This window comes from Gossypium hirsutum, chromosome A13 (genome assembly GCF_007990345.1).
Source record: "Gossypium hirsutum isolate 1008001.06 chromosome A13, Gossypium_hirsutum_v2.1, whole genome shotgun sequence".
In the NCBI taxonomy this organism is placed as follows: domain Eukaryota; kingdom Viridiplantae; phylum Streptophyta; class Magnoliopsida; order Malvales; family Malvaceae; genus Gossypium; species Gossypium hirsutum.
In genome coordinates this window covers 76,138,530-76,210,618 of record NC_053436.1, presented here as the reverse complement: position 1 = coordinate 76,210,618, position 72,089 = coordinate 76,138,530, and the positions used below count along the sequence as shown (strand labels likewise).

The 72,089-nt window shown below is 34.3% G+C and overlaps 1 protein-coding gene, 1 long non-coding RNA gene, 1 other non-coding gene and 1 pseudogene across 10 annotated transcripts; 2 read left to right on the top strand and 2 right to left on the bottom strand.

Moving 5' to 3' along the window:
• Positions 1-10,363: 10,363 nt before the first annotated feature.
• LOC107894505 (non-functional pseudokinase ZED1-like) lies at positions 10,364-12,051 on the top strand (annotated as a pseudogene).
• Positions 12,052-12,090: 39 nt separating this feature from the next.
• Positions 12,091-20,907, bottom strand: LOC107893645 (protein ALWAYS EARLY 2). Of its 7 annotated transcripts, none has more exons than XM_016818687.2 (20): positions 20,720-20,907; positions 20,125-20,245; positions 19,877-19,972; positions 19,653-19,715; positions 18,433-18,510; positions 17,995-18,169; positions 17,342-17,601; positions 16,875-17,244; positions 16,176-16,256; positions 15,707-15,993; positions 15,576-15,638; positions 15,137-15,454; positions 14,864-15,042; positions 14,506-14,788; positions 14,220-14,426; positions 13,659-13,820; positions 13,122-13,262; positions 12,807-13,022; positions 12,475-12,711; positions 12,091-12,352 (listed from the first exon to the last, which is right to left on the bottom strand). In XM_016818687.2, the coding sequence occupies exons 2-20, from the start codon at positions 20,227-20,229 to the stop codon at positions 12,188-12,190; spliced, it is 3,486 nt and encodes a 1,161-aa protein (XP_016674176.1). In that variant the 5' UTR covers positions 20,230-20,245; positions 20,720-20,907; the 3' UTR covers positions 12,091-12,187. The 7 variants fall into 7 exon arrangements, with proteins under 7 accessions (XP_016674176.1, XP_016674181.1, XP_016674180.1 ...); XM_016818692.2 differs by having other exon boundaries at positions 13,155-13,262; positions 20,720-20,866; XM_016818691.2 differs by having other exon boundaries at positions 15,576-15,632; positions 20,720-20,866.
• An 11,768-nt stretch (positions 20,908-32,675) lies between these two features.
• On the bottom strand, positions 32,676-32,782 carry LOC121212770 (small nucleolar RNA R71). Its single transcript, XR_005908144.1, has one exon. It is a non-coding gene; the product is annotated as a small nucleolar RNA R71 (small nucleolar RNA).
• An 8,351-nt stretch (positions 32,783-41,133) lies between these two features.
• On the top strand, positions 41,134-47,282 carry LOC107894848 (uncharacterized). 2 transcript variants are annotated; one of them, XR_005907536.1, is made up of 5 exons: positions 41,134-41,488; positions 41,868-41,988; positions 42,540-42,572; positions 42,649-42,757; positions 43,301-47,282. It is a non-coding gene; the product is annotated as an uncharacterized lncRNA (long non-coding RNA). The 2 variants fall into 2 exon arrangements; XR_005907535.1 differs by having other exon boundaries at positions 43,148-43,732.
• Positions 47,283-72,089: the final 24,807 nt, after the last annotated feature.

Below are 72,089 nucleotides of genomic sequence, written 5' to 3'. Positions count from 1 at the left end.
TTATTAACCAAAATAAAAGAAAAATAATAATTAAATAGTTGAAAATGCCCGTAAATCGAAACAATCTTTCTCAAATTTTAACTTAGAATTTGAAAAGAAAAATATTTTATTATTTTCCATCTTCTTCTTCCTCTATAACCTTTATACACAACAAGCTCAAAAAAGATCAAATTAGTCCAAAAGAACCATTCAATTTTTTTCCTTCAATATTTCATGATTTCTCTTCCTTTGGAAAAACCCATTTATTTTTATCAATTGTTGTTTATGCTTTAAATAAAATGAAAAAGAAAGCCCATGAGAGATTTGCAACTGAAATTTTGGATTATCTCCCAACTCATTTTTGTAAGAGATTCAAATTTAATTCAAGAAACCCCATCTATTTTCATCTTGGTTTTTGTTGGTAATGGATTGTGCCTGACCTATCAAATCTAGTCCATGAAGGGAAAACAAACAATGAATATTGTGTATTTGGTTGGGACTTATTTTTAACTGTCTGAATGAAGTTTCTTCTTCGATATTTTTTTTTTCACCAAGCAGCAAAGAAAATTGAAAAAGAAAAATACATATATAATATATGAGAAAAATTATACATTTTTCTTTTGCATATTTTATGGCAAGAAACCGCTAATTTTTTCTTTCTTTTTAACAACAAATGTTTAAAGAAACAAAGCAAAAGAAAATCTAAAATCAAAGGGGTTAAAGATTGAAACTTTATTGAGAATAAGAGAGATTTTGAAGGAAATATGGACATAATTTTAGGGGAAGGAAGAATTAGGATGATGTTTTAGAAAAAGAAATCAATCTTTTTGTATTTGAAAAAAAAATTCAAGAATTTTACAGATCAAATAAGATTAAAAAAATTCAAGAATTTTACAAATCAAATAAGATTGAAACTTCAAAAGGAAAAAAATGAATCAATAGTAATAGCTAATGGTTAAAACAAATCACAAAAAGAGAAATTTATGAATTAACGTTTTTTTCTTGGTGATGGAAAATTGGGAATATGAAAAAAAAAATTAAATTAGGGCTAAACCCCATTTATATGAAAAGATTGGGACTAAAATGATAATTTTTTATTTCATTCAAATTATGCGGAAAATCAAGATTTAAAAATAATTCCAGTCAAGTTTCTCTTTACAATTTTAATAGGAGTGACCAAAATTATCAAACTAAGTAACATGGGTATTTAAATTGCAAAAATAAAAAATAAAAATAAAACAATTCGTTTGCCTAAAATAAAAACTTTTGAAAGTTGGGTGATTATCTGTGAAATTTACCCTTATTTAATACCAAGTCAATTATATCATTAGTGCTAGTAATTATTATAGACAAGTTCAAGGAAAGTGCCCGAAAAATTAATGGAAATTTCCTATAATGACTTTGCATTTCTTCTGAAATATCAAACTATTGGAAAATATTTTTCTATGGAATTAACTTGTAAGATTTCCAATAGCTTTTCGTTGCAACAAATTTGGTTCACTTTTCAAGATTATTGCTTTAATTTCTTGGATCTTCTACTTTCCTTTATCTCCATTTAGTAACCAAAATTCCTAGGTGAATTTTTCTTTCTTCATTGCATCATATGTTTTTGTTTCTATATTTGATCTGATCTAATTAAAGAAAAAGTCAACTCAAGCAAACTTTTTTATGAAGTATGCAACACTAAAATGATGTAAACTTCATGTAATTATCAAGGCTTTACAAAAGTCTACTTTCACACAAGATGATTTTATGTTTGAAAGTGAAGAGACATGAAAAGAAGTAGTCACTTTTTTGACAAAAATGGAGAGATTTTATTAGAAGAACTGGTTGCCTTCTGTAATGGTAGGTCCAATCCCATCCGTCATTTCTTTGTAGAAGAAAATTATCATAACAACAAATTGCTATGATGGAAATCGGATTGTAGTTTATGATGTTGGTTATCTATTATAAAAAGGCTCTTTAAAGGAACGTCCAATATTTGTTAAGAAATATGATTGTAATTGTCTCCTTGGATCGGAATATTATGCTTACAAAGATGTTGTCATAGGATCACAAATGAGTGGTCACAAAAATGTTTTGAAGGTTTTAGGATGCGGCTTGGACACCCAAAATCCAATTGTAGTTTACGAATTTGCAAGTAAAGAAAGCTATTGTGTAAATTTTGTTACAGAGAGGAAGAGAAAAACAGAGAAGAAAATAAAAAAAATTGTGAATAATGGAGAAGGCTTATCTTCTCACCTTCACACATACATCCTTTTCAATTAAAAAAAAAACTTTACAGTTGCGAAACACTAGAGTAACATATAAAGCATAAAGTAAAAAAATTTATGCCAGAGAAAACTAACAACAGCCTATTACTAAAGGCTTAAAGCAATTGACACATAAAATATATATTTTATTTCCAATATCAAACTCAAAATACATCAACACTCCACCTTGAGGTTGCTATTGGACATTCCAAGCTCACACTTGAGAAAAGAAATTTTATTCCTTAGAAGAGACTTTGTCATCAAATCAGCAACCTGCATCTTAGAAGAACAAAATTTCATCTTAATTAGTAAATTTTTCTCAACCTCACGAATAGCATGAAACTTCACATTTATGTCTTTGTTCTACCATGCTAAACTGGATTTTCAGTAATGGCAATAGTTGACTTATTGTCACACAAAAGAATAGTGGCACTTTCTTGCTCAAAACCACGATCAGAAAGCAAATTTCTCAATCAAATTGCTCAGTTTGCAGCACCAGTAGTAATATATTCTGCTTCTGCAGTTGATTGAGCCACAACTTGTTACTTCTTGGAACTTCAAGAGATTGCATCTAAACCGAGGTTAAAAACATACTCAGATGTATTCTTCATGTCATCCAAACTCCTTGCCCAATCACTGTCAAAATATCCGACAACTTCACACTTCCTACCTTTAAATAATTCAGTCCTTCACTTGTTGTGCCCTTCACCTGAGAACCCTCTTAGAAACTCCCAAATGAACATCAGATGGTGAATTCATAAACCTCAATAGCAATGTTGCAGGGAACATTAGATTAGGTCGTGTTGCAGTCAAGTAAAGTAAGCTTCCAACTATGCTTCTATAAATAGAAGGATCACAAAGTTTTTCACCATTATTCTTTGACAACTTCAAGTTTAGAGGCATTAGTGAGTTAACTCATTTGCAAAATTCCAGTTTAAATTTCCTTAGAACATCTAAGGCATACTTTTGTTGCGAAATGAAGATATCAACCTTCCTTTGATGAATTTCCATATCAAGAAAGTAGCTCATCAAGACAAGATCCGATATATCAAATTCTTTTTACATACTCAATTTGAATTCTAAGAGGGCTTTCATCATTGCTTCCCATCACCAACAAATCATCAACACAAAGAGAAACAACAAAAAAGTTAGCATTTATACCTTTCTTAAAATACAAAGTAGCTTCATTAGTACTCTTCTGAAAACTTAACTTCTGCAAATAAGAATCAATTCCACAATACCAGACCTTTGATGCCTGTTTTAGGCCATAAAAAGCATTCTTAAGCTTGTACACTTGATGCTTTTTTCCAACAACCACAAAGCCTTCAAGTTGAAAAGCATAGATATCTTCTTCAAGCTCTCCATTAAAGAAAGTTGATTTTACATCCAAATGAAACACATTCCAACCCAATTGACCTGCAATAGCAATGAGTAATCTGATGGTATAGTGTCTAGAAAATAGTGCAAAAGTATCATTGTAGTCTACTCCACCTATCTGTGCATACCCTTTTACGACCAACCTAGCCTTATGGTTGAATACAGTGCCATCAGGATTGAACTTAGTCCGATACACCCACTTCACACCTATAACATGTTTACTACTAGGTAAAATCATTCAATAACCAGGTATCATTTTTCTCAATTGCAGAAATGTCTACCTTCATTGCATCAATCCATTCAAGTATCTTTGCAACTTCATCAAAACTTGTTAGTTCAGCAAAAACAAAATTGCACCTCTGATACATATTTACTAAGGATTTAGTTTTGATAACCTCAGTATTAGTTGTATCAACTACACCAAATTCATTATTAGTCACACCATATTCAACATTGTTAGTTAAATCATCCTCTTCAAGCATTAACCCACAATCGTGCTTCTGCATATCATTCTTCTCCCAACTCCAGTAAGAATCTTCATCAAAGATAACATCTCGGCTCACTACAATTTTCTTGCTTTTCAAATTAAATACTCTTTACCCCTTAGATTGAAAAGAATAACCAATAAAGATTCATTTCCAAGCTCTTTCAACTAACTTGGTTCTTATATTAATAGGTATATGGTTGAAACAAATAAAACCAAACACTCTAAGGTGTTTCACAGAAGGTTTTGACCCAAACCAGGCTACAATAGGAGTTTTTCCATCCACAGCCTTAGTTGCTAACCTGTTCAACAAGTGCACAGATATTGATACAGCTTCTGCCCAAAACAAATTTGGAAGAAGTTTTTCAAACAACATACATCTTGACATCTCCAAAACAGTTCTATTTCTCCTTTCACAAACTCCATTCTGTTGATAAGTATAAGGAACAATGAGCTAATAGTGATGTTGAAATATGTGTATATTTTAAATTTATTTAGGTAGATAAATCTTATTTAGGTAGATAAGTTTTATTAATATTTTAGAAATATTTTATTTTATCTTTTAGTAGTTTATTAGAATAAGGGAACTATTTTCTCTCATGTTTTAGTAGTTTATTAAAATAAGGGAATTATTTTCCCAATTAGGATTAGGACTTTTTTTCTCTATTTAAGTTTAGTTTTTTAGTTAATAATAATATAATAGTTTTATTAAAAGCTCTCTTGAAAACTTTCATGGTATCAGAGCTAGGTTAAATCTCTAGTAACATTATAGTTAAAAAAGCCTTCACCAGAGATAAGAGATCTAGCGATCAAATAGAGGAAGAAAGTTCTACTGTTGAAACAACTACCTAGAATACAATGACTCAAGGGACAGAAGCGTCTCACCTTTCTTTTCAGTTGACATCTCACAAGCTGAATGGCAAGAATTATCTGGAATGGCCGCAGTTCGTAAAATTAGCAATTGATGGGTGCGGCAAGCTAGGTCATTTAAATGAAGAAGTCAAGCAACCACAGGTGGGCAATCCAAAAAAGAGCAAGTGGAGGTCAGAAAATTCTATGATAATTGCGTGACTTATTAATTCCATGGAAGCATCCATAGGTAAACCTTTTCTTTTTCTCCTAACTGCTAAAGATGTTTGGGACGCTTTGAAAGACACCTATTCAGATTTAGAAAATGCTTCAAAAATCTTTGAGTTAAAAATAAAACTTTAGAAAGCTATGCAAGGGGAAAAAGAAGTTACTTTTTATTATAACGAGATGATGTCTCTTTGGCAAGAACTAGATCAGTGTTATAATGATGAATGGGAGTGTCCCTCGGAGATGGTGTAAAAGCTATGAAAAAAGAAGACAATGAAAGAGCTTATCTGTTTCTGGCTGGTTTAAATAAAGAATTTGATGAAGTGAGATCTTGGATCTTAGGGAAAAAACTGCTTCCAAAACTTCGTGAGATTTTTTTTGAGGTTAGAATAGAGGAGACAAGAAGAAAAGAAATGTTAATGCCAGGGTTTAAAGTTAATGATGATAATTCTGCTCTTGTAACTATTAAAAATAATGATGATAGTGAAAAAAGGAAAAAAAAACCTTGGTGCGATCACTGTAAAAGATATTGGCACACTCGAGAAACGTGTTGGAAGCTCCATGTGAAACCGAAAAATGGCCGTGGTTCAAAATCAGGGGATAGCAGAGCTTTCCAAACAACTAATGGAAATTATGAGGGCCAAAGTTATCTGGAAGGGTCTCCATTCACTAAGGAACAATTAGAGCATCTACACAAGTTTTTTCAATCACCACAGTTTCGGATGAATTCTTCTATTCCTAACTCAATTTGGTGTGAAAATAGAAGTATTTTGGAGTGACAATGGTAGGGAATTTTTTAGTGACCAATTTGGTGTTTTCTTAACCAAACAAGGAATAGTCCACCAAAGTTCTTGTACAAATACACCACAACAAAATGGGATTTCAGAAAGAAAAAACCGACATCTTAAAAGTAACTAGAGCCTTGATGTTCACTAGTCAGGTACCACGTTATCTTTGGGGCGAATCCTTGTTAACAGTTACATATATTATTAATAGAATGCCTAGTAAAACTCTAAACTATAGAACTCCTTTTCGTCTCTTTAAAGATAACTTTCCTAACTCTAAATTGATCACAGATTTATCCCTCCGATTTTTTGGGTGTAGTGTTTTTGTTCATATTCACAACCAAGGTAAACTAGATCCTAGAGCCAAAAAAAAATGTGTCTTTGTTGGCTATGCTTCTAATAAAAAAGGGTTACAAATGTTATAATCCAATTGATAGGAAGATTATTGTTACCATGGATGTCACATTTATTGAAACGCAATTTTATTTTGATTCTAATCTTCAAGGAAAAGACTAGAAATATACAACATAGGGATTCTAATAAAGGGGAAAGCAAATTTATGATTAACATAGAAATTAATGATGTTAATGTTAATGAAAAGGGGTATGAAGGTGTAGAGTCTAAACATGAGAATAAAGAACAAACAAAGGAGTTAATTGTTTACTCAAGAAGAAATCGAAATCAAGAAAATAGAATCCACCAGATTCATCACCAAGAATCCGACCCGCAAGATCCTATCAAAAGTCCAGGTAAAACTCATAATCCAGCCAATGTATTTTTTTATTTAGATATTCCAATTGCCAAAGGAAAAGGTGTTAAAAATAGTCAAATATCCCATGTCTAACTTTGTATCATATAAAGCCTTATCTTCGACATTTTCAACCTTTGTTTCGTGTCACGATACTGTAAAAATACTCAAAAATGTGAAAGATGCTTTACAGGTTCCTAAGTGGAAGGAGGCTATTTTAGAGGAGATGCGCGCTCTTGAAAAAAAAGGTACATGGAAAACAATGTAATTACCTATAGGAAAAAAAACAGTGGGCTGTAAATGGGTGTTCACAACCAAATTCAAACCAGATGGATCTTTAGATAGATAAAAAGCCTGGTTGGTGGCTAAAGGGTACATTCAAACATACGGGATAGATTATCTTGAAACATTTGCTCCAGTAGCAAAATTAAATTCCGTTAGAGTTTTTTTATCAATTGTTGTTAATCTTGATTGGTCTTTACAGTAGCTAGATGTGAAGAATGCTTTCCTAAATGGGAAAATGGAAGAAGTTTACATGGATCCTCCTCTAGGTTTTGAAGAAAAATTTGGAACTTGAGTATGTAAACTCAAGAAATCTTTGTATGGTCTAAAGCAGTCTCCTCGAGCTTGGTTTGAACGGTTCACTCAAGTTGTTAAAAAATAAGGTTACTCACAAGGGCAAGATGATCACACAATGTTCTATCGACATTCATAATAAGGTAGAATAGTTGTTATTATAGTTTATGTCAATGATATCATTCTTACAGGAGATGATGTGGATGAAATAAGGCGTCTCAAGGAGAATCTAGCATTAGAGTTTGAGATCAAAGGCTTGGGTCCTTTGAAATACTTTCTTGGAATAAAAGTTACTCGATAAAAAAAGGGTCTTGTGGTCTCTCAGAAAAGATATGTGATTGATCTTTTAAAAGAGGCTGGGATGAGTGGTTGCCACCCAGTTGACACACCAATTAATCCAAATGTAAAATTCGAATATAAAGAAGGTCGATTAGTTGATAAAGGGCAATACCAAAGATTAGTTAGTAATTTAATTTACTTATCACATACAAGGCCAGACATAGCCTTTACAGTGAGCTTAGTAAGTCAATTTATGCACCCCAATAGATGAACATGAAGAAGCAGTGTTTTGAATTCTAAAATACTTGAAGAGTTCACTTGGAAAGGGCTTATTCTTCAAGAAGTCCGAACAAAGAGGAATTGAAGCTTATATAGATGCAGATTGGGCAGGCTCAATAACAGATAGAAAATCCACATCAGGATATTGTACATTTGTTTGGGGAAACCTTGTGACTTGGCGAAGCAAAAAACAAAGTGTTGTAGCAAGAAGTGGTGCAGAGGCTGAGTTTAGATCAATGGATCAAGGAATTTGTAAAATGATGTGGTTAAAAAAAATTATGGAAGAGCTGAGGAAACCAATAACTTCACTAATGAAGCTGTACTATGATAGCCAAACTGCCATTAGTATTGCTCACAACCCAATCCAACATGATAGAACTAAACATGTTGAGATTGATAGACACTTTATCAATGAGAAGACTGAAGAAGGCCCAGTGTGCATGCTGTTTGTTCCTTCAAAACAACAGATTGCTAATACACTCACCAAAGGGCTCTCTAAGACAAGCTTTGATTTTCTTGTAAGCAAGTTGGGCATGACTGATATATATGCACCAACTTGATGGAGGGTGTTGAAATATGTATATATTATACATTTATTTAGGTAGATAAATCTTATTTAGGTAGATAAGTTTTATTAATATTCTAGAAATATTTTATTTTATCTTTTAATAGTTTATTAGAATAAGGGAACTATTTTCCCTTATGTTTTAGTAGTTTATTAAAATAAGAGAATTATTTTTCCAATTAGGAGTAGGACTCTTTTCTCTATCTAAGTTTAGTTCTTTAGTTAATAATAATAGAACATTTTTATTAAAAGCTCTCTTGAAAACTTTCAAATGAATCCTAAAGCCTCTACAAAAATCATCTCATTGGACACATACTCTCCACCATTATCTGTTCTTAAGACCTTCAACTTACAATCACACTGATTTTCAACAAGTTTCTTGGATTCTTTGAATGTTGACAATACACTCATCTTGGACTTCAAGAAACACACTCAATACATCCTTGTCAAATCATCTATAAACAACACAAAATATTTGCTACTATTCATAGAAGAAGTTTGCATTAGACCACACAAATCAGAAGGAACTAACTCTAATTTCATAGTTGCTTTCTTCACACCATAATGAGAAAATGACAGCTTATGTGACTTCCTAAGTTGACAATTATCACATTTATCATCACACACATTCAGTTCAGGCAAATCTATTACAAAACCATTTGACTGAATATACTTCAAGGTTTTAAGATTAAAATGCCCCATCATTTTATGCCAAAGAAGACTAACATCATCCTTAGTAAAGCACACACATTCGCAATCAACATCAAGCTTCAAATAAAAAATATTGTTTTGCATTTTCAGATCAGCAAACCTAGAACCACAAACATCAAATATGTTGCAGGCATCACCCTTAAACTGAACACTAAAACCATTTTTAATCATTTGAGGAATGCTCAAGAGACTTTGGTCTAAATCAAGAATAAAAATAACATTATAGGTTTTCCTTTTACCTTGTAGAGTATTCACAGAAATTGAACCTTTGCCTTGAACCTGAACTGTAGCACCATTTCCCAACTTCACACTTATTCTAAATGACTTATCAAATGAGTTAAAATATGCAGCCACAGGTGTCATATGACTAGCACACCCACTATCCATAAGCCAAAAAGAGTTATGAGATGGTTTAACAACATGAGAAACTATAAACAGGTGCTCACCTTGCTCTGGGTTCTCTTCAGTTGCATTTGCATGTTGTTGATCTTGTTTTTTTGCTTGCTTCTTCTTAGACCAATAGAACCTTTCAGTATGTCCAAACTTTTGGCAAAAAGTAAACTGAAATTTGGTCTTGTCTTTTTCCTTGAATCAACAATCTTTTTCAGCATGATTTGTCCTCTTACAAATAGGACATGGTGAAAACTTTCCATTTTTGACCACTGGTGGAAGAAACAACATCTTTGCCCTTTCTTGAACTTTCAAATTTCTTCTCGGAGCTATTGAACTTTACTCCTCTATAAGCAGCAAGAAAAGCACCTTCACTTGCCTCACGGACTCACATAAAAACCCTTTGTTCTTATGCTTCTAACTTGCTAACAAGGTCAGCAATAGTTAGACTCGTCATGTCACAAAATTCCTCAATAGCTGAAATTTTGGCTTCAAACCTTTGAGGAGTACTGATCATGACTTTTTCAACCACATTTTCATCAGGCAATTCTTCACCATAAAGTCTGATTTAGTTTACAATAACCATCAGCCTGGTTGAATAATCTTTAATCAGCTCATCCTCCTTCATTTGCAACATCATAAACTCTCTTTTTAGAGTTAGAAGTTTCCTTTTCTTCACTTTGTCACCTCCCTCATAAGTTTCTTTAAGTTTATCCCGAACAGCCTTTGGTGTTTCAAGATCCATAATGCTTGTGAAAATGTGATCTATTAACCCGGAGTGAATGCATGTTAAGGCTTTATCTTTTTTCAAGATTTCTTCATTATAAGCTTTGAGCTGAACAATAGTGGGATTTTGTCTCAATGTTGGTGGATCTTCATCAGTTTCTACAACCTTCCACAAGGCAAGAGATCCCAAATAAACTATCATCTTAACTGCCCAAACATGATAATGACTTCTTGTGAAAATAGGAACAAATGTTGAAATAGCATTAGAAGAAGCCATTAAAAACACCCAAAAATAGCAGTAGAACTTCACAACCCTTAAGAAGATGCTTTGAATACCACTGTTGGTGTAAATTTTTTGTTACAGAGAGTACAGACAAAAAAAACAAAAAAAAAATTGTGAATAATCGAGAAGGCTTATCTTTTCACCTTCACACACACATCTTTTATAATTAAAAAAAAAACTTTACAGCTGCCAAACACTAGAGTAACATAAAGCATAAAGTAAAAAATATATATATTACAGATAGAGAAAACTAGTAGCAGCCTATTACTAAAGGCCTAAAGCAACTAACCCACAAAATATAGATATCTGATTTCCAATATCAAACTCAAAATACATCAACAAACTTCTATGATAGGTTTTATTAGAAGAACTGGTTGCCATCAGCAATGGCAGGTCCATTCGTCATTTCTCTGCAGAAGAAATTATCATAGCAACAAATTGCTATGATGGAAATTGGATTGTAGTTTATGATGGTGGTTATCGATTGTAAAAAGACTCTTCAAAGGAACGCCCAATATTTGTTAAGAAGTATGATAGTAATTGTCCCCTTGGATTGGAATATTATGCTTACAAAGATATTGTCGATCACAAATGAGTGGTCACAAAAATGTTTTGAAGGTTATAGGATGTTGCTTGGAGACCCAAAATCCGAGTGTAGTTTACAAATTTGCATGCAAAAGCCTCTCCAAGTCTCTCTCTGCGACAAATGTTAAGCCAGTAATGCCATGCAAATGCAGGTTGAGAATTGCAATGGATTTAGCAAATGCAGTGACATCTTCACACAGCATTTTCTAGACCAGTTATCCACCGTGACACTAAATGCTCAAGTATCATGTTGGATCACAACAATGTTCCCAAACTCATTGACTTTGGAATATGTATATCTATTCCTCGAGGACAAGCACATGTGGAGGATGCTGTTATAGGGAGAATAGGGTTCTCAGCACCCGAGTATGTGACCACAGGTTATTTAACAGAGAAGGCTGATGTTTATCGTTTTGGAATGCTTCTACTTGAGCTTTTAGGTGGAAGGAAGCTAACAATTGTGGAGCGTAATATACTGGATATTGATGAGAAGCACTGTGTTGAAATATTAAGTAATTTTGTGGATCCAAGAATGACGATCGAGGCGGAGCAGTTGATGGTTGTGGCAACAATAGTCCTCAGATGCACCTGTGTTGATGGAGAAAAGAGGCCCACAATGATGGAGGTGGCTACACATCTCAAGTCATTCTTAAATCTTGTTAGCCTGGAGCTTTTGTCTTTTCTGTGTGTATATATATAACTCTTAAGTTGTAGTTGTGCCCATGGCTATTCATCTGGTCAATCCACCTGTTTTTCAGTTTTATCTATTCAATCCTTAAATGATAAACTAATCAACTATGTTGCTCCTATTTTATTTTATTTTTCTTAAAAGGAGACAATCTCTTGGAAACGTTAGAAATATTGATCACTATTATTGATTTTTTTTCCTTTTTTTAATTTCTGGGTCAACAAATTAACTTTAAATGATCTTGAAAATATTTCAGTATTTCATGTTAGTTTAATCTGGATATTAAGAACGAAACCGTCAAAAAGATGAACAATCAAAAATTCAATCGGAGAAATAAATAAATGAATAAATGAATTGGACTCCAACATATTTACATGAAAAAAAAAAGCATCATATTCATTATTCAAGTTGGTATCAAAGCTAATATTTGAGTTTTAATTTTGCCCATGCACCTTTGTATTTCTCGGTAAATCCGCAGGTTCTCGCTGCACCATGGATGCAAGCTTCTAGTAGCCAAATCCATAATTTGAGCCACATCGGCTGGGGGAAATCGTCGCTCTGTACATGTCTGTATGTCAGAAGAAATAGAAATAAGCACAAGATTGCAAACAAGATGCAGATATGAAGAACATTCTTGCTCGTCAAGCTGTTGAGAGTCGAAATCATAGCAGAAAATAATTTCCGGGTTACCTGTATCATGAGCAAAGAAGCAACACATGATGTAATAAGCTCTGAAGGAACTTGTTCATTGTTTTGAGGTAATCTGGAAACCAAGTGTTTTTGATAACTGATACTGCCATTCTCTGGCTCCGCTGACTTTATCACCGGCATCCTAATGTCAGGTGTAAATTGTGGTTTATCTATGGAGTCCAAAACTTCTACAATCCTCATAAATGCATCTTCGTCTTCCTTTGTAGATGACATGGCCTGAACGAAAATGCATACATAATAGGGGTCATTAGACCAACTCAGACAAATAAGGGTCAGTAAATGTATACAAAAGGAAGAAAAGATACTTGTACCTTAATAGCGGCATCCACCATAGAACCCGCTTTTAATCTTGAGCCTTCAACAATTTCGCCCGCAACAGAATCAGATTCTTGTGAATCAAGAGAACTGTCAATAGAACTTGTCAAGCTACCTAAGAAATTGGACTTAGTTGGAGGTTTCTGCTGTGGTGATACTGGGTTTGCTGGGTAAGCATTATGTTGTCTCAAGTTATGTAAAGCAGAAGAAACCTGCATGGAAAATGATCAATTCAAAGTTACCGAAGAAGAGGGTTCAAAATCGAAGAAAAGAATAAACCACTTCTACATCAATTCATAGAAGCCACATGCCTGGCCATTGGCTTCCTTTAGCTGTACAAGTACCGTTGGAATATGCCTCTTGAAAGGCTCAGAACCTTTTAAGCAACTTCCTCCGCTTTTGTTGTCCAATATGTCGTCATTCGTATTTCTGAGCTCCATCAATATAGCTTCCTGCAGTATTATATATATGAAGAACACGGGCTACACTAACATGATTCTACTAAACTCAACTATGAAACTAGTTACAGAAGATAATATGACTATGATTTTCAAGAAACAAGCCAATTAAAAAAGAAAATATAAAGAAAAAAGTCCAATAAAGAATACAATGAAGGGTTTTCAGTAAATTTTATAGAATATATTATCTGAAATCACCAAAGAGGCAAATGCAGTAAAGTTAATAATTTTGGAACCAAAGTTAAAACAGATAACTTTTTAAAGATAAAGTAAAATCACTACCAAAGCAGTTATCTATATGAGCATGCAAATCAGTAAAATCTACATCTAGAATGAGAAGTATCAAGAAAGTTAAGACGTAATTCAAGATGATATGAATAGTGTAGTAACCTTCTTGTCCAGAGCACGGTTCAACTCAGACATAACTTGTATATCAGCTTCCCTCCCTTGGATATGGGCCACGGTAAGGGGTAGACCATTTGCTGTTTGATGTGCAGCAAAAACACTAGGAACAGATGTCTTAGCATTCAAAATATTATGGCTTGCATCCTCCTGGACAAGACCCAAGTATATTGTATTGGTTACTATTTAGTATTTAACATTAAGGGAAAAGAAATACTAATCTAGAACCCATTATGGCTCCAGAATATTTTATCAAATGAGATAATTTGGGAGGAAGGAAGGCAGAGAGGAAGCAAAAGAAGAAGAAAGTGGCTCTGAAATATGACGTGTTAACTCTAAAATACACCAACATTTTCATGTTCCGTGAAAAACAGAAAAAGGGATACATTTGAACCATAGGAAAAGAAGTGCAACAGGAAAAGTATCCTCAGCTTACTTGGTCGAAGTTTGAGATATGGACACAACAAGATTAAAAAGGAAACATAACAAGCAATATAACAAAGTCTTGAATTGAAGTACATAATGTTTGCAATTTCTAGGTACCCTAACCTTTATTCGATTGGCCAACATGTTCACAGAGCCAGTTGCATTCTCCAGATGCCCACTTGGAGCGTATACCCCGGACCCTCGAAAATCTGAATGTCCATTTACTTGAGACTCATTGGGTGTCACAGGGAATTTATCAAAAGCAAGATTTTGACTCCTAAGAGTTTCCGGCAAATTTTCCAATGGGTATAATGGCATACAATCAATATCCTGCAATAGTCTATGTGACTTCCAGAGTGAACAGAAGATGAATGAACTGAAATGCCAATTTATTGAACAATGCAATTACCGTGACAAGTTCAACTCCTAATTCGGGACAGTCAAACTGGACCTTGAAACAGTCATGCTCCAAACCAAGTACTTTTCCATCATTAACTTCCCTCGTTTCGGGATGAATGGCACTTACACGTTGCCCAATTGATAAAGGTTGTGGCAAATCCATTGGAAGTCCTTCAGTAGTACCAATGCGAAGTTGAGCATAATGCTGCCTCACAGACTCTCGATACTGTTTAAGTTTTTCCCTCTCTTCATGTAAAAAGCGTTCGGAAAACCTCCGAGGTTTGCCAAGGGAACTGTAACAACAAGCAATTGTATTGTAAAATCTGTTTTTCCAAAATTCTTAACATTAGGGACACTAACAAGCTTACCTTCTTATGACACCCCACTCAACACGAGTAAGCCTTGGAATGTGACCTAATCCAACATGATTTAAGTACTCCACGAACTCCTTTTTAACAAACCAAGCGTAATCAATAGCACTGTAAAACCATTCAAAAGAGCACCATCTTCTTGCCAGATTAGATGATAAGCAGAAAGAGAGCCTTTCCTGGAATTCGATAACATTCATAAATTATGCTGAAAATGAGTAATATATATATATATATTCCTAGAGGGAAATTTGGAGGAAGATTGGATTCTACCTTTAGTCCGTCTTGTGAGAGAGAGTCCTTGTTTGGTTGATTTGCTAAGGTGTAATTGAGAGAATTTATATCTGTTGAAAGTAACGCTCTCTTCAGGTTCATTTTACGTCTACTTTGATGCTTATTTGGTAAGCTAACTAGTTTAGATTCTGCAGGAACTTGTAAAGTTGACACCAGTGAATCAGTTTCAGCAAATTTTGGATCATTTTTAGTGAGGGAATCCTCTGGCACTCTGAATGATTTCCTTTGTCGTGATTGAACAGAAGATTGAGCGCTGCTACCTTTAGTGAGACTTTTGTTCACTTCTTCAGCCATGTCCTACAAGACATAAAAACAGCATCAATCTTGGAGAGAACATATACTATTAAAATAACATGGTAGTGATTAGCTATCTTACACACATTAAACTAGCTAATAAAAGGTTAAAACATTCACCTACCTCATTATCAAAAGATTGTATGAAAGGTGAATCAATTTGAGCTTCTGGATTTGAAATCTGCAGCTGGAACAAAAGATTTTGTCATGAAATCAAAGATTAGAAGTACAACAATCAAAATATTCAGTGGTTACCTGTGAAGTACTTAAGGATTTGCTTTTGCTTTTCTTTGAGTTATTGGTAGATTCTGCCCGTTGCTTTGGTTCAGAAACAACATTGTCATCCTTAGCTGAATACCTTCCAACTTTTGATTTTCTGGAGGTACCATCTTCAGCTCCAGTGATTAAGTTGAGCACCTTTTCTTTTGGCCCTATGTGCTTAGTTTCATCTCGACGATGACTTGTAGAAGCAGCTTCAGATGCACTTGGCTTCTCATCTGTTTCACGTGCAATTCTATCCTCTTTGAATTTGGCAGATACTTCTAGGTAAACACAGAAACAACAACGAAAGGAATGAGAAAAATGTACGCTTCCAGCATGCATGAAGAAAATGGACTGGAAGAAACATATACTGCATAAGTATAGGAAGATAAGTGACAAGAAACCCAATACCGTATACTACATTTAATCAGTAAAAACTGAAGTAGAAGCAATTGACACCTACCAGATTCTATAATTGATGCTGGAGATATAGATGTAGACAAATTAGCTAATGCCAGTAGGGCATCTAGGGAAGCGCTCTCATCTACATATAAAAAGGAAAAATTTGAAGTTGAGCATGTATGTAAGAGAAAAACAAAAAAACAAAACAGTTGCAAGATCAGTGAAAGTGCCTGTCAAGTCCCTCTATTATAGGGATTGGTTCAAATCATTCTCCCTACCACTAAATGGATCAATTTAAACCCTCTACTATTAAAAAGTATCAAATGTGGCTAAATTTCAATAGAGTTAACATTTACTATTTTAAAAAGAAAAGACGTGATTTTTTTTTTCACATGCAGTTTCAGCTCCAAAAAAAAGATTTCATTTATAAAACCATAAAAGTTTTAAAAATATTAACCTGTTGAAAAATAAATGACATTGTTTAAACAGTAAATGTTAAAACAGTTAAAATTTGGCCTTTTTTTATTCTTTGTACTAGTATAGAGACTAAACTAATCCATTTAATAGTATAAGGACTAACTAGAACCAATCCTTAAAATAAATGGACCTACCAAGTACTTTCACCTAAGAAGATTATGATTCTTTGAACAATTAAGCAACATCCTTTAGCATTTCCTTTTTTTTTTCTCTCTTTTTTCTTTGCTACTTTTTGTAAAGGTATACTTATCACATTATTCAATCCCAGATATCAAGTTCATACCTCCCGAGACAATCTTCTTGCTTTTCTTCCTCTGACTCCATGGTGAAAGTTTACATTTTGCACCGGAAATCTCCATCTCAACTTTTCCTTTGACAGCCCTATCTATAATTCCTTCTTCTATACCGCTACACGCTTCTCCAACATCATCAGACAAATTGTTTATGAACTCACCAGCTTTCACTTTCTTCCGGTAAACCTTTTTCCCCTTTCCACGCACTTCTACAGTACCAGCACCTTCCATATCCTCCGTGGGGCCTGTATCTTTTATGTAAGTTCCAATGACAGGTTCCTTGACTCCATGCCTGCTTTCCATCCAGTGTTTACTGGAAGAACTAGGAAGCTTGGCCTTGGTTGTCTCTGATTGAAGCAACTAATTGCACGTCAATAGAAAAAAAAATGAAGTTATTACGCTGATAATGAAGGCAAAGAAACCTAAAAATCATAAATCCAAACCAATGGTCTTATACCATCCGATCATAGCTCTGAACAGGTGTGGATCTTCTGCATTCAGCCTTTTTATAAGGTCTTTGAGAAAACTGTGGGCAGCTTCCTCTTTGCAATGCCCCAGTCAATGTCACTGCAGCGACATGTTCATCATCATTATCATTAGCCTCTGACTTCTTAACTCTTTTTTTTGGCGGATTATAATTTTCCATGTCGTCTCTCCTATATGAATATGAAACTGGGACTCGAGGAGTCCTTCTCCCAACTGCATGAGGATTTATACCTGAAAGGAATTCAAACAAATAAGGAACTCAATCACAATTACAAAGATTATTATTTATTATAAAAAACTTTCAGAGAGCACAAGCAGTTTCTGTGCTTACTAGACATAATATTAGTTGACATTGTTAATAAGATTTATTCCTCATATTACCATACCTCTTATCACTTTGACAAATAAAAAATAACTTCAAGCACTATTCTTTGATTTGCTTCGCACATAAATTTGGACAATTTGAACAACTTTAACTCTCATTTTCAGTCTCTTAGTTGCATCAATTGCCAAAGAGATAAAAGGACAGAAAAAATAAAGAGACTAGTGATAAACAAAGGAACCAAATTTAAGAAAAACCATAGTTGGCTTCAATTGAGCGCTAACAAGAACAATGGATTTTACCGTTAAAGCCTATTCTTTTCAACAAAGACAGGCATCCTTGAGTGGATGCAATTGATTGGGGCAGAAAAACATCCTCTTTTGATGAACCAAAATGAGCCTTTACCCACTTGCGCTTTTGAGTTTTCCGGGGTATTTCAGAAGGCTCATTGCTCTCTATTTCTGCATCACTCCCTCCCTGGAAGTTGACATTGGTACAAAATTTTCAACCCTTGATCAGTAGATAGAAGAATAACATTAAGAGTTCAATTTATTTTGCTAGCCTAAAATGGAAAAGATATAATTTGCAAAAATACAGTCTAACAAGGAATCAGTTCACTTCATAAAGGAGAGAAATATACTTCCAAAAAACAAACTGCACCAAATAGCTTTAATTATATCAACACTGGCTGCAAATATCAGACTCATACAAATAAATAAAAATGTTAAAACCAATCTCACCAGGACACTATAGTGATCTGTCATCATTGCTATAAGGCCAATTACAGATGCTACTCCATCTGGCAAGGATAAATATGCCTGAAAATAAAGAAAGAAAAAACACAATAATGTAACAATATTTATAAACAAATATAGTCAAAATAAAGCAACTCTCAGGTTCCATCCAACAAATGAAGGCTGAAAATGCAACATCATTCAAAGCCCCTGAAGCACATGATTCCACATAACCTCTTGAAGACTTTAACAATGAAGACAAAATGCTTATCTGCATCAAATTATAAGAAGTGGTAGTTGAGAAGCCACATTAAAGTTCAAATGATGGCAAGTTAACTAAGACAGAAGTTCCCTTGTTTGTTTTTCCTTTTTAACCATTTAAAATAAGTTATCTATCCTAAATAGGGGTGAGCATTCCATCAAATCGAGTGAAAAAATTTTGAGTTGACAAGTCCTTTTTCATCTTCCTAACTCGATTTGAAATTTGCTTGAATCGAGTCGAGTAAAATGAAATTCGAGTCGAGTCGAATCGAATCGAGTCAAGTAAAATGAAATTCGAGTCGAGTCGAATCGAATCGAATCGAATGAAATTGGTTGAGTTAAATTAAAAAACTAAACATAAATATTGGAGCACATAAATTTGAACCCATATATATTTGAAAACTTTTTCAAAATAAAATAGTAATAAAAATAACTTAGCTAAACTTGCATTACTAATTAACATATTTAGCTCCCAAAATTATTATTTTAGAAAAAATTTTAAATTTTAACTTTCTTTATGTATCTTTTATATATTTTTTTAAAATTTTTATAATTTAAAAAAAAAAAGAATAAATTTTAGAATTTTTATAAATATTTTGAATTTTAAAATTATTTTAAATTATTTTGTAATTTTTGTTGAGAGTGACAATTTGCTCATTTTCAAAATTGACGGGAAATAAAGGGTAGTGACACCAATCTGTAACTCAAATTATTCGAGTTATTTGAACTGTAAAATTTAACTCAACTCGAACTCGAAACTCGAATAACTCGATTCGATTATCTCAAAATTCAAATTCTTTTTCGATTTTTTCGAACTGAATCAAGTCCTAATCTAAGCATTTCCTTGGGCATTTTAGAAACAAACATCATGAAACCCATAAGCATTCAAGGACAAGATTAAGCAATCAAAGATGAATTGGATAACTGATTAGAGTGCTTAAAGCTACATCGAGACCTAACCATACCCGATTCATAATGTAAAAGGCCTCCACCATTTCAGTGGATCTGTTACGTACAGCAGCAGCCACCTAAACATAAGCAACCACAAATTTAAAATGAAAAAGGAAGTGTTAATTATGCTTATAGAATACCTAGATGGAGCATCATCACAATATAAAATTACAGTGAAACCATTAAACTTTTTTATTATAGTTCTCGAAGTAAATACTGTGGCAGGTAGCTAATATACCTTCTTCCAATCTTTCCCATACTCCCGATAAGCTTTATAAAACCGCTCGATCTCTGCCTTGCTCCATGGAGATCCTAACTTGTCAAATAGTTTCTTCTATAGCATAGAATACAACAGTCCATGCATCAAAACGACTCACAATTAGCATATGATGATGCCACGTAAAACAGAGTATCCATCAAACAGCCAAAGGCAAGAAAATTTGATCTTCAAATCAAATAATCAATTAAAAATGACAAAACACCTACCTTTGGGTTACTTTTTCTTGAATTTCCTGCGTCTTTATCAGGAGATACTTCACATTTACTCGAATATTGTTTGTTCACAGTTTTATATTTTCTTGTTGGGGCCATCAATGACTTCCTTTATCTGAAGCATTCCATCATAAAACATGAACTTGAAAAAGAAAAGGGGAAATTTGAAAAAGATAGTGCAGATGTAAAATCGATGTTAACAATGAACTTTAAAAAAATAATAAGTTGTAATTTTTTTTAGAACCAGCAAAAAGAAACACCACAAAATCTCAAAATCACAATCAAAATTTCATTCACAATTGAAACACCTAAAATTTTACGTATTGAAAATAAAAAAAGATTGCAAAACAATGCTGCTCTAAAACCACTAGAACGGCAAAGCCAATTTGGCTTAATCCATAAAGTCACCTTGAAAACCGCTTCAAACCCACTGAAGAAAACCGAAAACACTTTTAAAAGAAACGAAAATTCAAAATTTTAACCGAAAGCTCCTTTAAAAATTGCAAAAATGAATTTAAAAAACCACAGTGATGGTTCAAAATCTCAACTTTTAAACCCTAATTCACAGATCGGAGACAATTCCACTTACCAATTGCCGGCCTTTTCCCAGCTGAACCAACACATTTAACAAAAAAAAAAGAATTAGAGAAAGAAAGATTTTTCAGAGAAATTTAAAAAAGAAATAAAAAGAAAAAACAGAATTTTGAGAAAGAACAACTTTTGAGAGAGCGAAAAGTGGCGTTGCCGCGAAACTTGAATATAAAGGTGGTTTGGCCAATGATATTATTTTGTTTTTTATTTATTTATTTTTAATTTTTCTTGGCTTTACTCTGTTTCAGTCTATGGGATTATGAATAAGTTGTCATTACCGTACACGTGGCAATTTGAAGTATTGGTAATGAAGCTGAGGTCCGATTTGATGGCATAGGTTTGGGTTCTATGTAGATGATAATAGCGGATTAAATTTGAAACTTTTCTAGACTAATTTTCAAACCAGTCCCTACTTTTATGGGTAAATCTTTTTAGCAGCCGCTAAGATTTTAACAATTAAATTCATCGGTCTCATGGGAAAATTAAACTCCTAGGTTATTGGGAAAATAGTAATGGAATTGGAGAAAATATTTAAATATTATATCATGACAGCATCCTAATATCATATTATTAAAATATACACCAGTTTATTAAAATTATCAATAACCCACTATAAAAGATATATCCACAACCACAACTACTGAGAGAGCTTAATTGGCAATTGAAATGGGTTGATTTTAAGACACAGAGGGATATTTTGAGTATAATGTTATATTAATATATAAAAATGAGAACAGATCCACTTAAAATTTATTAATTTTGCATAATTTTTTGACCACGCTGAGATTAAAATACAAATTTTTCCTCTTTCCTAATCTGTATGCACAATAAAACGCTAAACGTTTCCCTTTTTTTTTTCATGTTAAAATTCCCTTTTATTGGAGGTAATAAAAGCATTGATTGTGACAATTTGATTCACATATGTTTTATTTTAATAACACAAATAGACACAACTATGCACTGCATGCAAGCCAGGGGTGAAAAAGTAGTGTTATCACTCATAAGTCAAGCAACCAAATCTATTGGAATTGCAGACTTGTGTTTCATTTTATATAGCTATGGTGGTGGTATCGGGAAAATGTTTAAAGCTTACAAAGATCCTTAATTTTTTGCATGTTTCTCTTCCGTAGAAAAAATTTAGATCTTACTAGTTTCAACACAACTGAAAAAAGAAGTTCACATAGCCACATTGGAGAACATTTTCATCACCCTTTCTTGTTGGCTTTAACAGTAAGAGTGTGAAGGGCGACCCCAAAAAGCAGGTTTTTATCAAATATTGTTTCGGATTTCCAGTGCACTCGCTCAATAATACCTAAAAGTAGAGGGGATATTAATTCTCTTGCTCCATGAAAATTACTAGTTGTTTTACATTCCTGAACTATTGTCTTGCCTCTTGTATATTCTTAAGCCACTGTTCCACTCTCCTTTCATGGCACACTAATATGTAATAACACTAGAAAGAAAAAGAAGCCAAATATAAAAATTTTGTGTATTTGTTCATATTATTTTTATGTATTGAAATAAATTTATACGTAAATATTTTATATATATATATAACAGGCTTTTATATTCATATTCTACAATCACGATTTGTTTGTTTTAACCATAGTTTAATGTATTTAATTATTTTCTCATATTATATTGTCCATATTTTGTCTAATTAATTTGGTATAAAGATTCAACTTTAACATTAACTTCATTTCCTTATAAATTCAATCATTAAAGTTATCTATAATTAATATCAATATTATATTTAAAATTTTAATATAACTTTTTTTTCTAAATTACGAGGGTTATATTCTAGTTCTATTAAAAAAACTTCAATAATGATTATTGAGTTCAAATAAAATAGCAAAAAATTTGTGACATTAAAAGATGATATCAAATTTCTCACACTTATATTTTGCATAATTGGTTAATATCATATCATATTTTTCTTTATTTGTGTATCTAGTTTCTAGTATAAATAGACTATATAACTTAATGTAAATCAAGAGGCAATATTATTTCTTTGAAATTCATTTATCATTCTTTTTCTTAAGTTTGTAGCATGGTATCAAGAGCTTAGTTTCCCCTTTTATTTATTTATTTTTCTTTTCTTCTCCAAGTCATTTACTTTTTATCTTTTGTTTTGTCCAGTGACACGACGTTTTCAGTCTCCGGGCTGGCTATCGCCCGTCTTTTTTCTCCCTCCCACCAACATTTTCTTTATTTATTCTTCTCATTCACTTCATATGGCTTCTTTTTTTACAATTTGCAGATCTATTTTATGGACGGTGCCTGTAGTCGCTAAAACTCCAAAAAAAATTTTGCCCTTTTTGGTCCTATTTCTAGCTTTGTACTCTGTTTCCCGTGTTTTGTCTTTCTTTGTCCAAGCTGAGTCATCATACTCAATCCATTCTGAGCCGTTCATTACTCTATTGACCAAACTCTTTTGATCATGTTTCTAGTTTTGCCCTCTGTTTCCCGTGCTTTGGTTGTTTGTTACTCTAGGTGATTTTCATGTTTCTCGATTTTAACGGCCAAACACCTACTATCGGTGGTTGGTCATCATCCTCCTTGTTCTTTTCTATTTTTTATGTACTCCTCTTGATTTAATAACCCCTTTTGGGGGTCTTATCTCCTTGTTCTACTTTGTTTTTTGATGTCCTCCTCTCGGTTTAATAACCCCTTTCGAGGGTCTTGTCTCCTTGTTCTACTCTATTTTCTAATGTCTTCCTCTTGGTTTAATAATCCCTTTTAGGGTCCTTGTCCGAGCTTTCATGGCTTTTTTATTTTTTATTATTTTTTCTTCTCACAAGCGAACCTTTGTTAATGAGGGACCGATGTGGTGTTCTGATGCCAGTATTCCATTTTTTGTGAGAGAGTTACTACAACTCTTGAATGGTGAATGGGTGGTGGTTCCTAAAGCCTCCAAATGCTACTTTTCTTGTTTTTATGTTTTTTGCTAGATCCAATATCTCCATTGATTTAGTCATTGTTTGGATATTGTTCTAGGTTAGATGTCGCCGACGGTTGATTTCAGTCGATCTAGGGTCATTGTGAACCTTTGCTCTCTTACAGTGTCTTTCGATTGGTGATCAAGGATGCTCGGCTCTATCTTATGCTTCATTGTTTCTCTCCCTCTTTGTAAGCAAGGTCTTAAGTGGAGAAAGGGGCCCTTGGTAACGAGATCATAGGCACTAATGTTTCCATTAGTGGTTGATGCCTATGTGATCGGTGATGATTCCTCCTCTTTTGGGTCTTGAGGTTTTCTCTAATGATGATGGCTTTCTCTGTCATTTTGTACGACATCATGTTACTTAGGGCTCTTTTCACCTTGCTTCTATCTAGACTTGATTATGGGTCAAGCCACCCAGCCTGACTCGAAGGCTCACCCGAGATGTAAGAGGTTTAGGAAAAAATATAGGCCCGAAAAATAGGCTTGGACAAAAAAATAAGGCCAGTTTAAAAAATGGGTCAAGCCTCAGGTAAGGCATTTTTGGCCCAGGCCCGGCCGAAATTCACTAAAGGATTTATTGTTATTTTCTCCATAATTTGCTACCATTTTACTATTATGTTGCTACTATTTTTTTGTTTTTGTTTGGATATTGTATAAAGCTTATTTTATTGTTAATTTTGTTATTATTTTAAAGATATTTGTTAATTTTGTTATTATTTTAGAGATATTTGCTTGTTAAGTTGCATTTATCTTAGTGTTATTTAAGTATATATATTTTTTAAAATTTATTTTCAATTTGCTAGGAAATATCTATTTTGATGTTTTTAGTATTTTTGATGTATTATATATATTTTAAAATTATATAAAAATAATATAAAAATTAATATGGGTGGGCCGAGTTGGGCCCGAGTTTTAGCATTTTTATCCAGGTCAGGCTTGGGCAAAATTTTAGGCTGCCCATTTTCGGGTCGAGCCGAGCCCGGGCCTAACAAATAGGCCTGAATTTTTAGTTGAGCCCAGCCCGAATCTGGCCCGACCTGGCCCATGCACACCTCTACTTCTATCTCTTCATCGGCTCAGCTCGCATACATTTTCACAAAAACCCATCTTCCAACTAGACTTCAAGACTTAGTTTCTACAGCACGACCTTGAGTTTGAGAGGGGATGTTAATGTGATATCTTGCATAATTAATTTATATCATATCATATCATTCCGTATTTGTATCTAATTTATTAGCACAATATCATATCATATCATATCATATCTTTCCTTATTTGTGTATCTAGTTTCTATTATAAATAGGCTATGTAACCTAATGTAAATCAAGACGCAATATTATTACTTTCGCACAGAAATTCATTTCTTTTTCTTTTTCTTAAGTTTATAACAAAATTAATTAATTAAGAAAATAATTAGAAACTTAATTGGATAAATTAATTGGGAGACTTTTTTTAAAAAAAAAATCTTTTCTTTATGATACTTGAATTATTTAAAATTAGATTTGATCAATTGGAAAATGACATCATTTCAATATAAATATATATAATATAATAAAGGAAATTTTATATAATAAATTATTAATGTATTTAAATGTGTATAAATCTATAATCTTAAACTTAATCATACTTATTATAGTAAGGTTAATGAGTCTAAAAAAGCCTCAGTAAAAAAAATCAAAAAATCAATTGAACGTTGAGTTATCAATCCCTTAAAAAAGTCAATTGGACCTTTCTGTTTACAAAACTATCATTAACTGGTTTGATTGTTAACAACTGATGACATGATAGAAAAAATTCACCAAAACGCGCCACCTAGCCATACACATGGTATTTTGCTAACATGGAAAAAACATTTTCAATTAAAAAAATAAAAATCTAACATGGAAATTTACACTTTGACCCATTTAAATTTTACTGGGAATTAAAAATGAATTTAATAAAAAATTTGTCAATTAACCTTTCTTTTAACACCCACCCGACCTGATCATTGGATCCAAGATGTAAAGGTTTATATTCATTGCCGAAGCAACTATAATTTCATTTCAATATCTAAAAGGCAAATCATGCAAGCAATTAAGTTTTAAAACTTCTAAAAACATTATTATTCAAATTCAGGTTATAAGTAAGCTTACGAAAACTCTCATGAAACACTAGTAACAAATAAGGGACCAAAACGTAAAAACAACCATAACTCGTGACACTAAGGGTAGTAGCATGATGTCTCGACTTTAGAAGGGGGTAAATCGCAACCATGAAGATAGTGGTTTGATGTCTTGACTTCAACAGGGGAATGTCGTGACCATGATAACATTTTCCCCTAAATTTTGCATCATTTCTTTCAAGTCTACCTAACATCAATCTCATTTGGCCTAAAGTGACCTAAAATCCCATTTCATCACATTATAAAACATTCAACATAAGGTCCAAATCTCATCCTTGACACATCTAAACATCTTTAAACATATGATCACATAAATATACATATTCATTCTAGTCTCATGCATCACACTTTGTTATTTGGCGTGCAAGCAATACCTCACAATTACAAGCAAACATATATAAAATGAGCAAACATACCATTGTAATTCACTAGATTAATGCATGTACAAACCATCAAATATCATTGACACATTTAAAATACAAACATTACTACCATAAATGCCAAAACATCAAAATAAACTTAAAAACCAACTCAAGACATTAGGTACATGCCATTTGACATTAGTTTCCAATGTTCGGTTCAATACCCACCTAGAGACAAATTTATAGAATGACATTGGTGTGGTTCAAAATATCATAAGACCAATGTCCGATTCACTATCCACCCAGTGATGAAAGTTGCGAAGAACGCATGTATGACACTGAGCCTAGTAAGGAGTCTTCTTTTAGTGCTACCAGTAACGATAAGGATATGAATAAGCAAGAAACTTTGAGTGACATCAATTTTTTAAGATAATAAGTGTGATTTTGTACATATTGTTGAGTTTAGATCTAACATTGCACCTTGTTTCAAAGTTAATGTCAAAGAAGTTGATAGTAATAGTAAGAACTATGATGATAGTAATAATGCACTTTGTAAATAAAAAAAAGTTGATAGCAATGAGAATTATTTCCTAAAGTCTATGAATTTGGACTACTTAGACCTTTATTGTCCTCCTAAAGAGTTGTATTCTGATGAATTTAATGTTCAAAATTTTTATAGGGAATAAAGGTAAGTGAGGATGATTCATGTAAAAATATTGAAAAAGAAAAGATCTTGAGCGATAAAACTGAAAGTGCTTCCTGGCAGACCAAAAAAGAAAAGAAGAAAGATAATGATGAACCATAGAAGTTGAAGAAAGGACAAACCAAAGGAGGAGGTAGGAAGTGAAAAATGTGTGGTGAAATAGGCCACAACATTAAGTCATGTTCAAACACTATCAAATCAAAGGCCCAATCAAGAATAGGTATATTTAACTTACATAAATTATCTTACAGTATATTTGAGTTGTTAGTGGGCTAATAATTGGGTTAACTGTTACAAAATTTTGGATCTTCTTCAACACTAGCTAATGCTAACCATGCCACTACCACCCCTGCCTTTGCCACCCTTACCTCTGCCAATACTTTAAGGGGTAATAAACCGTAAGATATACATATTTTTACCCCATGCTTGACATATTTATGGATGATTTTTCCTTGGTTTTATTGAATTCGATGCTCCTAATCCTTTAATTTCATGTTTTATACTCACGAGAGCTTAGGATAGCAAAAAGAGTAAGAAACGGGCCAAAAACGGACAAATTGGGCCTAAATTAGTGTTGCACACGGCTTAGGCTGTAACACCCCGTACCCAAGACCGTTTCCGGAGTCGAACACGAGGTGCTAATGGACTTAATTCCTTACTTAAACAGCTCATACAATTCATTTTTAAAATTTCCAAACGAGCTGGCTAACTGCATCACAGTCACTCTAAAAATCATATCTCGAGTTCCGAAACTTGAAATCCAATTCCGTAAATTTTTCCTGAAACTAGACTCATACATATATTTAATAATTTTTTTCTAGAATTTTTTGGTTGGGCCAATTAGTACAGTTTATTAGCTAAAGTCTCCCCTGTTTCAGGGTTCGACTACTCTGACCTTCATGCATTACGACTTAGATATCTCCCTGTACATGGCTTCAATACTTATGCCATTTGTTTCTAATGAAACTATACTCAAAAAGGAGTTTGTACATATAAAGCATGACTTCTAATTATCTCTGGTTAATTTATGGTGAATTTCCAAAGTCAGAACAGGGGATCCAGAAATTGCTCTGGCCCTGTTTCACGAAAACTTAAACATCTCATAAAATACGGCTCATATGGTCGTTTCGTTTCTTTCATATGAAAATAGACTCATCAAGATTCGATTACATAATTTATTCATTATTTAATTCCATTTATACTATTTTTTTTTAATTTTTCAAATTCACATCACTGCTGCTGTCAGCATCTATTTTAAGGTAAATTTTACCTATTTCATAGTTTTCCATGAATCAACTAGTAATTTGACATACATTATTTGCAAGTATAATCACGATTAGCCATGACATACGTAGCACCAATAGGACCATGATTGGCCATTCCAATGGCTAATCATTACCAAACATTTCCACACCACTTAATAACCATATCATAAGACCATATATACAAAATGATCATAATGTTATACTCAAAATATACAAGCTATTTTCGCATGGCTATACGAATATACATTACCAAAAGATACTTAATTAACAACAAGGGTCAGCCCTATACATGCCATTATCAAGTTCAACTGAAGAGTACCAAGATAGTGTGGATGACTTCGACTTTGACACTTCCGAGTCCGATATCTGACGAACAAAATCTATAACACAAGGAAACAAGGTAACGGAGTAAGCAAAATGATGCTTAGTAAGTCTTAAGTAATTTTAAACAGGTAAAATTTGACATATAAGTCAACATTCAAAATATTAAACTCGAATCAGCTGTATACCTTTTTGCCTGAAATTACGTATATATATATACACACACTAACATACAAAGAGATCACAACCTGAACCTCGATCATAAACATGAATTATAGAAATAATTTAATCGTATACCTTCATATAAATAAAGACATCGTCCGAAGTAGTTATTTTCATATTCATAGATGCGATATTCATCCATACGTATATCTATACATACATATGCACATTCCATTCCTTATATATGAAACTTCAATCTAAAAGTGGGTTCGCTTAAGTGTACGAAATGCGTACCTGTTTTTCATACTGTATAGTACATTCAATTCATAACCTTACTCGAATTATCGACATTAAGCCTGCTAGGTTAGAACCCGAATCCAGTCACTAGCATAAAGCCTTCAAGACTTTAAATTCAGATATATGTCCAGCACGTAGCCTGCGGACCTAAAGTCTGGATATAATTCTCGCATATAGCCTACGGACCTGAAGTCCGGATATAATTCTCGCTTATAGCCTGTGGACCTGAAGTCCGGATATAATTCTCGCGTATATATATTCACATGGTAACACATTTCACATAGCCTATTACATTGGTAATTCAATTGCTCCATTCGTATATAAGGGCAAAATATACGCCATCATTTTCATTTCGTTTTGAAGATCATACAAACAAATCACATATACCTTTCATCAATCCAATTTAACCCGAATTAACCATTCAACTAAATGTCATATAATTAAATTATTTACCACACATCTTAGATCAAATAGGACTAAAAGATAATGTTTATCTAGCATATACATATCAAGGCATCGTAAATCTTATACTAAAGGCGATTACTCAAAACTTACCTTATATCCTTCTGAACAAGTCTCGGTTTGGCTATTCCGTGACTTTAGCTTTTCCTCTATCCGATGTTGCCCCTCTATGCTCTTGAGCTATGTTAAACAAGTTTAGTCATATTAAACCTTTTCATCAACTCATTATTCATGACATAAAAATCATTAAGAGCCGAATAGGTGGCCACTTAATAAGCTTGAATTCATAGGAACTAAATGCCAAAAGAAAATGTCTATGAAACATTTACTCAAAATCTTCTATCTTTAGTTCAACTTCTTAGCTCCTAATCGGTACACTAAGACCATATTAATTCATTTCTCATATTATTAACATAAGCATGGCAAAGCAATTCTCTATAAACAATTTTTATCAATTCATCCATTCACTAGGGACATAGCCGAATGTTCACTAAGAAATTTAAGCACACAAAGTATGGCTTCTTCAATTGACTTACCATTTTTAATTATCCAATTTATTTAAACATTCAATAACAAACTCCTCTATTATCAAACACACATTCGGCAAGAACATTGGTAACTTATACTACATCAATTTTAAGCATATAATATTCAAACACAACCAAATTCACATTCGGCCCTAGTTCATAACAAGATAGCCGATTCTTTTCCCTTAGTATCTAATGCTCACCTATGATCTTTTTTTATAGTTCAAACACTCATCTATCATCATTCATCTAACTTTAACATGAAACAACAAAATTCACCATTATTAACTACCATAGCCGAAAGCCCTATTCATTCCAAAAAATCAAAATTTCAACACGGGTTACAAAAATAACTTGATATCTCACTCAAGATTAACCAAAATTTCAAGAACTAATATAAACTTCTTACCTTAATATTAACCTAAGATGACCGAATGCTTTCCTCCCTTTTTCCTCTTTACATTCGGCCAAGAAGAACCAAATTCTAACTTTGTTTTTTTTTCACCCTTATTATTTCTTTTGTTTATTTCCTTTCTTTTACATAAAATAATAACCATTTAATTAAGATTTAATACATATTTTAATATATGTCATCATCATGGCCGGCCACTATTTATAAAAAGGAGTATTTGACATGCAAAACCATTGTTTTCAATACATGCTTTAATAGATCCTTATAGATTAACCTATCATATTTCAAAAGTGTCACACATAAGTCCTATTAACTAAATTCACATGCAATCGACTAAATCGAAGTTTAAAACTTTCACACATTCATATTCACATATAATAAACATAAAATATAACGGCTAAATATTTTTATGACTCGGTTTTGTGGTCCCGAGACCACTTCCCGACTATGGTCAAATTAGGGTTGTCACATAGGCACTTCTACACGGGTAATCCACACTCCTGTGTGTGACACACGGGTAGATTACAAGCTCGTGTGTCTTGGCCGTGTCAACTAAAAACCAACTTAGTATTGCACACGGCCTAAGCACCATTACACGGGCGTGGCATATGGCCGTGTCCCTGCCGAGCCCAAGCCTAGTTCTATTTGGAAAAGGGCACTTTTGAGAGTTTTGAAGCATTTTAAAGCCTATATAAACACCTTAGAAGAGGATTAGGGGGGACATACAGAGTTGGAGGTAGAAAATACTCGTAAATAGCCATCGGAATCACCTCGGAGCCATGATCTACATCAAGACTGAAGATTTCCATCCAATTTCCTAGAAGTTCTTTGAGTTTTCTTTATGTTTTGTTGTTTTCCAAACTTTAAGATGTTTTCCATTATTATTATGAACTAAACTCCCTAAATACCTAAGGGAGACAAACCTATGACGAATCTTATTACTATTTGAATTATATGATAAAGACTTATTCTTATTCTTAATTGTGAGTTCTAAATTCTTGTTTTAATATTCCAGGGTATTAATTCAGGTTTTCATGTGCTTAATCACTAAAGCAAAAATCCCTATTTAAGAGTAGATCATCCATAATTAAGCAGAGTTGAATGCACTCCTAGAGATAGGACGACATAAATCTACCGAATTAGAGTCAAATCTAATAAGGGAATCCATAGATCGAGTTAATGCGACAATAGGGGTTTTAATTAGAAATAGATTTCAATTAATCAACCTAGAGTCAGTTGTTTTTAGTCTCGAAAGGGATAATAATATAAATCAGGGATTTCTACGGAATAAGTCAAGTGAATAAATCATCAAAGTCAAAGGTAATAAGTGAGGTCTACGTAGATTCTTTCTTGGGTATTGTCTTCTCCATTGGTTTTTTTTCTAAAGTATTTTCCAACTTTCATCTCTGTCATACTCTTAGTTAAATTAGAAAATTAGTTTAGTTTAAAAACACACTTTAATTCTTAGGCTAGATAATAAAAAGATAGTAATTACTAGTACTTTTAGTCCTCGTGGATATGATATTTTCGGTCTCACCATAACTATACTACTGTTCGATAGGTGCGCTTACCTTAAGTCGAATTTTTAGTTAGTTACACGACCATCAAGTTTTTGACGCCGTTGCCGAGGAACTAAAATATTAGGAACGCTTAATTTTTATTACTTTATCCATTTATTTTATTGCAGTTTAATTTAATTTTAATTTCGTTTATATCACTAAATTTTCTTTTATTTACTTCTGGGAGGTTTTTATAGTTTATTACTAGAAGAAACTTGTTAAGACCTCTACTTTTTGATAGTGAGATCAAAAGCACAGCTCGCAGAAACAGAAGAGAAATAAGGCGAAGCCTACGATACATAAAGGAAGGACAAGAGGACGATATTCAAACCACAACAGAGGAGATGGTTGATAATCAAAATAATCAGTTACCTCCTGTGGCTATTGCAGACCCAGTAAATCAGAATCCTGCTCCTCGTACTATGTATGATTATGCTAAACCTAGTTTAACAGGAGTTGAATCGAGTATAGTTAGACCTGCTATTGCTGTAAATAATTTTGAACTAAAACCTAACACGATTCAAATGATACAACAGTTTGTTCAGTTTGATGGTTTGCAGGACGAGGATCCAAACACTCATTTAGTATTTTTTTTGGAATTCTGCGACACCTTTAAGATCAATGGTGCTTCTAATGATTCCATTCGCCTTCGGTTATTTCCCTTTTCATTGAGGAATAAGGCTAAACAATGGTTGAACTCGTTACCATGAGGATCAATCACCACTTGGGAACAAATGACCGAAAATTTTTTGCTTAAATATTTCCCTCCGGCTAAAACAGCTAAACTAAGGAATGATTTTTCTTCTTTTGTGTAGATAGATTTAGAAACACTCTATGATGCATGAGAGAGATACAAGGATCTATTGAGAAAGTGCCCTCACCATGGATTACCACTTTGGCTACAGGTTCAAACTTTTCACAACGGCCTGAATCATTCGACTAGACAGATGATTGACGCAGCTGCTAGTGGGACTATTAATAATAAGACACTTGAAGAGGCCTATGAATTTAGAGAAGAGATGTCATTGAATAATTATCAGTGGCAAGTCATGAAGACAAAGCCAACGAAAGCGGCTGGTGTATTTAACGTCGATTCAGTTACTATGCTCTCTAATCAGGTAGAACTTTTGAATAGAAAAATTAATGGTTTACTTGGTACTTTACAAGTTCATCCAGTAATGCAGTGCGATGCAAGTGGAGGTGAAACAAGCAATTCAGAATACCCACCCTATGGCCACAACATGGAGAATGAACAAATGAATTATATGGATAATAATCATCGACCTCAAAATAATCCTTATAGTAATACTTACAATGCAGGTTAGAGAAACCACCCAAATTTCTCATGGGGAGGCTAAGGAAATCAGAGACCACCACCTCCTTCAAGCTTCCAACAACAACCTTACCAGCAAGAGAAAAACCCGAACCTTGAGGAGTTGATGACAAAATTTATTTTAGTAGCAAAAACTCGTTTTCAGAACACTGAAACTACACTTAAAAATTAACAAGCATCAATTCAAGGGCTCGAGAATCAAATTGGACAGTTGGCTAAGATGATTTCAGAGAGACCACCAGGAAGTCTACCTAGTAACACCAAACCCAATCCAAAAGAATATGTGAAAGTAGTTACATTAAGGAGTGGGAAAGTGTTAGCTGAATCTAAAAAGAAGCCACCACAAGAAGCTGACAAAACCGAAGAAGAGGAGGGAAAACCCGAAAACAATGACAATTCAATGCCAAAAGAATACAAACCACCAATCACATATCCAGCAAAGTTGAAGAAAGACCGCATGGATGCACAATTCAGTAAATTTCTTGAACTTTTTAAACAACTGCATATTAACTTACCTTTTGTTGAAGCTATATTGCAGATGCCTACATATGAAAAATTTTTAAAGGAGCTTCTAACAAATAAAAGGAAGCTTGAAGACTTATCTACAGTGGAACTTAACGAGGAGTGCTCAGCCATAGTCCAAAATAAACTGCCAACAAAACTGAAAGATCCAGGAAGTTTTACTATTCCCTGCTTAATTGGTAGTTTGAATGTTGATGAGGCACTAGCTGATTTAGGCGTTAGCATTAATCTGATGCCATATAAAATGTTTAAACAACTTGGTCTTGGGGAACCTAAACCCACTAGGATGAGTATTCAACTAGCTGATAGATCTATTAAATATCTTAGGGGTATTATAGAGGATGTACTTGTAAAAGTAGATAAATTTATATTCCCTGTTGATTTCGTTGTACTTGACATAGATGAAGATGTTGAAGTGCCTTTAATCTTAGGTCGTCCATTTTTAGCCATTGTTAGGGCTGTTATTGATGTGGGTGACGGTAAACTTGTGCTTAGAGTAGGTGACGAAGAGATTATTTTTAAAATTTATGATGCCGTGAGATTTTCTAGGGAACAAGATGACTCATGTTATTTTATTGACACTATTGATTATGCTACTCAAGATTCTTTTTAGGAAATCGTACATAAGGACACGTTGGAACTATGTCTTGCTCAAGGAGAGGAGGTAGATGATGATGATTCTGAGATAGGTAAGATAAAAGCTTAACTAAATTCCAATAAGCCCTTCCCAAGACAAGTAGAATATGAGGGTATTAAGGCAAACGATGAACTTAAGCAAAAACCCTCTATTAAAGAACCTCCTAAATTGGAACTTAAACAATTGCCAAATCACTTGGAATACGCATTCCTTGGAAATAATTCTACATTACCAGTGATTATTGCTTCTAACTTGCAAACCAAGGAGAAAGAGGAATTACTCCAAGTATTAAGAGAGCATAAATGGGCCATAACTTGGAAAATTTCTGACATTAAAGGGATCAGCCCTTCTTTTTACACCCACAAAATTTTAATGGAAGATGAATATAAGCCATGTGTGCAAGTGCAGAGACGACTAAACCCCAACATAAAAGAAGTTGTTAAACCTGAGGTAATTAAACTCCTAGATGCTAGAATTATTTATCCTATTTCTGATAGTTCTTGGGTAAGTCCAGTGTAGGTTGTTCCTAAGAAAGGAGGCATGACTGTTGTAGCCAATGAGAAGAATGAATTAATCACAACAAAGACATCACAGGTTGGAGAGTTTGCATTGACTATAGGAAGCTGAATGATGCCACATGAAAAAATCACTTCCCCCTGCCATTCATTGACCAAATGTTGGAAAGATTATCAGGGCACATGTACTATTGCTTTTTAGAAGGACTCTCTAGTTATTTTCAAATCCCAATAGCTCCTGAAGATCAAGAAAAGATTACATTTACATGTCCATACGGTACGTTTTCTTATCGCAGAATGCCTTTTGGATTATGCAATGCTCCTGCTACTTTTCAGCACTGCATGATGGCCATTTTTTATGAACTCGTAGAAGACATCATGGAGGTATTTATTGATGACTTCTAGGTATTCGGTAACTCTTTCCATCTTTGCCTTAAAAATTTAGAATGAGTTCTAATAAGATGTGCGGAAACGAACCTTGTACTTAACAAGGAAAAATGTCACTTTATGGTTCAAGAAGGTATTGTGTTAGGACATAAAATTTCTAGTAAAGGGATTGAGGTTGATAAATCTAAAATTGAAACCATTGAAAAACTACCTCCCTCTAGTTCGATTAAGGCTATTAAAAGCTTTTTAGGACATGCTGTAACATCCCGAAATAGGGCCTAAACGAAATAATGGTTGCGAAACCACAAATTTGAGGTAGAAAAATTTATTTTATTATCATTTTAAGGTCTATGGCATGATTGCATGATTGTGTGAAAATTTCGTTTAGAAATTTTATCGATAGAGGGTCCAATTTGATATTTAGGACTAAATTGCAAAAGTTGTAAAATGTGTGTTCTAGTTCACAAGGGTACTAAGTACTTGTGAATAATGGGTTTTTAAAGTGGAGGTCCTAGGATAGTAATTAGACCATTATACTAGTTTGGACAAAAATACATAAAGGAAGATAAAACACCATAGTTTTTACTTAAGGGCATTTTGGTCATTTAATTATTAAAATGAATTAAAAACAAAATTAAAAGTCAATTTTTGTCCATCTTCAACCCCTCGGCCGAATTTCACATGAGTAAGACATAGCTAGGGTTTTTCAAGCTTCCAAGCTCGATTGTAAGTCCGTTTTAGTCCCATTTTTAACGTTCTTTACATTTTTGGAGTCCCGGTAACTTAATTAAGCTTATTCTAGCAATAATTTAACCTATGGTTTATATTTGGAAAATAACCATAGGTGAAATGTGTTTATTTTGATGTTTTATGGTAGAATATGAAGCTTGAAATTGTGTTAAACAACTTTTGCTAAGCAATTTTACGTGAAAACGAGTAAAACGACATAACCTAATATTCATAAGTACAAGTTAGAGTGAGAATTTGATGTTGTCATAGAAGGGAAAAATGATCAACGTGTCATAAAACATAAGAAAATAGGATAAAATTTAATTTCCGAACATTGGGGAAAAAATGTAAATATGTAAAAGTTTAGGGGCAAAAATTTAATTTTGCCAAAGTTTGAGTCAAGGATTGTTTTAATAAATGTGAGTATTAAATAAGCTAAATTTTTTTATTATAGATCAAGAAGAACGAAATTCGGAGTTAGACGGGGAAAGAAAAAGATAGTGGACTAAATCAATATAGTTGATCGTATTTTGTTTCACGGTAAGTTTGCAGTAAATAAATGCAATATTCTATTATTTTATGTTAATGTTGTTAATTTCCAATATGTGTATATTTATTTTATGAAATTATTCAAAGAAGACTCAAGCATGAATTGACGGAGAAGTAATTTCAGAAAGTCCCGGTTGAACCTTAGGAATGTGTAGGATACAAATGTCATGACATTAGGGTTTAAGGATACCATGTAAGACCATGCCAAGGCATGGCAATTGGTAAGGTTTCTAAGGCAAGGAAATCATGTAAGACAATGTCAAGACATGGCATTGATAAGTTACTAGAAGTAAAGGTCCCATGTAAGACCATGCCAAGGCATGACATTGGTGAGTTCATAAGGCAAGGATACCATGTAAGACCATGTCAAGACATGCCAATGGTGAGTTTCAAAAGGATACCATGTAAGACCATGACAAGTCATGGAAATGGTAAGGTACCCGTGTATCCTTAGTATTCCAAGTGGTTCAACGGGAAAATTTAAAGAGAATATCAAGGTAAGGTAAGGTAAGACGAGTTATGCTAAAAAGGTAAGAAAAGTTCATGCTAGAAGAGCAAAGGTAAGTATATACTGTTCATGCATGCTTGATAAGGAAAAAGGTAAGTAAAATGTATTAATAAATTTGATTAAAAAAGTAAGTATTTAAGTAAGTGAGTAAGTGAAGAAGTTTAAAATATGTCTATGACAATTAATGAAGTTGCATTAAGTAGTATCATGCCAAGTAGTAAGATAATTCTTATGAATGTTGTTATTTATTTGCATGCAAAATTACTAAGCTTAATGCTTACCCCCTTTATTTTCCTTCTTTTTATAGTTTTGTCAAGCTAACTCGGGGTTCATAAAGTACGTCGGAGGTCCGGGCACACTATCACAAGGATTATTTTGCTATAGCTAGACGTTTCATTTTCAGTATGGCATGTATAACATCGTAGCCATTTTGTGTGTATGATCTTATGATATGGCTGATGAATGGTATGTAAATGCTTGATAATGATTAGCTGTTGGAATGGCTAATCAAGGACATGTTTGGTGTTATGTATGCCTAAATGCTAGTTATTCCATGGAAATCATCAAAAATGTGAAATTAGCTTTAAAATAGTATCAGATAGCAATAATGACTTGAATTTGGAAAATCACTAAAAATAGTAGAAATGGATTTAGATAGTGAATGAGATATAGAATTAAATTTTATTGAGTCTATTTTCATATGAAAGAAACAGAGTAAATAAAGGAGTTGCATTTTACGAGATATTTAAATTTTTGTGAGACAGGGTTAGAGTGATTTTTGAATCCCTTGTTCTGACTTTAGAAATTCACTAAAAATTGTAAAAAAATAATTAGGAGTTATACTTTATATGTATAGATTCCTTATTGAGTCTAATTTTAAAGAACATAAACTTCATAGTTATTTGAATTCTTTACAGGGAGAGAATTAATTCATAGTGAACAGAGGTCAGAGTAGCCAAACATTGAAACAGGGGAAACTTTAACTAATAAACTGTACTAATTGGCTAGACCAAAAATTCTAAAAAAAATTTAGTAAAAAGATATATGAGTCTAGTTTCAGAAAAATTTACGGATTTGGATTTTGAGTATCGTAACTCGAGTTATGATTTATTTAGTGACTATGACGTAGATGGACAGTTTATTTATGAAAGATGAAATAAATTGTTTTGATTTGTTTAAGTGATCGGAAAATTTTTATTGATCCCGGTTTGTTCTTGAACCATTTCAATTTCATGTTTTAGGGTCTCAAGGACCCTTTTTAAGGACATATTGAATTGATGAAACTAAATTAATTTCAAATGCAAATTTTCATGCCTGAATTAGTAAGCTAAGTCAAGTAACGCATCGTGCTCGACTCCGGCGATGGTCTCGGGTAAGAGGTGTTACACATACTGGGTTTTATAGAAGATTTATTAAAGACTTTTCTAAAATAGCTAAGCTTTTGACTAAATTACTAGAAAAAGATGTGCCCTTTAATTACGATCAAGAATGTTTAGAAGCGTTTAATACTTTAAAGGATAAATTGATTAATGCTCCAATTATAATCGCACCTGATTGGAATTTACCTTTCGAACTAATGTGCGATGCGAGTGATTTTGCAGTAGGTGCAGTTTTGGGACAGCAAAGAGACAAGCATTTTCAACCTATCTATTATGCTAGCATAACTTTGACAACTGCACAAGAAAACTACACCCACTACAGCAATAGGTTTTTAGCGGCGTTTTTAGCGGCGTTTTAATAGAAAACGCCACTAAAGGTTGAGCATTAGCGGCGTTTTGAATAAAGCGCCACTAAAAGATTCAGCAAATCGACGTCGTTTACGTTGAGTTTCCACGGAATTAGTGGCGCTTAGGCAAAAACGCCATAAAATATTAGCATTAGCAGCGTTTTAAGAGAAGCGCCGCTACGATATTAAGGTTAACGACGTCGTTTAAACTAAGGTTACGTGGAATTAGCGGCGCTAAAAGGAAAACACCGCTATATGTCGAGTAGTAGTGGCGCTAAGTCGAAAACGCCGCAAAAGCGATGAGAACGACGACGTCATTTCGTGGTTGAGCTATACTGGCATTAGCAACGTTTATTGAAAAACGCCGTAATATATCTGTCTTTAGCGGCGTTTGCATCTAAAACGCCGCAAATATGTTTAAGATGCCCAAAAACATTAGCGTTTTTATATATGCTTGTTAGTGGCGTTTTGGGTTATAAACGCCGCAATTATGTCAAAATTTTAAATTTTTAATATATATTTTTTATCAAAATAGAACAAATAACTTATAAGTACGTTATGATGTATTTGAAATTTTTTATATTTTAATCAAAATACAACAAATATTTTTAAAATTTTATTATATTTTGAACGATATCATTATTCATTTTATAATTTTAACATTATGCTAGAGAAAATAATTATATGAATTTTATCATCATCTATTTTAAACTAATATTAGATATAAAAGTATTTTGGTAATTATATTAGAAGGGAAAATTTTACGATTATATCAATTTCGACTAGACCCAAATAATATTGAAATTAGACCGCTTAAAACTCAATTTAAAAAAAAAACTAAAACACTACATTATTTGCCCATTTTATGGTCTAGGTTGTATAATTTAGGGTTAAAGGTTTAAGATTTACTATTTAAAGGTTTAGGGTTTATGAGTTTAGGGATTATGTTTATGGCTTATGGTTTAAGGGTTGGGGTTTAAGGGTTATGGGTCAGTGGTTAGGGGTTTATGGGTTATGGGTTAATGGTTTAGGGGTTAATGCTTAGGGGTTATTATTTTGTGGTTTAAGGTTTAGGGGATATAGTTTAGGGTACTTTAGTAGGGGATATAGTTTAATGGTTTAAGGTTTAGAGTATTGATTAATCAGTGTTATTATTTTGTGGTTTAAGGATCAGGGGATATAGTTTAGGGTTATGATTAATTCATACATTTTGTGGTTAAGGCTTAGGGGTTATTGTTTTGTGGTTTATGGTTAGGGGATATACTTTAGGGTTTAAGGTTATAAGGATATAGTTTAATGGTTTAAGGTTAAGAGTTTTGATTAATTAGTGTTAATAATATTAAGTATTTTGATTAATTAATAATATTATAAAAATATAAAGAGTAAATGATATTAAATTTTACCGGCGTTTTATTGAAAAACGCCACAAATATCAATGGAAGCAAAACGTTGTCGTTTGATACTTTGTTATTAGTGGCGCTTTTAGTAAAAACGCCACAAAATGCATGAATTACCGGTGTTTTTCAGAAACGCCACAAAATTATGTCAACTGAAACGTCGTCGTTTTCATTTTTTTTAGTGGCGAACCCTATAAAACGCCACAAATATCTGTCAATAGACAACAGACGACGTCATTTAGTATTTTGTTATTAGTGGCGCTTTATCTCAAACGCCGCAAAAAGTTGTCATTACCGGTGTTTTTGAAGGAAACGCCACAAATATCTTTTAGGCGATTGGTGGGAAACGTCGTCGTTTTTGTTATTTTTATTAGTGGCATTTTCTGAAAACGCTGCAAACATTAATTTTTTAACTTAAACGGCGTCGTTTCTGTGAGGCCCGAAATTGTTTTACTCTTTGCCAAAGTCGATTCCCCCGATTCCCCCCAAATTTCCCCCAACTTCTTCTCCCCCAAATTTTTTACCCTAGTTTCCCAACATCTGACGCATTTTCTCGGTTTTAGAAGGAAACTCTTCGCCTCTTCTCTCCTCCGACACATCTTCCCCCCTTCGCCGCCGCTGGAAATTCAGTTTGTAGAGGTATTTTACTCTTAAAAGCTACGAAGTTATTAAGTTTGATTTCATTGTTTTTTTCTAATCAATAATATTTGATGATGATGATTTTAGAAAAAATCAATAAATTAATAAGAAGTTAGATAAATTAATAAGCAATCGTTTTAGATTGAGAGTTTGACTTTGGTGCACCTGCATACGTTTTCTTTTGAAAAAGGAGAAAAGGTTGCAGACGAATGTCCACAATCTTGACAGAAAGGCAACCATTTTGACCATTTAATAATAAACTAAACTTGGTTTTTTCTTGACTTTGGCAAAAGACAGAGACAAACCAAATTGTTTTGGTTAATATCAGTTCCATTTATTTATATATTTGGTACACCCGCTGAGGAGTTGTTTCAGAAGTGGGTTCAGTAATAAAGAACCTTCAAACTCCATGTTTTATTAGAGATTTTAATCAAGCTGTCTCATCTGACTTTGGGATATCTCTGTTTTTGAAGCTTACAAAATCTGCAGAACCATTGATGACTTTATTCTAGAAGAGTCCAAGTCCGGGCAAGTTGTGTGTCAAACCAGAAGATTGAATTTTGAAGACGTTCAAATCATAAGCACCCATTCAAGCATTTATAGCAGAAAATTTTTGTTAAGGAGAGCTTTGAAGATTCATCATATTAACTTCTGTAAGTACTTTGAATGAATATTGGTATTTGAAACTGCAACTTCAAGTTTCAATCGTATCTTCTAAACCAATCTTCTGTTTTTCTGATTCTTTGATGTTAATTCAACTCTTTTACTAAAGGGAGAGTGCAGAGTCTAGAATTGTTCTTTGGTTGCTCACAAGTCATTGCTTTTACAAAAGTTTTGCATACACTTTATTAGTCTTGCACTCTATGGTAGACAATTCTAGTCATCAATTTTGAGATTTAAACTCAAAATCTTGAAAACCAAGTCTTGTTATTAGGAACTTAATTTCAAGTGTTTTAGTTGTGCTTTAAACTTATCTGAGTGCTTTAAACTTAATGGGTTAGTTAACATACCAAAAAAATGGGTTCCTTCCAGTTTGGTAGAAAAAAACAATGGCAGAGGTCGAGCCCAAGTGGGAAATTGGCTGTGGGAGCGGACTTCCATTGTTTCAAACATAAAATCGAGCCCAAGTGATCCATCTAGTGGGATTCCATCGGTACGAGACATTACCCAATGAGTGTTGGATTTGTGAAGTTTTTTGTCTCCTATCTTTTATATATAATTTCGTTTAAAATATATTATATTTAGAAATATTTTTAACTGGTTCCTATATTTGTATTACATTATTGTTTTTTTGTATTTTAATTATATAATATTCAAAAGGGTCAATTCTCTGTAAAATTTATTAAGAACTTGTTTATACATTTCTTAATCCCGCAAATTTTCTAATTAACTATAGTCATTCGAGGAAACATTACATACAAAAGCTACTTGAACGTGTAATGTAAAAACATTTGCAACAACTGTTGCATATTTTTGGGCTGAGAAGTTTATTTTGACTGAATTATATCACAAAACTGACATGAAGTTTTACTAAGGAAATGTCATTGTCTTTCAATTTTCCATCACTTGATCTTGAACATTGACTGGATTACTCACATTATGCCTTATATCAATTTTCAATTTAGATGGTTGTAGTTTGAAGATGATCTATTTTGGTACAAATCAGTTGGATTTTGCTGACATTTAATTTTTAAACTTTTTCAGGGTCATTCTTCTGTATCTGTTTCTGAGACTCAAGTAAGTTTTTTACTTAATTACTTTTACATTTATGTTCTGTGTATTGAATCTAATTTGATAAAGCAATGCATTCCAGGGAGCAATTGAAAAAATGATCAGCCATTCAGATTGATAATTTTTGTATCAGTTTGTTAGCATCCTTATCAAGTATCAAATGCCTATCTGTTACTTCTTGTACCCTGCAGGTTGGTTATACAATTCCTTCTTATTTGGGTTATTCTGTCAAGAATTACTTAGAAACTGTTCTATTTTACAATATTAACTAATGTACTAAACTTTATGATACCGAGTACCTGTTACCAAATTAATATATCATAGTATTTGAATTAATTTTGTACAAAAATATTTTTTTGACTGCTTTTAACCAAAACCTAATTTTTTCTACCCTATTTTTGTACTATGACTATTTTTAATAAATTTAATTATTACTATAATAATTATATGAAGTAATATATATGAAGTAAAATTATATTGTATACTAAATATGGTACATATACTTTAATTCCATGTGTTTTGACTTTTAGGATATAGTTCCATGTGTCTGTGTTAGTGAATTAATGTTGTACGTATTTCAGTTACTGCTTCCTGCTCCTCCTGCAACTATTGGTTCAACTGAAGTTGCCATTTAATCTTCGAATTAATATTTGGTACTGATATAGATAAAGTTTTTATATTTGCTTAACTGAAATATATTTGGTGCTACTCTTATAATCTTACATCTGTTCTAGGTACTATCGAGCACCTGAATTAATATTTGGTGCAACTAAATACACCACAGCCATTGACATCTGTTCTAGGTACAGGTTTCGTTGCTAAATTTTTTTCCTTATTTCTATGCATTTTCATTTTAAATTACTTAACAATTATTACTTTTTTGAAAATCGAGCCTCTAATTGCTGGTGAGAGTAGAGTAGACCAGGTTGTTGAAATTATTAAGGTACGTTTTATTTCAAAATTCTAATCAATAATTATTTTATCATGATGATTTTGGAAAATCTAATATTTTGGGGTTGCGATTTTGTAAAGATTTAATTGCTGGTTCTGTTTTAATTTTAAATTTTTGGCTTTTGAAAGTATTTTTAAATTAGTTACACTATAATAAGTTTTTAATTTGATATGTTTTCTTTTTTAATTGAATTCGAATAATTTCACACAATTTTATTCGATACGACTCAAATTTCATTTTGCTTAACTCGATAAAATTTTAAATTGAGTAAAATACTAAAAAAATAAAGACATATGTTAATTTTTTTAAAATTACTTGTGAAAAAAATATACTGTCAATATATCAAATATTAACTCTATTATGATTTAAATTTATCTTTTATTTTCTCAATTTTTCTTTGAGCACTACTCTAAATTCAATAGTTGCTTTTTACGCCCTCTCAACAAGTGAAAATTATTTTAATGATAGCTATAGTTTTTATAAAATGAATCATACAAAAATCTTATTAAAAATATTTTCATCACAAAATTCAATCAAATCCTAAACAATTTATAAAAAAATAAAATATATGGAAATTTCAACATCATAAAGCAGCCATTCGAAATTGACAAATTGAAAAAATTGAGATGACACTGAGCCCACGTTTAAGTGTAAAAGCCAAAACATGAAAAGAATTTCCATGTTCCGTCTTGGATTTTGACCACCAAATTGTTTTCTCAAGACTTCCTTTTTACTTTCAACAATCTCTTTTAGTAAAATATCATTCTTCTTCCTTTTGGTGGTTTCTCCCATACTTTCAATTTGACTTTTCATTTAGTGTATTTAAAAATAAAGCTTTTCAAATTTGATGGGAATTCTAAAATTTTATTTAAATTTGACCATGTTGCTGTTTAGGAAATTATAAGTTTTTTAAAGAAGGAAATTATGTATTAAATGTTTCTAATTCAAAATTAATATATATTCAAAAGTAATATATTTTTTTCAAGTTCACCAGCAACTCACATAATTTACATAATTTACATATACATAACTTACATAATTTAAAGTTCAAATTTCATAACTTACATAATTTACTTAACTTACATACTACATGACTTACATAATTTAAAGATCAAATTTCATAACTTACATGATACATAACTTACATAATTTAAAGACCAAATTTCATAAGTTACATAATTTACATAACTGACATAATTATTTAAAGTTCAAATTTCATAACTTACATAATGCATAACTTACATAATTTAAGGATCAAAATTCATGATTTACATAATTTACATAACTTACATAATACATAACTTACATAATACATGACTTACATAACTTAATTATACTTATAAATAAACAACTTATCCGTGTAATTTATTGTCAACTTTAGACTTCAAGAACAACGATATGGATAGGAGTTGAATGAATTTGTCAAGGGTAAGTAACAACTATCAAAATGGAGTTCAAACTTTTCTAAATTTTCAAAATGCAAGCCAAGAGAATTTGATTCTTTGCCCGTGTAAGAGGTGTGGCAGCATCAATTGGCATTTTCGTGAAGTTGTCTACGAACATCTAATTGTTGATGGCTTTATTCGGGGGTATAAAAAATGGATTTTCCATGGAGAGTGTACATCTAGTGGAACTTCTTCAACGATTAATCTGACTTATCTTGATACTACTTACCCTCAGTATGTTAGAGAAGATGACATGGAAGGTATGTTGCGGGATGCATTTAATATGCACATTCATGGTGAGCAATCGTTTCCACCTAACTTTATTGCATCCGACAATTGTAATATTGGTGGAAATGTTTTTTGCGAAACGGGAACAAGTGCACCTGATGAGGAGCCAAATGAAGAAGCAGCGAAGTTCTACAATTTACTTAACAAAATGAACGAAGAACTTTATGAGGGATCAAAATATTCGAAATTGTCTTTTTGTATTCGTCTATTTCACTTAAAATGTTTGGGAGGGTGGACCGGAAACTCTTTTGCAATGCTGCTAGAGTTTCTGAGAGAGATGTTTCTGTTTGCAAAAATCCCCCAGTCTTGTCAAGATATGAGAGACTAATAAAAGATTTGGGCCTTGGGTACGATAAAATTCATAGTTGCCCAAATGACTGCATGTTGTATTGGGGTGATCAGAAGAACTAGCAGTCTTGTCATGTTTGCGGTAAGTCTCGTTGGATGAACGGGAATACAGAAGATGTGAATGGGGATGAAGGTGGGGCACATTTAAGAAAGAAGCCAGTCAAGGTTATGCGATATTTTCCCCTAATACCAAGACTTCAAAGGGTTTTCATGTCGTCAAAGATCGCCGATTCTATGAGGTGGCATAATGATCAATGAACCGATGATGGATTCTTAAGGCATTCTGTTGATTCTTTAGCTTGGAAATCGTTTGACAGTAAATTTCCAAGCTTTGCAAGCGATCCTCGGAATGTGAGGCTTGGGCTAGCAGCTGATGGTTTTAATCCTTTTAAAATCATGAGTACTTCATACAGTACTTGGCCTGTAGTGCTTGTTCCTTACAATTTGCCTTCATGGATTTGCATAAAGCAATCTTCATTTATTTTATCAATGATTATCCCAGGAGAGAAAGGTCCCGGAAATGATATTGACATCTATTTGCAGCCACTTATTGAAGACTTAAAACAATTATGGTCGGGTGTTGAGACATATGTTGTATTAAGAAAGGAGAACTTTAATTTACGTGCAGCTTTATAGTGGACAATTAATGATTTCCCGGCTTATGCTAATTTATTGGGTTGGAGTACTAAAGGACGTTATGCATGTCCTTGTTGTGCTGCGCAAACTTGTTCAAAATGGTTGTATAATGGGAAGAAGTTCTCTTACATGGGCCATCATCGGTGGTTAGATAGAAATTATAAATTTAGATTTCAGAGGACTCTATTTGACGGTACTGAAGAGTACAGAGGAGCTCCTGAGCAGACCGTTGGATCTGAAATCTTGTTTATGTAAAAAGATATCAACTTTAGTTACGGGAAGATAAATCAACCACCTATCACGCAAACAAGGAGAAGATCAAGGGATGAATCTGATGATGAATCTGACGAAGAGGATAATCCTAATGAGGCGGACTTGTGGAAAAAAAAGTATTTTTTTAGTTGCCTTATTGGGAGCATAACATTTTACGCCACAATCTTGATGTCATGCATATTGAGAAGAATGTCTGCGAGAACATAATTGGGACAATTTTAAATGTCGATGGAAAATCAAAAGACAATCTTCAGAGTCGACTTGATTTAGTTGACATGAGAATTCGGCGTGATCTTTATCCTGAAGTACTTCCGAATGGGAAATGTCAGTTACCGCCTTCTATTTTTTCAATGTCAAAGAAAGAGAAAGAGGTGTTTTGCATGGTGTTGAAGGACATAAAGGTTCCAGATGCGTATGCGTCAAATATATCTCGATGTGTAAGGCTTAAAGATCGAAGATTATATTCATTAAAATCACATGATTACCCCATCTTGATGCAAGATTTACTTCCAGTTGCTTTACAGTGTTGCATGTCAAAAAATGTAACGTCCTGTATAATTGAACTATCAAATATAATGAAAGCTATTTGTGAAAAAGTTTTGGATGTTGAAGAACTTAAGAAAGTACGGGATCGAGCTGCTTTGACTTTATGCAATTTGGAGAAGATCTTTCCACATTCCTTCTTCACTATTATGGTGCACTTGGTAATCCATCTCCCTCACGAAGCAATACTTGGTGGATCAGTTTTTATCGATGGATGTATCCTATAAAAAGGTGCTAATTTATTTCTCAAGTATTTATTCATTCGACTCTATACATTTAGTTACAACTTTTGATAAATATTGTATATCGTGTTTAGGTTCCTAAGCAAATTGAAATCTTATTGTCGCAATAAGAGTTATCCAGAAGGATCAGTTGCTGAAGGCTACTTGGCAGAGGAGTGCTTGACCTTCTGTTCTAGATATTTAGAAGATGTTGAAACACGATTGAATAGACCAACTAGAAATGCTGGCTCAATGATCATAACTTGGCCGAAACTTATTTATTCCAAAGTTATGGAGAATCAATCGGCAAAGTTGAATTGCAGAATTAGATGATATATCGTGGATACAAGCACATCGATACGTACTTTTTCACTACGATTTAGTTGAACCGTTACGCAAGTAAGTTCTAAAATTTCCTCACATATTCGTCGTTTTGATTTGTTTATCTTCTAACCAATTAAACTTGTTTTTAACATAGTGAGTACAAACAAATTTTGAGATCTCGTGCACGTTCTTGAAGATTACAACATCGAGAGATTAATAAGTTATTCACAGAATCTTTTCATGAATGATTAAGCCAAACAGTATGTAACTAAAGTTAATATGTTACATATATTCGCAAAATTTAGTTAATCAAATAAGAATGTTTTTACATAATACATTTATAATTATTCAATTTACTTTCGATTCAATAGGTTTGGAGTGGGAAGGACATCAATGACGAAGTTAAATGGCTTTCTCAAGGTCCGAACAGAGTAATAAAAAGATATAGTGCCTTCTTTATCAATGGATAAAGATTTCATACAAAGTATCGCGAGAGAATGAGGAGAACTCAAAATTGTGGAGTTGTTAATTCTTCAATTACAAGTTATGCTAGTGCTAGGGACAATAATCCGGTTGAGGGTAATGTGGAGTATTACGGACTTCTTACCGACATTATTGAGTTGGATTACTATGGCAGATGGAAAGTTGTCTTATTTTGGTGTGATTGGGCTGATGTTAATACTGCTCGAGGAATTAAAAAAGATCAATTTGGTTTTACAATGGTGAATTTCTCTCGCTTGATTCACACTGGACAACAATTAATGGACGAGCCATATGTATTTTCTTCTCAAGTAAAACAAGTTTTTTATTCGAAAGATCCAACTGATGAGGGTTGGTATGTTGTACTCTGGAACACCCCTAGAGACTTGTTTGACATGGGTAATGGAAATAGAGATGACATCGTCGAAAGATTAGAAACATTACCTTTTCCAGAACAAAACTTAGATGAAAATATCCCTAGTACTAGTACACAACATCAATGGGTTCGACATAATGTGGATGAAGATATTTACGAATAATGATGTAGTAAGATTTTACGATTTTTTAATTATATGTAATATTATAATTTTAATCTTGGTCAAGTTATATAATTTAACTATTTTATATGTACTATTATTGTTGTAATTTGTTACTAAAAAATTAACTATTTTATGTGTATTGCAGGAAAAATGCGTAGAAGAGGATTATGAGATTTAAGTATTGTCCAGAATACTCCAAATTCGAAAGAAAGAAATAGTGAACAACAAACAGTTGTTGGATCTTCGAATGTGCCGGAGACACTTGACGACCCTGAAGAATTTCAAAGTAATGTTAAGTTCATTTTACATGTATTGACTTTTATTATTGATTTATTTGTCAATTTTAATATAATAATAGTATATCATTTTTTAGCTGAAAGTGGTGGGACGCGTAGAGTTCGAGGACGTACGATGCTTAGAGATTTATACGACTTAGATTATATCGAGCGTGTCAAAGTAAGTAGAAATACTCATGGTCAGCTTGTTGGATCTGAAGCTCAACTTTTAGCAGGCTATTTGGGCATTTTAGCACAAAATGCCAATATGTTGCCCATCAACTATGAATCATGGCATCACATGCGTGATAGCAACAAAAATCAGGCTTTCGCTAATATTAAGGTAACAAAATGTGAATGTAATTTATAATACTTTAGTTTAAGTTTCATTTATATTTACATTCTAAACTTGTGTTTTTTTAGGAGAGATTTGCTTTTAAGATCTCCGATGATTATATCAAGAAGGCATTGGGTAAAAATGGAGAGACAATAAAAGCACTTTAAAAAAACAATATTTTAAGAAAGACATAAGCCTCAAGGAAAAATTAAGAAATGTCCCGCCGGGAATGCTAAGGTACCAATGGGAAGATGCGGTTCGATTCTGGAATTCAAAGAAAGGAGAGGTATTGTGTATTTCCAAACTCTTATATATAGTGTTTACTATATACGTAATAATAATTTCATTATGTAGGACCGTGAGCGAGTTGGAACAAGCAGCAGGCAAAAACAAAAATTCACGCACACGGCAGGGTCGAGAAGTTTTGCTTCTGTAGTTGAGGCCGAGGTATTATGAATTTATTAGTTCTTTCAAATATTAATAACTTTCTACATTAAATAATATTTTTACTACTATATTGTAGGAAGTCAAATCTGGACAAAAAGTTGGACGCCTTCAGCTTTTTGAGATTACGCATAGGAAGAAAGATAGATCTCCTATGACATTCGAAGCTGGAGAAATTATGGTATATTTACTTAATAATATTTGATTTATTCTAAATATTTATAATCTTTAATTATAATTGTTTAATTCAATTCATCATTAGTAGTTTTAAATAATGTTAAGTTATGTTGCATTCATTTTTATTATATATTTTGTTTCTAACTGTTTAATTGCTTTTTTAGGAGAAACTAAAGGAGAAAAAGGCGGAATATGAAGCGATTGCTTCAACTGATAGTGCTGTTAATCTTGAGAACATTGATAACAGAATTATCACTGAAGTTTTGGGTCCTGAAAGGTACGGTCGGGTTCGATTTCAAGGATCTGGTGTTACCCCGACCCAATATTTTGGATCCGGCTCCCAGCAATACATGCCTTCCGGAAGTCAAGCACAAGCTGAAGTTTAGAGGTTAAAAGACCAGATAACTTAGATGCAAGCGGACACGGTTGAGCAAATTTTCGAGGTTCAACGAAAATATGAAGAACTCTAGCAGCAACTTAGAGCAGAGGCAGCAGAGAGGGAGGCAGCGGCAGCAGCGAGAGAGGCAGCGGTAGTAACGAAGGTGGCAGAGGCACGAGCTAAGGAGGCAGAGGCAGCAGCGATGGCAGCAGAGCAGAGCAAAAAGTATGATGACCTCCAGCTACAGCTTCAGCAGATGATGCAGATGTTTCAGCAATCGCAAAAGCCACCATCTTAGACATTAGTTTTCTCATTGTAATAATGTTTTTAATTTTGTCACGTTTAACATTATTGTAAGAATATTTTAAATTATACTTTATTAATTAATAATATCATATAACTTTCGTTAAATTTGAAGTATCATTTAGAATTAATGTTTTTGGTTGTATTTTTTATGCTAAATTTGCTGTTTTTGGCTGCATTTTATACTATATTTGTTGTATTTGGTTGGATTTTAATGCAGGAAGGGTTGGATATTGGTGAAAAAAATATATTATAAATTTGTCAAAATTAGCAACGTTTGTGGGAAAAGCGCCACTAAAAGTCATGGCTTTTAGCGGCTTTTTTTGGAAAATGCCGCTAAAAGCCATAGCTTTTTGTGGCGCTTTTCCAGAAAACGCCATAAAAATTTGTGGCATTACCTATAGCGGCGTTTTTTGCGGCATTTTTTACGGCGTTTCAAAAAGCGCCACAAAAATTTTTAGTGACGCTTAAAAACGCCGCTAAAGGCTAAAAAAACGCCGCTAAAAGTCTATTTTCTTGTAGTGACCACCACGGAGAAAGAACTGCTAGCTCTAGTTTTTGTATTCGATAAATTTAGGCCATATCTAATATTGTCTAGAGTTGTCGTTTATACTGACCATTCTACTCTTCGCTACCTTTTAACTAAGACTGATGCAAAACCTCGACTCATTCGATGGATTCTGTTATTGCAGGAATTTGACTTGGAGATTTGGGATAAGAGAGGAGATGAAAATCTAGCGGCTGATCATCTTTCCAGGCTTGAAAGTCAAGTACCAAAGAGCTGGATGAAGTTGAAATAAATGATTTGTTCCCTGAAGAACAATTCTTTGCTATATCTAATTTTGAAGTACCTTGGTTTACAGACATTGCGAATTTTTTAGCCGCTAATGTTATCCTAAAAAGGTTGACACATCAGCAAAAGAAGCGATTCTTTACTGATGTAAAAAACTACTTTTGGGAAGACCCTTTTCTTTTCCATATATGTGCAGATCAAGTCATTAGGAGATGCATTACAAGGTCAGACACATTTAAAATATTGGAGCATTGCCACTGAGGACCGACTAAGCGACATTACAGTGGAAATAAGACCGCACATAAAAACACTCGAATCAGGTTTTTATTGGTGTACACTATTCAAAGACGCCAACAGGTATGTTGCTAATTGCGATAGATGCCAACGAACAAGTTATATCTCTAAACGTGATGAAATGCCCCAAACGTACATGGTTTCATGTGAAATATTTGATGTTTGGGGTATAACTTTATAGGTCCATTACCTAGTTCATTTGGGAATAAATACATCTTAATAGACGTCGATTATATGTCCAAATGGGTGGAAGCCCAAGCTTTGCGTACTAATGATGCTAGAGTGGTAGTACGATTCCTGAATAAACTCTTCTCTCAATTTGGAACACCTAGAGCAATTATCAGTGATAGGGGTACTCATTTTTATAATGCCCAATTTGATAAGACCCTTAAGAAATACGGAGTTCACCACAGAACAGATACACCTTACCATCCTTAAACTAATGGACAAGTCAAAGTAGCAAACCGAGAACTTAAACGTATCCTAGAAAAGATAGTAGAATCAAACAGAAAGGATTGGGCGATTAAAGTAGATGATTCTTTATGGGTTTATAGAACTGCTTTTAAAACCCCCATAGGAACATCCCCTTACAGACTTGTTTATGAAAAAAGTTGTCATCTACCGTTTGAGTTAGAACACAAGGCATTCTGGGCCATAAAGTTTCTAAACTTTGATCTCAAACTTGCAAGTGAAAACAGGTTGATGCAGTTGAATAGGTTAGATGAGTGGCGAACTAATGCATATAAGAATTCATGCCTATATAAGGAATCCACGAAATGCCGCCATGATGCTCGTTTAAAGTAACACAAGCAATTTGAAGCTGGAGATCTTGTCTTGCTATACAACTCCAGGCTCAAATTGTTTCCTGGGAAGCTAAAATCACAATGGTCGGGTCCATTCGTCATCCAAACTATTTTTCCATATGGCACAGTAGAGGTAAGCCATCCAACTCACGGCACCTTTAAGGTAAATGGACATCGTCTTAAACTTTATAACGGTGAGGATTTTAAAGATAATAGAGAGGAGCTACGGCTCCACGAACCTACCTAAATATGTCACAGGGTAAAGTCGAGCTTAGACTTTAAATAAGTGCTTCTTGGGAGGCAACCCAAGCACTAACCTCACTAAATAGGGTTTACTTTTTCTTTAACTGTTCATAGTCCAACTGCAGGTAATTTTGACATTTGACAGGGGTAAACATGGCCTGGACCCACAGGCGTGTCCTATCCCCGTGACACCCACGGGATGAAGACACGGGAATGCTTGGAACTGTATAAACGTTGAGCACTTTAATGAGATGATCGACAGTATTGAACACGACCTGGACCCACGGGCATGGCCAAGGCCGTGCTGAAACAGGACTCACATTTTTCCCAAAACAGGGGCACACATGCTGCGACAAGTGAGCTACGGTTGTGCGATATGGCCGTGTGAAGCCCAAGGTTAAGGGACACGGGCGTGTCCCAGACCGTGGTAAAACTGCACCTTAATTTTTACAAAAATTTAGCAGAGACACGGCCTACGATAAAACACCACTGCCGTGCGAGTCTGCCGTAGGAGCCACACGGCTTGATACACGGGCATGTGTGAGGCTATGTGAGGACTTGCCCAAAAATTGAAACAATAAACGAAGTCAGGATAGAACACGAGTGAAAGCCACGGCCGTGCTTAATGGTCATGCACAATCCTAACTAATGGACATGGGCGTGTTGGATGGGACACGGGTGTGGAAGAAACGAAAGGAGCACCACATGGCCATGCGATGTGGCCGTGTGGGTCACACGGCCTAGAGACACGGGCATGTCCGTCTTTCGTGTACGATACTGATTTGAAACATCAACTCATAAGTATAAACCATGAGTATGGGCGTGGGAGAAGCGAACGAACGTGCACACGGCTATGCGATTTGACTATACGAACCACACGACCCAGACACACGGGCATGACGAAGAGCCCGTGTGCAAACCTGACCATGATTTCACGAAAAACACGGGCTGAAAGACTACCACACGAGCATGGGCCATGGCCGTGTGGCCTAAAACGGGGTTTATACGATCGTAACCCCTTTTAAATTTCCTTTAACCCTAATTTTTTTCCCTAACCTATTTACTATTCATCATCTTCTTCCTCCAGCTACCCTTTTTCCTCCTTTTTTTTTCTTCATCTTTCTTTCCCTTTTTCCCCTGTTTTCACCATTTAAACCTTTTCCCTTCACCCAAAAACCCCCTTCTCCTTCTCCCTTCTTCTCCCCCATCCTTTCTTTTCCACTTTTCTTTCACTTCTCTTTCCCTTTCAATTTTATTCTTCTCATCTCTTCCCCATCCACCTCCGACCACCAAGCACACGCCGCCACACACCACTTCACCCCATTGCCGACCACCACTCTCAGTTTTCTTTCTTGCATCCTTAGCTTCGTTTTACTATTTTAATATTAATTTTCTTAGTTCATTAGTAATTCTTTATTTCATGTTCTATATGACTATATTATTATTATTACTACTACTCTTGCTTTAATATTTTTGAGGTTCCTTTTTTGTCATAGTTTCAAATCGAATGTAGGAATATACTATATAGATATTAGGACCATGTGTTTTAAATAAGATTCGTAGTAACTTATATTGAGTGATTCATTAGTTAGTTTCTATTTCTTTGGCTCTTTGTTTCATATGCAGTATTACCATTTGGTTTTGACATGCTTGAATATTCGTTCATAATTATCTTACGAGCAAGTTAGTATTTTGGACTATTAAGATGACTGCTTGATTTAGGGATTATTTTGATGATTAAAACTCGTCTTTGCAGATATCATGACAAACCCAAAAGGCAAGAAAACTGCGGTTCCTGCCTTGAAAAAATGAAAAGGAGCAACATCTTCCTTTGGCCCCATCACTGAGATGCAACACCCATTCCTCCAATTTCCACCGGGACCCCAAGAGGAACTATTCCAGATACTACGGGCCCGACCACTAGGTGTGGGCCATTGCATTGATTTGACCGTACTAGAGCAGGTCCATCTAGCTGATTCGGTTTGAGCCCTCTTAGCCACCGCTCCATGGGACCGATTCTTTGACATCATCGAGCCGATGTACCTAGAGCTCACTTTGGGATTATGCTCAAAATTTCACATGTAAATAGCTATGGCGGAGCATGACAACCCAAGAACAGTCCAATTCTGCCTTAGTGGTCTATTACAGCAGCTGAGTGTCCCAGAATTTGGCGTCGCTTTAGGACTATATACGAACGAGTTCATAGAGGCCGAAAGCTTTCCTCACCTCCACTGCCATGTCCACTATGTGCCTTCATCATGCTGGAATGCCATGGTGCCTGCTATAGGCATCTATGACCCTAGCATTTCCAAGGCATCGACGCTAGCTCCAGCTCTGTGATATCTCCACGCTCTTTTAGCACACACTTTAACAGGGAGACGAGAGAGCACTGTTGTAGTGAACACTCACGACGCATACTTCCTGTGGAGCATAAGGCAAGGGCACATTTTTTACCTCGCCTACTTCATTGCCCTTGCCTTTTTCCATCAAACTGAACGACACCAGAAGGGAGTCATCAGCCTAGGCCTATATGTGACTCGTCTAGCGCGTTACTTCGGGCTCCTGAATATAGTGGCACAGTCTTCATCGCTCACTCTCATTGGTCAGATGTCCCCACAAGGCATCCAAAGTATGTTCCACATGCGAATGATTGAGCGTCCTCGTGGGTTCAACCCTCCTCAGTACCGACTTGCATGAGCTACCGATGAGGATGACGTCGAGGATATTCCTGATGATATCCTTGCATTTCAGGAGGACCCACCTTCACAGCCACCGCCGAGTCACCGACCAGTTCATGCGGCTACTTCAAAATCTGAAGTTTCTGACCACCTTCATCACTTTGAGCAGTATTGCACTCAGCGATTTGACAGCATCGAGGTGACACTACAACAAATCTGCCAACATTTTCACATATCGCCTTTAGCACCACCACCTCACGATCCAGCTGTTGACGAGGACTATTAACTCCATCTAATTTTTAAATTGTTTTTCTTTTTATTTTATTTTTATTTTGGCATTTCTTTTGCACTTTCATTATCCATTACTTACAAGATTGTTATTAGTATAATTTCAATTTTACTTATCTAGTTATTTCATTATTAATAATCCTAATATACAGATAAATCCCTTAAATATTATCAATGGCATCGCAGTTTCAAAAGGTTAAGGCAATGGGTACTACTAAGGCATACACATACAATCATCCATGACTGCGATGTGCAACTTGACCACGACCATAGCCACCACGACACCGATCACCACGATAACCTCTTCCCTGGGCATTGTGATTGTGGAACCCAACCTCTACCACCACCTTCACCTCTATCTACATGTCACATACACATCACTTTCAATGCTTCTAAACCTGTTTCGGCTCTTTCAAGGATCACATCCAAATTCAGGGCAGTTTTTATTCTCTCTCTCTCTTCTAATCTTATCTTATATTGCTATTATCTATCTCTGTACATTGAGGACAATGTACACCTTAAGTGTGGGAGGATATTTATGTGATTATCAGGAAATCCCTGAATTTTTTTATATTATCTTGTTCTTAAATAATTTTCTTATATCATTATTAGAGTAAATTATGTTTGATCTATGATTTTTATTGATATGTTTCGAATTAAACCATAGGTAATTGTGCATTAATTGTTTAAACTTTAAGAAATTAAGGAATCAAGCATGATGAGTTGACTTTTGAGAAATAAAATTGCTAGGTTGTTTCCCTGAATTGAGGTATTATCCTAAAGTTTTGAATTTATAGAATTGACATCAAATACACATAATTTTTGTGAGATTTTGAGCCTTTTAGAGCATATATCTTTCTTGCTCACTGATTTTATTGGTTATGAGTGTGTTAACATTGATTTATTATTTTAGATCTTGCATTGATTATACATGTCGAGACCACACCTTTGATTTGATATACGAAAATGATAAAGGCACCTAGGTTTTAACCCATCTACCCCATAAAAAGCCTACCCATATAATTGACCCCTAGTGAACCGCTTTGAGCCTTAAATATTATTTCTTGAATTCTTCCCTTAATATTAACCCATAACTTAACCCTTTTTGATTCATTAAGAATTTTTCCCTTTTTATTGACTTTTTTTATTGAGATTTAATTTGATTAGTTACCTATTTCTTTTTCGTTCATTCCAGTTGCTGAATTAATTCTTATTATGTATGTTCCATTATTTATTCTTATTCTTAAAAAAAAAGACGTATATTTATATTCATACAGTTACATATTGTTCTAAAGAGCTTGGATGAGTTAAAGCTGTTCTGTTATGAAAAAGAAGCTCACATTTTTTGCTTTAGATAGTCCAAATTCTGGCACTCTCTTGTAATTCAGCACTTAGCCTCACTCTTCTAAATTTGGTAATTTAGTTAAATTAATCTCGATTCTAACCCTCTTTTTCAGCCTTTATCCACACCTTTAACCCAAGCCCCATTACAACCCTGTTAAAGACCTTTTGATTTGTGTATTATTTCATTATAAGTGGTGGAGGTTTGATTTTCATGCAAGCCTATGGTAATAACTTTCTATATTTGACTATTGAGTGCTTAATTATTAAACCCTAAACACTTTGAGTGATTTGAGTGAATCAATAGTGAGGATGTCAACCTTGTTAATTTGAAATTAAAGGTGATTACTTAGATAAATGGGGATACCTATAATTTTATAATTGAAATGCTTGATTTAGATTGTTTGAAACTGTAATGTTCTTATAGTTAAGCTCTTAACGTATGATTACTTGTGGATTATTTCAAACATTATTAGTAAGAATTATAAGTTGAGAAGAACTTATTTTAATTGTTAGTTGAGGATTTTGCTTGAGGACAAGCAAATGCTTAAGTGTGAGGATATTTGATAAACCATAAGATATATATATTTTTACCCCATGCTTGACATATTTATGGATGATTTTTCCTTGGTTTTATTGAATTCGATGCTCCTAATCCTTTAATTTCATGTTTTATACTCAGGAGAGCTTAGGATAGCAAAAAGAGCAAGAAACGGGCCAAAAATAGAGAAATTGGGCTTAAATCAGTGTTGCACACAGCCTAGGCACTTCCACAAGGGTAATCCACACGCTGTATGTGACACACGGGTAGACTACACACCCGTGTGTCATGGTCGTGTCGACTAAGAACCAACTCAGTATTGCACACAGCCTAAGCACCTTCACATGGGCGTGGCACACGGTCGTGTCCCTGTAGAGCCCAAGCCTAGTTCTATTCGAAAAAGGGCACTTTCGAGAGTTTTAAAGCTTTTTAAAGCCTATATAAACACCTTAGAAGAGGATTAAGGGGGACACACAGAGTTTGAGGCAGAAAATACTCGCGAATAACCATCAGAATCACCTCGGAGCCAAGATCTACATTAAGACTGAAGATTTCCATCCAATTTCCTAAAAGTTCTTTGGGTTTTCTTTATGTTTTGTTGTTTTCCAAACTTTGAGATGTTTTCCATTATTATTATGAACTAAACTCCCTAAATACCTAAGGGAGATAAACCTATGACGAATCTTATTACTATTTGAATTGTATGATAAAGACTTATTCTTATTCATAATTATGAGTTCTAAATTCTTGTTTTAATATTCCAGGGTATTAATTCAGGTTTTAATATGCTTAATCAGTAGAGCAAAAATTCCTGTTTAAGAGTAGATCATTCATAATTAAGTGGATTTGAATGCATTCCTAGAGATAGGACGACATAAATCTGCCGGATTAGACTGAAATCTAATAAAGGAATCCATAGATTGAGTTAATGCGACAATAGGGGTTTTAATTAGAAAGAGATTTTAATTAATCAACCTAGAGTCGGTTGTTTTTAGTCTCGAAAGGGATAATAACATAAATCAGAGATTTCTACGGAATAAGTCAAGTGAATAAATCATCTAAGTCAAAGGTAATAAGTGAGATCTAAGTGGATTCTTTCTTGGGTATTGTCTTCTCCATTGGTTTTTTTTCTAAAGTATTTTCCAACTTTCATCTCTGTCATAATCTTAGTTAAATTAGAAAATTAGTTTAGTTTAAAAACACACTTTAATTCTTAGGCTAGATAATAAAAAGATAGTAATTATTAGTACTTTTAATCCTCGTGGATACGATATTTCCGGTCTCACCAAACTATAGTACTGTTCGATAGGTGCACTTGTCTTAAGTCAAATTTTTAGTTAGTTACACGACCATCAAGGGGTGATACAAGAGCAATGGTAATATACTTATATAATAATAATAATTAAAGTTGTTTTTTTACATGTCCTTATGAAATGTTTTATTTGACCATTCATACTTGTCTTTGCCTAATGCATGCATAGAATGTCCTACAACCAATGATGACGAGGAGTAAAGAGAAATAACAGATTCAATGAGAAGTAGTTGAATCTCAAGTGAATAAACATGATAACAAAAAGAAGAAGAAAAAAAGCCTTTTGAAGTTGGATTGTACACAAATTTAAGTACAACAGAACAAAATTGGAATGTGAGTGTAAAATTTGTGTTTATACTTAGTTGGTTTGATGTCGAATATTCTCATAGTGTAACAATTTTCTTGCATTAATGTAGCTTGGTTCAACAGCTGAGATAGTGGTTATTATAGTTAGTAGAAGAAAGATTGGAGATGCTTATACTTCCTAATTCAACCATACAAGGAAAAGGAAAAGACTATAATGGCAAGCTAACCAATGTGTCACAGGGAGGCAACTTCAACAACAACAAATAGATTATTGAATTGCAAAATAGAGGGAGGCCTCCAAAGAACATTACTGTGTGGACACAATGAAACCAAGCTTAGGCTATATAAATTGCAAAATACTACAAAACTTGACAAATTCATGTTGGTTTTAAGAAGAATACCATTCATTTAATATTATGTCTATTGTTTATATTATTGAATTAAATTTCACGTTTTGTATTATTTACATTATTGAATTGTTTAATCATGTTAAATCTTTATCAATTTCTATTAAAATGAAATTATTGATGATGACATAAAATATTCATGTTAAAATTTTCTGTTGGTATCAATTTCACATTTTATTTTTAAAATAACTTTTTATTAAAAAATCACAATTTTTCATTTAATATATTTTTTAATTTCAAAATACACGGTGACAAGAATCAGAAAATAATTGAAGCAACTAAACAAGCAAAGAAGCTAACCCATATATAAAATATTAATAAATAAATTATGAGGAGTTGGAAGTTAATAACAAAGTTGATTATGGTGAGCAAATTTGATTACAGCGGGTGGCAATGGCTACATAGACCCAAAATCATTTTGTTAATTTAACCCGAACAAATATATTCGATTTGATTTTATTCGAATTCCATCTCACTCGACTCAGTTCGAGAAAATTTCAAATTGAGTTAGGATGATAAAATAAGATTCATCAGCTTGATTAGCTCGAAATTTTTCATCCGATTCGATTCGATCGAATGGTCACCCCTAATTATAATTACTCAAATTTAGTTTTTTGACATATGAAACACCTAAAGCAATAACGTATTCTTTCTACTACTGCTACTACAGTTACACTTAACAAACAACCATGAAAATACATAGGGAGAGTGATACAATCATTCCAACACAATACCATTTCTTCTTCCTCCTATGATATTAAACACTTTTCAATGCTAATTGTAGAAGCTTTTCCATTGCTTTCAATTCAAACTTCAACTCTCGAATTTTAAATTTTTTATCACTTTTGTTCTTTTGGCTTTGAGTTAGCTTCTTCAATTCATCATTTTCTTTCTTCAATTCAGAAATCAAGAATTTAGCCCTTTAACTTAGTTCTTTATCATGCAAACTGAAAAAACCCACGATCAAAAACCTTATAATTTTGGCAACTAAAGAATCGTCTCCTAATATTAGATGTCTTTCATGTTGTCTACATCAAACATTTTAATTCCACGTAGCATAAAACATAATCTCCCTTGTACTCCCACAAAACTCAACAGTATAAATTACTAACTCCATTCCAATGAAGCACATGATGAACTCATTTCGCAACTCCTAATCATTAAAGAAACAAACAACAACTTATATTTCATGAATATTTACTCAGAAAAATCAGAACAACAAAGGGATAATCGATTGAGAATAGGAGAAGATGTTTTAGGTTTTGGGTAGACCCTAAAACTTAAATTTAGAATCATATATTTTGGGTTCTGGGTAAACCTTTAAATAACTTATAGTTAATGATTTGTATTCCTTCCCCAAGAAAATATGCACAATCTTCGAATCCTACTAAGAGAACTCAAAGAAATTTCTACTATCAAGGTTGAATGTAAGAGGAAGAAGTTTTAACTTGTAATTTGTTGAATACAGTCGATTTAAGGTTAAAAAAAGTTCATCAGTTTAGTTTTCTTTTACCGTTAGGTGTTAAAAAATGTAAATTTTCAAGCCAGAAATTTTTTTGAGTGAAATTATTTTTCCATGTCAGCAAAATGGCATGTGTCCGACCAAGTGGCGCATTCTGATGAATTTTGTTTGCCATGTCATCAATCATTAACAGTCAAATTGGTCAATGAAAGTTTCCGTTAAATAGAAAGGTTCAATTGTTTTTTTAAGGGATTAAGAGTTTAATTGAGTGCAATTTTTTCATAATGGCTCAATTGATTTTTTTTTTATTTTTATATTGAGGGATTTTTAGATCCTTTAGCCTTATAATAATTTGCATGTACCCTAAAATTAAAACCAAAAAAATTCTCATTAAATTATGGAAAACTTTTTCTACAACGAATTAATAAGGCTTCATTTGGGTTAAAAAAACAAAGGCAGTTTTCATTTTTTTTAAAATAATCTTTGGAAAATTTAACAATGTAAAAATTAGAAAACAATAAAAAGTTGTTTTATTATTTTCACCAAAGTTGTTTGAATTGGATCAGATCTGTTGGACTGTGAATTGACTAGGTACTGGTCCAGAGAAAAGCATTAGATCTATTGAATCTGGAACCGTTATAGATCGATTGAGCCGAGCTAAAACTAGTTGAACCATATTTTTAATTTTTTTTATTTTGGGTAAACTATATCCAAGTTCCATCAACTATTAGTAAGTTTATGTTTTGGTCACTCAACTTCAAAAAACTATAAAATGGTCATTGAACTATTTGAAAGTTTTCATTTAAGTCATTGAATTATTCAAAAGTTTTTATTCAAGTCATTGGGTGGTTAAGTTTTTTTAAAGTCTGGCTAGCAAGCTCCATATGACAATTTGACGATTGATACGATGAATTAGTACCCATTCATGAGTAGAAGAACATATCTTAGATCTAAGTCAATTTGTCAATTAGTGCCAAAGATCGAAGAAGAAAGCTTTTTGAATTTTGGTTCGCAAATTCATGACGTTCAAAGTTGTTCCATGAAAGAAAATTGAATTGGAGAAGAGAATGAAAAGGAAAGCTTTCAATTGATGCAAGTGTTGTGAACAAGGAAGGTCATACAACAATGATTTAATAGTTTGGTAACTTAAATGAAAACTTTCAAGTAGGTAAATAACTTAACATTTTAAAGTTGAGTGATTAAAACGTAAAGTTACTAATAGTTAAATAACCTTGGGTGTAATTTACCCTTTTATTTTTTATGAATTTATTTAGTCAAACAGATTGGACCGACAACCGGTGACCTGCTTAGACCATTAGTCTAGTTCTGAAAACCTTAGTTTTCACTAAAATATTTTGTAAAACTGAAAATAATGAAAACAATGATATTTAACTTTAAATGAATTAATCATGGTTCAAACCCATATAAAAGCAAAATTATTTTTTAAAATATTATATCTAACACCCTAATTCGAATCCATATAAATTTAAAATTATTTTTATTTTTCATAATTACCAAATATTGTTTCATTAGGGTTGGGGGGTTTTAGGCTTAACTTGTTGTATCTTTCAAGGCTTTATGCCCTTTGATGTAACAGGTTTTTTTTTAACAAAAAAGTAAAGTTGCTTAATTCCTTATTAACATTAGGTTTCAGATTTAAACTTGGATAATCTGTTTCTTCATACCTTAGAAAATAATAATCATCATAATAATAAATAATTTATAATTATTGTATTATGAAGCTATCAAGAGAAAATTATCCGTAAAAGGTTTAGAAGTTCAATTATAATACAGAAGTTCAATTAACCTAATATAACTCATTGGCCTCCTTGAATTCATGGCAATGTCAATTTGTAAGAGATAAACAATATTCTACACCATGTATTAGAGTCCTTCAAGAGGACAATGCAAACTACAATAATATCGAAGTTCTTACAATATTATACAGACATTGAATATCTATAAAACTTTATTTGTTGCGCTAACAGCAAACTTTCATTTGTTTACAATTGGTATAACTAAAAAAAAAAACTTAATGATGTAACGCCCCAAAAATACCTTATATATATTTCCGTATGTTTGTGTCACAAAATACCATCGGCGTCAGTGGTTATGAGTCTAGGAGTGTTTGAGAAGTCTTGGGTTTAAGCCTTGTCTTGAATAAATTTTTGTTTTTATATGAATAATCCCTATCTCTGGCCAGTCGGCTTATAAGGATAAGTGTGTGAAAATATAACAAAATGGGTCTGCTGGTCTAGTGGTTAAATGGGGGTTAGCGTGCTGGAGGTATTGTGTTCGATTCTCTATGATGGCAAGTAGTATTATTTTTGCTCAAGGTTCGGCTAAAGTTGTGCTATTAGTGGACTCCGAGTGGTGGGTGGTTAGTAGAATTTGATGGAAAAAATTAAGGGTTTTTGAAATAGTGGGGATTTTTGGAAACACTGGGGTACCAAAATTCTCTCCGGAGAAAGAAAAATTGACGCCTTTTCTTCCATCTTTTTCTTTTTTTGTAGTCGAAATTACCCATTGTCGTCGTTCCTTTTCTTATTTTCACACTATTTTCTTATTCTCCAAACTTGATTTTTGCCTTGTTCCCGTCGTCATTTCATGTCTCTGCTTTTCGTGTCTTATTTGGTAAGTGATAAGTGAGTTATTTTCAATTTATTCAATGAATATTCGTTTGACGAGAGTCACTTGCTGTTTAGGCGCAAATTAAGAAGTTGGTGGATCTCAATTGACGCTGCTTAAGCGAGGTAAGGTTCTCGATGGTTTTTGAGAATTGTCTGTTCGTAGCAATTCAGATTATGTGACTGAAATTGGGCTTTCTATTGTCGAGTATAAGTTCTAGAGTGCTCAGGAGTAATTACGCGTCGAAATCGGTGTAACCAAAATGCAGAAAACACGACTCGACAAAAAGCCAAAAAAGCTTTTTGTCGATACCATACGGGAGTCTGGTCACCTGTGTGGTAGGCCATGTAACGGAACACAAGTGTGAGTTTGATGAACCAGGCCGTGTGCGCATGACACGGGTACATAACGCTACCGTGTAATGGCCTAGCGAGGTCGTTTGCAACACAGGGGCTCGACCTATTGGGCTGTGTAGGCCACACAGACGTGTTGGCCATACGGGTAAATCAGACTAGCGTATGTGATTTTGGGCCAGACCATGTAATCTACACGGCCAAAGCCAATTTGGGTTGTGTGGGGCACACGGGTGTGTGGGCCCATACAGGCATACAACATGGACGTGTGAGCCCATTTCCACTGATTTGTAGCCAAGGTTGCACGGGTTGCCCGAGACGACTGTGAACCTTTTATAGGGTCAGTAAGCTTATCTAAACCCCTAGCTGAATGAAATAACTGAATGAATGAAATATCCATATATGATATGTGTATATATGTATGATTGTATACTGAGCATACTAAGCATGCTGTTAATACTGTACTGAATATATGCATGATACCATGATTTGGCATGACATGACTGTATGATGCATTACATGAGGATGGGTTGGTATTGATCGGAGGAAGTGTACTGAAAAGCTTCGAGCCTAAATTACTAGCAGCACAGCTGCATATTATTGTCTAGTGTCGTATTCGATACTATTTGGAGTGTAGGGATGGGTGGGTTGATTATATTCCCACATGGATTGTAGGGTTAGACGGAGATGGTGTGTAGAGGCTGGTTGGTTAGGATTTTGTGACTGCATATCTGATACTGCTACTGTTACTGTGATAGGCTAAGGCTCTACTACATGGCTGATTCTGCACTAAGGGGGGCTAAGGCCCAAACAGGACTGATACCGATACTGGAAAAGGGCTTAAGCCCAAACTGTGTTTGCCTATTTATTTGCATGGGGATTACACATTGAGTTTACGTAAGCTCACCCATTCGATTTAATCTGTGCAGGTAACCCCTAGATTTGACGGATCGTTGCAGCAAAGGACTTGTTGGTGGCCACATGACCTCGTTTACACTGTTTTGCACTTATTTACGCTTTTTATTTTGGTTTGGGTATTTTATTATAAATATGGCCTCTATGAATTTTCATTTTGGTTTGGAATTTTTATTGGTTATGGTTTAAAACGACTAGTAATAAGAAAACTCGAGTTTTCAAAAGAAACGAACGTTTTAACAAGATACTCACAAATATGCAAACCGTTTTAAAAGCTCTCGCATTGAAGAAACATTTTGAAAACTTTCGACTAATAAAATACACGATTAGAATTAATAAGTAATAATAAAAAGTTTCTAAATGAAAATTATTTTAAGAAAAGTTACGATTTTCAAACACACTACCATGTAACACCGCCTGATCTGGCCGTAATGTCTAAGCCAGTTTAGCGTGTTAGAGCCAGGTTGCAAAACTCGGCTGTGAATTTAGGGTTTTAAGATTTGATTTCCTAAGAATTATTTTCTAATCATTTATTTTTACCAAATGTGTGGTACACCGAAACTTCGGTGCCAATCCAGTAAGTTTTCTGAAATTGTTTTTGACAGTACATCCTGAAACCGCTCTAGGTAGTACTGAGACTACTATAGATAGACTGTACTGAAAACACTTAAAATAATGTATGTTGATATTGTAGTAAAACTGATGACATTGATTGACACTGTGATGTACGAAACAAACTTTACACTTCTGATACTGTTTTCATAAAATATCTTATAATAAACACTAGAACTGTAAACTGATGCGTAAAATTGTTAATACAGATAAAATGCAATTAGAAAATAAGCACTAGAGGTACTCGCAGACGGGGTACAAGAGGTTGTGGTAGAGGCCATAGAGGTGCTCGAGTTGGGTCGTCGTCATTTGGCAATCTGCCTAATTTGGATACTAGTGAGACACCGGCTTCACTATGACTGAGACTGGGTCTCATGATCGAGTAGCTGGGGATGACGCACTGCCTCAGGCCATGTTGAGGATTTTAGAGAGGATTCCTGGCCTAGTACTAGAGCTGGAGGCCGTGGGTCAGTTACGGAATGACTCCAGTCTAACAGAGCTAAGCTTTTCAAGGGTATTGCAGGATTTACCCCTAATGTGGCTGAGTACTGGATAGAGGCTACAAAGAGGATTATAAACGATCTGAACTGTACTCCTGAACAGAAATTGAAGGGTACTGTATCGCTGTTACGTGATGAGGCATACCAATGGTGGCTCACTGTTAAGGAGGGCACTCAGCCCAATTGATTGACCTGAAAGTTCTTTAAGACCACTTTCTAGGGAAAGTATGTGGGGGCAAGTTATGTGGGTGGATGCTCGTAAGCAAGATTCCTAAATCTGACTCAGGGAGATAGATCGGTGGCCAAGTATGAGGCTGAATTTTTGAGACTGAGCCGCTATGCACGAGGTATAGTAGCAACTGAGTATGAGGGATGTATTCGCTTCAAGGATTGCCTCAGGGATAATTTGAGGGTTTTGATAGCTCCACAGAGGGAGCAAGACTTTGCTGCACTAGTTGATAAGGCGAAGATTACTGAGAAAGTGAAGCACGCTGAGCAGTAGAACCGAGAGAGAGGAAGGAGCAAGAGGGATTCGGAGCCCTCGAGTTCCATTCAAAGGCCTAAGAAAAAGGCCAGAGTGGATGGGCCGATCAGATTTGGGGCTCCTATTGCTACTACTGGACAACTATCGTGTACTGACTGTGGTAGACGCCACCGGGGCGAGTGTTGGAAAAGAACTGAGGCTTGTTTGAGGTGCAGTTCATTAGAGCACCGTATTAGAGAGTGTATGCAGAGGTCTGATCAAATGCTAGCTTCGGGTACTGGTACTGCATTACCATCAAGAGCAGTTCAGCAGCCACCGAGAGGCCGTGGTTAGGCCAGAGGTGGGAATGGTTGGAGCCGTGGTTAGAGAGCATCGGGTAGAGGTATTGGTCATAATGAGGCGAGGTAGCCAGCTCTAGTTTATGCTACACGTTGCCAAGAGGATGGGGATGCTCCAGATGTTATCACGGGTATACTCTTTATTTATAATGTACCTTATGCTGCACTGATAGAAATAGGGTCCACTCACTCCTATATAGCTTGTACTGTGTCTGAGAACTTGGATATCTTGGTTGAGAGTACTACAAGTGAGGTGACTATACTGAGTCCGTTGGGACAATAAGTAACGGTAGATAAGTTATTTAGAGACGTTCCTCTAGAGGTTCAAGGGGCTATTTTTTTTGCTGATCTGATGGAACTGCCTTTCGGAGAGTTTGACCTGAAACTGGGGATGAACTGGTTGGTAAAACACTGAGTGAGATTGGATTGTGCCCCAAAAAGTTTTGTATTGAGAACTGAGGAGGATAGCGAGGCAGTAGTAATTGGGGAATGTCAGAACTACTTGTCGAATGTGATTTCTGTATTGGGGGTAGAAAAGTTGGTTTGTAAAGGATGTGAGGCGTATCTGGTCTACATCAATGTTTCAAATTCTAGGGATTCTTCAGTTAAGGATATCAGGACGGTTAAGGACTTTCTGGATGTTTGTCCTGAAGAGTTACTTGGGTTACCTCCGAATCGTGAAGTAGATTTTGAGATTGAGCTCCTTTCTGGTACAACTCTGGTATCTATCACCCCTTATAAAATGGCATCGAAGGAGCTCGTAGAGCTTAAGGCTCAGATTCAAGAGTTACTAGATCGTGGGTTCATCCGTCCTAGTGTGTCTTTATGGGTAGCATCGATTCTGTTCGTGAAAAAGAAAGATGGATCCATGCATATGTGTATTGGTTACCAGCAACTGAAAAAGTTGACCATAAAGAATAAGTACCACTTACCGAGGATTGATGATCTGTTCGACCAGTTCCTAGGAGCTTTGATTTTCTCTAAGATTGATCTTCGATCAGGGTATCACCAGTTGAGAGTTAAGGAGGCTGATGTGTATAAGACAGTGTTTAGGACTCGTTATGGACACTATGAGTTCCTAGTAATGCCATTTGGATTGACTAATGCACTGGCAGCTTTTATAGATCTAATGAACCAAGTGTTCCAACCCTATCTGGATCGGTTCGTGGTGGTATTTATTGATGACATACTGGTATATTTGAAGACTGACGATGAACATGATGATCATCTCAGAGTGGTTCTATAGATTCTGTGAGAGAAACAACTGTACGCCAAGTTTAGTAAATGTGGGTTCTAGTTACGTGAAGTAGCGTTTTTAGGACATTTGGTTTTTTGCTGAGCGGATTAGAATCGATCCTCGAAAGGTTGAGGCTATCTTAGATTGGAAGCAGCCTAAGACTATATCTGAGATTCAAAGCTTCCTGAGATTGGCAGGGTATTATCGACATTTTGTAGAAGGGTTTTTGTTGATTGCGGCACCCTTGACTAAGCTGCTATGTAAGGGTGTGTCGTTTAATTGGACTGGTGCGCAACAAGAGAGCTTTGAGAAGCTCAAAACTGTATTGACTGATGCCCCTATTTTGATGCAGCCAGAATCTGGAAAAGAGTTTACTATTTACAGTGATGCATCACATGGCGGTTTGGGATGTGTGTTGATGCAAGAAGGTAAGGTGGTAGCGTATGTGTCTCATCAGCAAAAGATTCACGAAGTGAATTATCCGACGCATGACCTAGAGTTGGCCACTGTGATATTCACACTAAAAACCTGATGGCATTACCTATATGATGAGAAGTGCATCATCTACACGAAACACAAAAGCCTCAAGTATCTCCTCACTCAGAAGGAGTTAAATCTTGGGCAACGAAGATGGATTGAGTTGCTTAAGGACTACAATTGTACGATTGAATACCACCCTGGTAAGGCCAATGTGGTGGCCGACGCACTAAGTCGTAAGGTTATGACTAATTTGAGGGCGATGTTTGTTCATCGCAGTTTATTTGATGATAGAAGTCTACTAGTGGAGCTTCAAGTTAAGCCTACGTGGATTGAGCAAATTAAGGGCAAGTAGTTGGAAGACGAATCATTAGGTCTTCGTTTCTGACAGGTTGAGAGTGGGCTTACTGAGGACTTTGGACTAAATAACGAAGGGGTACTTTGTTTCTGTGGGAGGGTCTGTATGCCGAAAGACACTGAATTGAGGCAGTTGATACTAAGAGAGGCATATAGTAGCCCCTATGCTATCCATCCTGGCCGAAATAAGATGTACTGAGACCTTCCTGAGTTATTCTGGTGGCCAGGACTTAAACGAGAGGTTACTAATTTTGTGGGTAAATGTCTGACTTGCCAGTAGGTTAAGACTGAGCATCAGTTACCTTCGGGGTTGTTACAGCCAGTTAAGATTCCACTTTGGAAGTGAGAGAGATTGACTATGGACTTCGTTAGTGGGTTACCCCTCACACCTACTAAGAAAAATTCAATGTGGGTTATAGTGGATTGGTTGACCAAGTGTGTCCATTTCATACCGGTTCGTACTGATTACTTTCTATAGAAGTTGGCTAAATTGTATGTGTCTGAGATAGTGAGACTACATGGGGTACTGGAACGGCGGAAATGTGCAAGTGTACACAATCGTAACAAGTAATAAAGTGACAAGTAAATGTCGAGTTATCGTACCCACAGGGACTGTAAAAAGCAATATTTATGAAATTAATTAAAACACTTTGGTGAGGTAAAAATAATTTTAGTTTGAAAAGAGTGATTTATATACTAAGATTTTAAAACTAAGCAAACAATTTAAATAAAATAAAAGAGTTCTAGTGCACGATTTCAATTAAGATTTTATCAAGATGATATAATTGTGTTGGATTAATTATACTTGTTTAACTTAGAAATATTAAATTCGTGCTTATGCTGTTATGAATAAATTCACGGCAACCCAGTAATTTGCTAACTTATGAACATATTTACTAATTAAAAAATTCCATTTATCTCTTGAACATATCCCTATGCCAATTCAACCGACTAAACAGATTTAATAAAGTAAAATGCTATCGCACATACATACTTATTGAATTAAATTATCTCTTGCATTTTCCTATGTTGATTCAACCGATTAATTCAACTTAATAAACATGTAAAAGATCATGTCAAGTAACAAATTAGCCATACCTTGAAACAATTTAATCACAACAATCTTGCAAGTTATGCAAGGCATATGTATCGCCAAATACAATGCTGATTTAATTTTCAGTTACCTTAGAAGAATTAAACATGCACTGATTAAGTACTGAGTCCATTAATTTCAATTTCAATCCGTTTAAACAATTAATTCTTTAGTTATCTAAACAATTAATTCTTTAGAAGAATTAAACATGCATTGAGGCCTATAACAGCATAAACACTAATTTAATAATTCAAGTAGGCAAAATATAATCAACCCAACACGAATTAAATTCAAGCTAAATTGATTAAAATAACCATTTCAACAACAATATTTTTTATATATATGTTCATCATAAAAACACCAGAAATTAAAAAGAAAGGGAACAGAAAGCAAATCTAGTGTTTCTCTGTAGCTTGACTGTTGCTCCGTTCTTAGTCTCTGTTGTCTTCGCCGAGTAAGGCTTCTATGAATCCTTGATTGCTGCCCAATAGGGCTGAAGAACACCTCTTTCTCAAGAGAGGAAATCAGCACAAGAGGAAGGGAAAATGGGATGGAAAAATGGAGAGGAAACTTTGAGAGAAGTGAATAGAGGATGAGAGAATGTTGTGGAATGAGGGATGTTGAGGGATGCTTTGAAATGGGCAGCATAGGGTGGCTTTTATAGCTGAAGAGGGCTGCTAAAAATAGCAAATTCCGCAGCCAAGAGAGCCCTCCCATGGCCGGCCACACACATGGCAAGGTTGAAGCTTTCAACCTTGCTAAAAATAGGCTGGGGCAAATCTACAAAGCCTAAAATAAAGGTGGGGTTTGAACGTAATTTAGAGGTTTTTCAAGGGCCTTTTTGCAAGCATATTTTATCAGCTAATTTTTTGATTTGGGTCAGCCAATGTACGGTTCGGGTCAGCCCAATTAGTGGCTGGTTCGGCTCACTTCATTCGGTTCAACCACTGCAGTTCACTAGGCCCTTTCTTCATAATTAATTAAAATTAATTCATTTAACCTAAATTAAATAGGAAATAAATTAAAATTAATTTAATTATGAATTAATACACATTTCTGGACCGTCTTTGGCTGGAAATTTATTGGCCTCGATACTTCAAATTGCTCTCGGTTTTGTTCTTCTCACAGTGTTCACCGGGCCCTTTTTCTCCAATTGTGTAATTCTGTCAAAAATAACCAAATTTAATCAAAATTAACTACAAAATTAATTAAAATTCATAATGTTCATATTTTTAACATAATTTAATTATTTTATAATATTTAATTATTTTTTTGACAAGAATTTAACCGAATTCGCATGAATTTAAGTAGAATTGGGCATGAAAAAGTATATAAATTTTTGTGTTTCCAGGTACCGGCTTCGATCATCTTTGATAGGGATCCTCGCTTTACGTCTCGGTTCTGGAAGAAGCTACGAGAGGCTCTGGGTTCAAGGTTAGACTTCAATACTGCTTTTCATCCTCAAATGGATGGTCAATCTGAGAGGGTGATTCAGATACTAGAGGATATGTTGAGGAGCTGTGTGATTGATTTCCGAGGTAGTTAGGAGGAGTATTTGCCATTGGCAGATTTCGCTTACAATAATAGTTATCAGTCTAGTATACAAATGGCACCTTATGAGGCACTTTATGGTCGTAAGTGTCGCACTCATTTATGCTGGACTGAGTTGGGTGAGCGACGAATTCTGGGTCCTGAACTAGTTTCTGATATCGAGGATAAAGTTAGACTGGTTCGAGACTGACTGAAAGCGGCATCTGATAGGCAGAAGTCCTACGCCGACCTGAAGCGACGTGAGATTGAGTATTCTATAGGGGACTTTGTTTTTCTCAAGGTCTCGCCATGGAAAAAGGTACTGCGATTTGGTCGTAAGGGCAAGTTGAGGCCTAGATTTATTGGGCCCTATCGCATACTGAAACAAGTGGGACCGGTTGCCTACCAGTTAGAGCTACCTCCAGAGTTAGATCGGATTCATGATGTTTTCCATGTCTCGATGTTGAGGCACTACCGCTCTAATCCAACGCATATTGTTCCTGTAGAGGAGATCGAGGTTAGGCCAAATCTGACCTTCGAGGAGAAGCCAATTTAGATATTGGATCA

Bases quoted from the DNA above. Each gene is read 5' to 3' on its own strand.
- LOC107893645 (XM_016818687.2), bottom strand. From the start codon at position 20,229: ATGGCCCCAACAAGAAAATATAAAACTGTGAACAAACAATATTCGAGT. The intron at 19,716-19,876 runs GTATATTAGCTA...GCTTATGTTTAG, and splicing joins ATGGGAAAGATTGGAAGAAG to GTGGCTGCTGCTGTACGTAA. The intron at 18,511-19,652 runs GTATGGTTAGGT...CTTTATTTTCAG, and splicing joins CCTTTTACATTATGAATCGG to GCATATTTATCCTTGCCAGA.